The 72,089-nt window shown below is 37.2% G+C and overlaps 1 protein-coding gene across 1 annotated transcript; it reads left to right on the top strand.

Moving 5' to 3' along the window:
• Positions 1–27,243: 27,243 nt before the first annotated feature.
• VCAM1 (vascular cell adhesion molecule 1) lies at positions 27,244–46,554 on the top strand. Its single transcript, XM_054474791.2, has 9 exons — positions 27,244–27,749; positions 28,301–28,576; positions 30,829–31,149; positions 32,461–32,727; positions 36,620–36,895; positions 38,721–39,041; positions 39,940–40,206; positions 42,023–42,289; positions 45,636–46,554. The coding sequence occupies exons 1-9, from the start codon at positions 27,686–27,688 to the stop codon at positions 45,794–45,796; spliced, it is 2,220 nt and encodes a 739-aa protein (XP_054330766.1). The 5' UTR covers positions 27,244–27,685; the 3' UTR covers positions 45,797–46,554.
• The last annotated feature ends 25,535 nt before the right edge of the window (positions 46,555–72,089 follow it).

Genomic DNA, 72,089 nt, shown 5'->3' with positions numbered 1-72,089 from the left:
GAGTTTCTTAGTTATAGACAGTCTTTGTGCACTGGCTTTCCCTGATGCTGGTTGTAGTAGTTATGTTCTTGATATGTGGGTGAGCTCATTTTCTCCTATGGAGTTGGAATGGCAGAGATCTCTTGAAGCTTATCTCATTCTCTTGTGGTGTACACTTTATTTGTGTAATTCTCTCCCAGTATTTTATTTACAAAGTTGGTGATTCAGGCTTCAGGCCAATAGGGGAAGTATCCCTGGATAGGCATTGGTTGTGGCTAAGGCAGGTGGGTAGATGTAATATCCAATGGTGGGCCGAGGTCCCAGCCTTGATGAGGGTAGCTGGGGGAGCTCTCAATTACAGAGATTCTTCCTGCTGCTGCTTTTACTTTTATATTTCACACAACCCCCTAAATCCATTCAAGCTCTAGGCAAGGCTAAAGCCTTCTCCAGTGAACTGGATTTTCACATTCCTTAGTGGGGATGTGTGTTCTGAGGCAGGTTCTCCCCCACCTCACACTCTGAACTCACAGTTTTTCATCTGTCTCATGGAGTTTGCAGTGGCATGCCACTTCTTTCAAAGGATCTGTGAATTCTTTTGTTTTCCTGGTACATTTCTGCAGTGGTTCTTGGAGCAAAAGTTCACAGTGTGAATCTCCTCATGCTGTTCTGTCTGTCTAAGTGGAAGATGCATGGTAGCCCTGTCTCCTACCTGCCATCTTGGAAGGGACTCCTTCTTCTCCTTTTTTGTTGCCAAACTTAGTATCTAAGATCTTCAACACACCAACAATGTAACAGGGTTCTCCTTTCCTCTCATCCTCTTCAGCATTTGTTACTGCCTGTCTTTTGGATAAAAGCCATTTTAACGGAGGTGAATTGATATCTCACTGTAGTTTTGATTTGCATTTATCTGATTATCAATGACATTGAGCACCTTTTCATATGCCTGTTTGCCATTTGTATGTCTTCTTTCGAGAAACATCTATTCAGATATTTTGTCTATTTTTAAATCAGATTATTAGATTTCTTTCCCTATAGAGTTGTTTGAGCTCCTTATATATTGTGGTTATTAGTCTCTTGTCAGATGGGTAGTTTGCAAATATTTTCTCCTATTCTGTGGGTTGTCCCTTCACTTTGTTAATTGTTTCCTTTCCTATACAGAAGCTTTTTAACTTGATGTGATTCCATTTGTTCATTTTTGCTTTCATTGTCTGTGCTTGTGGGGTATTACTCAGGAAATCTTTGCCCATCCAGTGTCCTAAAGAGTTTCCCTAGTGTTTTCTTTTAGCAGTTTCATAGTTTGAGGTCTTAGATTTAAGACTTCATCTATTTTTATTTGATTTTTATATATGGTGAAAGATAAGGGTATAATTTCATTCTTCTGCATATGGATATACATACAGTTTTCCCAGCACCATTTATTGAAGACACTGTCCTTTCCCCAAAATATGTTTTTGGCACCTTTGTCAAAAATGAGTTCATTGTGGATGTATGGATTTTTTTCTAGGTTGTCTATTCTGTTCCATTGGTGTATTTGTCTGTTTTTATGCCACTACCATGCTATTTTGGTTGCTATAGCTTTGTAGTATAATTTGAAGTCAGGTAATGTGATGTCTCCAGTTTTGTTATTTGTGCTTGGGACAGATTTGGCTATTGTGAGCCTTTTTTGCTTCCATATAAATTTTAGGATTTTTTTTCTACTTCTGTGAAGAATGTCTTTGGTATTTTGATAGGGATTGAACTGAATCTGTAGATTGCTTTAGGTAGTATGAACATTTTAACAATATTTATTCTTCCAATTCCTGAACATGGAATATCTTTCCATTTTTTTGTGTCCTCTTCAATTTCTTGCAGCAGTGTATTATAGTTTTCACTGTAGAGATATTTCACTACTTTGGTTAAGTTGATTCCTAGGTATTTTATTATAGTTCTAACTATTGTAAATAAGATTACTTTCTTAATTTCTTTTTCAGATTGTTTACTTTTGGCATATAGACATGCTACTGATTTTTATATGTTGATTTTGTATGCTGCAACTTTACCGAATTCATCAGTTCTCATAGTTTTTTTTGGTGGAGCCTTTAGGTTTAGGTTTTTCCAAATATAAGATCGTATCATCTTCAAACAAGGATAACTTTTTTCCTTTCCAATTTGGATGCCCTTTATTTTTTTTCTCTTGTCTAATTGCTTTCGCTAGAACTTCTAGTACTATGTTGAATAACAGTGGTGAAAGTGGGTATTCCTGTCATGTTCCAGATCTCAGAGGGAAGGCTATCAGTTGTTCCCCATTCAGTATGATACTAGCTGTGGGTCTGATGTATATGGCATTTATTGTGTTGAGGTGTGTTCCTTGTATACCAAGTTTTTTGAGGGTTTTTTTTTAATCACGAAGGGATATTGAATATTATCAAATGCTTGGATATAGTTTCTCCCTTGCAGTTCTTACAGATTTTGCTACATGTAATTTTGAAGCTCTGTTATTACGTGCATAGACATTTAGGAATGTTATGCTCTTTTCATGAATTGCTCTTTTATCATTATGGAATGAATTTCTTTACTCATTGTAATATTCTTTTCTCTGAAACCTATTTTGACCAATTTAGTATAACTACTCTTAATTTCTATTTATGTTAACATAGTATTGTTTCTGTATCCTTTTATAAAATAATTTCAACTTTTATTTTAGATTCAGGGGTTACATGTGCAGCAAATTCCATGATGTAGAGGTTTGAGATACAAATGATTCCATCAATCAGACAGTAAGCATAGTACCCAACAGTTAGTTTTTCAACCCTTACCACCCTCCTTCCCTCCTCACTCTAGTAGTCCTCAGTGTCTACGGTTGCCATCTTTATGTTCACAAGTACCCATTGGATACTTATGCTTATATGTGAGAACATGTGCTGTTTGGTTTTCTGTTCCTTCATTAATTTAGGATAATGGCCTCCAGCAGTATCCATGTTGTTGCAAAGGACATGATTTCATTCTTTTTTATGGCTGTGTAATATTCCTTGGTGTCTATGTATCACATTTTAAAAAAATCAATCCACCATTGACGGGTACCTAGGTTGGTTCCATGTCTTTGTTATGGTGTAAGGATGAACATACAAGTGCATGTGTCTTTATGGTAGAATGATTTTCTTTTGGATATATACCCAGTAATGGGATTGCTGGGTCAAATGGTAGTTCTTTTTTCAGTTCCTTGAGAAATCTCCAAACTGCTTTCCATAATAGCTGAACTAATTTACCTTTCCATCAACAGTGTACAAGCATTCTTTTTTCTCCACAGCCTCATCAGCATCAGTTATTTTTTGACTTTTTAATAATAGCCATTCTGACTGGTGTAAGATGATATTTCACTGTGCTTTTGATATGCATTTCTCTGATAATCAGTGATGATGGGCATTTTTTCATGTTTTTTGGTCACTTGTGTGTCTTCTTTTGAGGTGTCTGTTCATGTCCTTTGCCCACTTTTAATGGAATTTTTTGTTTTTTGCTCGTTGAATTAAGTTTCTTGTAGATTCTGGATATTAGACTTTGTTGGATATATAGTTTGTGAATATTTTCTCCCATCCTATAGGCTGTTTGTTTCATCTATTGATAGTTTATTTCACTGCACAAAATATCTTTAATTTAATTATGCTGGGTGTGGTGGCTCATGTCTGTAATTCCAGCCCTTTGGGAGGTGGAGGCAGAGGCAGGGGATCATTTGACCCCAGGAGTTTGAGACCAGCCTGGACAACATGGTGAAAGCCCATCTTAAAAAACAAAAAACAAACAAAAAAGATCTTTAGTTTAATTAAGTCCCACTCGTCAATTTTTATTTTTGTTGCAATTGCTTTTTTTGTATTATTTTACTCTTCACTTATTTTTGGGTTTATACTTAAAATAGATTCCTCAATGGTGGCATATGTTTCGGTCTTTTTTCTATATTCTACAGCAATTTTTCTTTTTTTTCTATAGCAATTCTACAAAAGACTTGCAAAAATAATACAGAGTTTTAATATACCCTTCACCAGTTTCCCATATGCTAACATATTATATAACTGTACATCATTTATTAAAATTAAAAAATTAACTTTGGATCTATGATTTTTACAGTTTTAATCAAATTTGGAATAAATTAGCTATTTTTTCCAAATATTTTTTATGTTGCATCCTTCTCTCTCCTTTTCCAAAGGAGAGGTATTCCATTAACATGTGTACTAGGCTGCTTGAAGTTATCCTTACTACCTACTAGTTCTTCATTCTCATTTTTTAGTCCTCTCTGTCCCCTGTTTCTCTTTGGAAAGCTTCTACTTATTTGTCTTCAAATCTACTAACCTTTTCTTCTGCATTGTCTAATCTGTCATTAATTCCATCCAGTGCATTTTGCATCCCACACATTATAATTTTTCTCTCTAGAAGTTTCTTTTGGTTCATTTTTATCCCTTCCAAGTCTTTACTTAACAGGTCCACTATTTTTCCTAACTTTTAAACATACAGAATATGATTATAACAATTTTTTTAACATTTGCTAGGCAGGACCAGAGCATCTTTTCTAGAGTAATTACTCATCACTACTAAGGGAAGACATGTCTGAATACTCTTCCTAATGTCCCATTAAGTAAAAAACTTTTCAGCATGGCAGCACTCATCCCATACTTGTGTAATCTCTGGTTATTGGTCTCTTTAATTTTTTCAGGTGCTTCCTTTCTCACCTCAGGTAACTTACTCACACACATGTACTGATCAGTACTGTGATGAATACTCAATAGGGTCCCTCTTCAGACATCTAGGTTCTTTCTTTGGACAGAGCTCTCTCCTCTGGTACTCTGCTATAGGAACTCTAAACACCTTGCTCTCCCAGGACTCTAACCTCTGTCTAGGAAATTTTCTGAGCTCTGCTTGGGTTCCCTTTCCCTGTGCCAAGGCCTGAAAACTCTTTCAACTCAGCAGCTGGGGCAATCTCAGGGTTTACCAGATTTGTTTCCCATATCTTAGGGATCACTGTCACTCATTTATCTGATTCCAATGTCCTGAAAACCATTGTTTCATACATTTTTTTTTCCAGATTTTGGTTTCAAGGCAGGAAGGTAAATCTGGCCCTTGTTACTTCATCTTGGTTAGAAATAGAAGTCCAATGACTCAACCTTTCTAAAAGAATAAGTATTTATACTTCTGACAGAATGCAGTAGAAATGAGACTCTTGAGAGTTAATTATCCGTGGATTTTATTGCATTTCAGTATGTCTTTCAAGCAGAGAAACTGAACACCCTTGTTTTGGACTGTCTTTTGAAGAATATTTGTGTAACCAATGACTTAAAAGATACAATAGTGTTTCCCTCTGTAACAAAGGGCAGGCTCACTTAAAGACTGGAAAATATAGTGTCTCTCTCCAGAGCAAAGGACAAACATGCTTACTTTCCAGTATCATATATTTGGGCTTCCTAAGCTCAACGCACCTCTCCTATAATGCAACCCAGTGTGTCGGAAGTTATCACTTGGTCCTGTTTGCATCACCCTGTCAGAATTGGGGCTCAAGGAATTGATGGAATAAAATAATGATTTCTCATCTATGGCTATTTCTGTGAATCATAAACTATCCTTTGTCTCTGACCCAGGAACCTTGAGTTTTCTGCTAACATACATGAACCTGTGACAGGCTAACATGTTAGCTTGCAAGCAGGGTAAAATCTCATATCCTTCATAGTTCTTAACAGTCAAGACAGAATAAGATAGATTAAAAAGCAGTACAACGTATGCCTGGCTTTCTGCCTTGAAGCATGTGCCTTGGCACTACTAAGTCAATATGTTACACGTTCGGCTAGCTTAAAGTTGCTGGGTTGTAGAGATCCTATGGAGAATATATTTGGGATACTTAGGGAACCCTGGCTCTTCCAATCACCAGCTGATGGAGTCTTCTCAGCCCATGAGGAAATGGGCTTTCAGTTCATTCTAAATACAAGCCTTTGAGCCACACTGCGAAGGGGAGCAGAGATGAGTCGTCCTCTTAACTCTGCCTCATTTGCAGATTAGTGGGCAAAATAAATGCTGTGGTTGTTTTAAGCCACCATATTTTGGGGTGATTTATTATACAGTCCTAGATATCTGAAACACCATGTATTTAATAGCATCCTCTGGATTTCTTGCTCTTCTTGGTAGAGCACTTTCTCCAAGAGTTTTTTAAAGAGATTCTTGTGAAGCTAACTTCTGAGATATTTTACACCTAAAATGCATTTATTTTTCTATCACATTTAAATTATAGCTTAGTTGGCAATAAAATATCTTTTCCTTCAAATCAATATCTATTGTTTCCTTGTGTCCAAGTTGCTGTTGTAAAATTTGATATTGGTTTAATACCTGTTTCTTTAGAGGTGATCTGTTGTTTATCCTGATAACATTAAATGCTTTTTTTTTTGCATTTTAGTTTTAAAAGTATTTTATCATAGGATATATAAGTAAAGGATTTTTCTTATTTGTACTATTTTGTACTTTATGAGCCCTTTAATTCCAAGGTCTTACATCTTTCTCTAATTCTTGGAACTTCTTGGTCTTTTATTCCTCCAAAATTTTCTTTACTTTTATTTTTTATTGTGACTCCCATATGAATGATTTTCTTCTGATTTTATCCTTCACATCTCTTACATTTTACATTTTCCACAACTTTATCTTTCTGGTGCCTTCACAGAGAGATTTTACTCTCATCTTCCAGTTCACTAATTGTTCTTTAGCTGTATCTATTCTTCTGTCATAGAATGTACTGGGTTCTTTATTTCAAATTTTATGTTTCCACTACAGTATTTCTACTTGGTTATGCTACGGAATTGCTTGTTCTCCCTTTATGTCACCAATATCTCCCTCATCTTTTTGATGATTATAAATCTCAGGGTTTACTATGTTTGCATTCCATATCTCAGTAGTCACTGCCACTAATTGTCTGATTCCAAAGTCTTGAAAATCATTGTTCATTATATTTTGCCCAGTGTTAATCATTTTAAATCACTTTGTCTCTGGTTTATTTGGCCATATTTTCCAGGTATAGCTTTTCCAGTTTGTTTTTTAACGCTGGTGTGGAAGTCAGATGTCTTTAGTTTGCCTATGAGCTCATATTCACCTGCATGTATCAGTTAACTTTTAGGAAGGGGTTAAATTCCAGGCTGTAACTGTGAACTTTTTGGTAAGTTTAAGGAATAGGCGGAGGGTCGGAAAGTCAGCACAAGAGGGGAATTGAGATAATTCTATTCCTTCTTTGCTATTCCTCTTTCCCCCAAAACAGTTTATCTTGTTCTCCAGCAAATGTTGTCCTGTCTTCCTCTAGGGGACTGTGCTCTCTAAAAGCTTTTTCTTTCGCTTAGTAAAATGTTAGATCTCTGTGTCAGTTTAAGAAGAATCACTAGAAGAAAAGTCCATCTATTTCTTTATATTAAGAGATTTGTTAGGGGATTCAAACCTACACATTGAATGAGCTGGTTAAACAGTCTCTGTAGGGCAGCTGTTTTCCTGTCTGATGCCAGAGTTTGAAGTTTGCAGGGAAGGCAATCAGAAAGGAAAAATGGATATAAAGTTAGGGAGAGCGAGGAAAAACTAGAACACATGAGCATGAGTTGTAACCCACAGTGATGGACTGGAACTCACACCAGTTCTCACTGCCTTCAACCTCGAAGTAGGAAGAAGCTGAAACCCTTCATCATGGAGCTAAATGCATTTGGACCATGAGTCAGAGAAGGTGAAGGAGGGTGCAGGTCAAGTTGGACCTTTTTCATCTCCATGAAATAAGCCAGCAAAATGACAATGTGCTTGAGTTTCAGAAGTTCCTGGTTATCATGCCCTGTGTTACTGGGGATAAAATACAAACACACACACACAGAACAAAAAGAAACCGGGCACGGTGGCTCACACCTTTAATCCCAGCACTTTGGGAGGCTGAGGAAGGCGGATCACGAGGAGGTCAGGAGTTCTAGATAAGCCTGGCCAACATGATGAAACCCTGTCTCTACTAAAAACACAAAAATTAGCTGGGTGTGGTGGTGCACGCCTGTAATCCCAGCTACTCAGGAGGCTGAGGCAAGAGAATTGCATGAACCCAGGAGGCAGAGGTTGCAGTGAGCCGAGATCATGCCACTGCACTCCAGCCTGGGTGACAGAGAGAGACTCTGTCTCAAAAAGCAAGCAAGCAAGCAAACAAACAAACAAACAAAACCAGCCTGAGTGCTGCTTCACTTTCACTCTCCAATATTGTACAAAAAATGTCTTTAACCCTAACTAGAAATATAAGGAAAGGAATCCTTGAAAATTTAGTTCGGCCTAGCCAAGTTCACACATTACAAAGCTGCCACAACCTCAGCATATAAAAGGAGAGGAGGGGGAAGAGGAAGAAGGAACTCTTAGGGGGCTGCTATTCTGCCTGCATCTGTTGTTACCTGCTTCTCCCCCAGCTGGGTTCTGGCACTAGCACATTGTTATCCTGTTGTTTCTGGCTAGCACTGCCTTGGCCTGGTTTTTCTGCCCTGCAGTGGCAACACGGCAAATAGGGAAAGCTCTTCTAATGCAATACAGAGGAAAAGAAAATAACTGCAAATTTCTTCCTCTGCTTATTTCTCAGCCATATTTTCCAGCTTACTTCAACTCTTTATTTGTGCTTTCCCACTCTTACCCGACCCCAGTCATCTTCATTAGCTGCTACACAACTGCCTTTCAACTGGGGCCTCTAATTCTTAAGCTGATGTTTCGGCTCCATCTTCTTCCCCATCACATGTGTGGTGACATTAAGGTTGGTGGGAAAAAGCTAGCAGCCCACATACTTGCTGTCACGTCAGTTGTAATAACATCGTAAACGTAGATTTTGTATTTCATTGTAAGAAATTATTAAAGTGATATAAAGAAAATAATGAAAGAAATGAATGACATTTTCGATTATGTTGCTTAGCTTTTCTGGAGATTTGTTTGGCACAGTTATTTTCTGACAAATCTCCCTGAGGGGTAAGGGTCAAACAAGATTATACTTTGAAACACAGGACTCTGAAGAATTGTATATTTTTGGCCCATATACCAGAATAGGAATGCATTTAAGGAAACCTGGTTGTCTCAATTGTTCCTAAAAGTGACAAGGGAAGGCTATTCCATGACTAACAGCTGCTCTTATTATTTTGGAATGTAATTTGTCTGCCCAATTCTTCTGTTTGACTCTATAAATTGCAGTAATATTTCCTTAGAAACTCAGAGGAAAAAACATCCTTCTTGTAATGCTGACTTGTGGCTGGTTAGAGCAACTGGTAGCATCCAGCCTGGCCAACACTTTTCTGTGTGTCTCCGAGATAAATTTTCCAGGGCCCTGCAATACTAAGACACAGGAAATCCAGGCAAATGATATAGACTAAATTTTATTCTTATTTGGACATCACAATAGAACTTAAACTCATACAAATAACTGCAATGAAGTTCAATCACTAATTCAGTATACAAGAAATAATGATGTTTTGAAATTATTTATTTTTTCAGCACCTGACAATTCAATATGTGGATCCTTCTTGGAAGTAACAGAGCATGCTGGCCAAAGAGTTACTGCAAAAATGCTCCTAAATCAAGTAAACAAGAAAAAGGACAGGAGCTGATAATGCTGTTGTTTGTTAATACTCTTATTGTAAACTACTTTTTGGAAGATAAACCTCTTGTGGGAAGGCCAGGTACTATGCTCCTTCATTGCCTTAGATGATCCAAGAGACTGAGTAATCAAGATGGAGCAAAGAACAAGAAGAGTGTCTGCAACACTTTTAACTTCACAAAGAAGTTACCAGGCAGAAGGGGACGATTGCAGTGACTGATTTTCCTGACAAAATGACAGTGTCTTGACAATGGCTATGAAGTCTTGATGACCCTTAACATCTCATAGAACAAAGAAGTCAGTAGAGCAAGGTGAAAATGTTAAAGGAGGAATACAAGAAACACAAAAGAAAGATGACAGGGTGACAAGTTAAACATAATCCACAGAATAAGAAACGTCAGAAGCCTCCTCCGCAGTACACCTACAAACACCTGCCCTTTTGTTAATAGATAAAAGAGAGCCTCTCACTGTAACTCCTTAACTTCCTTGGTGGAGGGAAATCAGATGGCTAGAAAGTGTGGTGATGCCTGGTGTGAAAGACTTAACTGGGCAACGCATCCAGCAAGCTGTATTCCACCTTCATCAGTCTTTTATTTGTACCCCCTAAATCCTGGTTATTGAAGTCTTCCAACTCCACCTCATCTCTCCTTTTATTGTACCACTCACAAAATCTCATAGGAGTTAATAGATTAGACATATTTACTGATTAGGGCAGACATATTCCTCATATGTACTGAGGAAGAGCGACAGGTGGATCACCTTGGCCTGAAACCGTCTATCGGGAGCCAATTTTCAAGAAGAAAAGAAAATAATCAGCCACTTGTGATCTTCTTTCCTTAATTATATGAGATCCTATCCAAATTTTCAATCCACTGTCACTGACCTCTGAGGACCTTTGATGCTTTTGACCTGGCTCTAGTGGAGTACCTTACATTCTTTCAAATAGTCCCCCCATTTGCCTTGGCCTTAAATTCCACCATGAAGGGGGAGTCTTTTATTTTAGGCATTTCTTTTTATCTAATAATAAAAGATAGAGGAAATAAGATAGTTGGATTCAAAATAACATAACACAAATTAATTATTCATATCAGTTTCTCTACTAGAGGAAATGCAATAGTTGATTAAGGATCAGAGGAAGGAAAATCCTTCAATGAAACATTGAAAGAAAGCTGAAGATTTTGGAGTGAGAGACAACAATTATCTTAACAAACATTTTTATATTATAATTCTTTTTCCCTTCTGGACATCAGATGCAGATAATTGAGTTCATGATTCAATTCATGGGTCATTATCATCACTGGCCGCAGCAAGGCTTTATTTTTAAAAATTTTTTCCATTTTATTTCCATTCCTCATTCCCATTGCACCTCCCCACAGGTACCCCTTCTAATATATTAAATGTGTACCTTTTTGTTTGCATGTATTCTTGCAAAATGCATATTTTTGTATACATCAAATTTACATAAATAATATCACATCATAAAATTCAATCCATTTTAGATTTTATTTTCCTTGGACCATATATATTTTAAGAGCCATCCATGTTGCTTGTGTGTACATATAATCCCTTGCCTCTAACCATTACACAATGTGCACATTTTCCCTACATACTCTCCCAGTGATGTTGACCAATATTACCTCTAGTTATCACACCCCAAATGATGCTGAAACCACTATACATGTACATGACCCTTATGGTACTGTGTGAGAATTACTTTGAACTCTACGTGCAAGAGCAAAATTGCTGGTAATAAGGTTAAAATACACTTAAACTATTCTAGTTATTGTTCCACTTTTTCTTATAGATGAAATATATGTGAGGCTGGCATTATTATTATTATCACATTTTGCAAGTGAATAAATGGAAGGGTCACACATTAAGTGAGATACTACAGTCACTCAGTGAATACAGAGTGGACCCTAGGTATATACTTTACTTTTCTGACTACAGCATTCTTCACTGTTTGTACTACATCACATTGTCTCCACAAACTTGTCTTACCTGAAATTGAGAAATGTTGAGATTAGATTAATTGTATTGTTTTTCCTGGGGGCTAACATTCGCCTTGGGAGATATGGTATAAGTAGCTACTCACAGAGCTAAGCTAATGATGTGGGAGATGCAAGTTCCCTGTTGGCTGACAGCAACTCTGGTGGCCTCATTTAACTGTTTTCTGGTGAACCAGAAATAGCACTTCTGCATTGAAATCAAGGGCAAGCAAATGCCTGCAACCTATTGGCACAGGACATAGAGGTAAACTTCCAAGATGACTGGTTCCTGCAGGTCCATTAAAGCAAGGGCAATACAGCTTTTTAATTCATATCTCTTGTATGTCTGACATATGGAGGCCTGAAAAAATGACTATGGGCTTGTGAAAGGGGAGACTAGGTTTCAGTATTCTGGGAAAAGAAAATGAGGTAAAGACACATTATAATGATTCCTCAAAAATATTTGATAAACACTCAATGATAACCAATATGAGAACTAAAACAATCATATTTTGTAGTTCACATAATCATCATATAAGCTTTGTTTTGTTTGTTTTTAATGTTATTCCAGATAAAGCCCCTACATTCTTCTGATACTGTCACATAGCAGCCTCAGGGCCACATTGTGATATCTTTCTTATCAACACGAGGGTCTCAGTCCTTGAGAAAACCTGATACAGTCATTCCTGACATTCTCATACAGACATTTCTGTCTTTTACAAGGGCCTTGAACTTTGATGCTGAATCAAAGAATCTGCTTACAAGGGAGAATGCATCCTGTTAATCAGGATGGAAACTAGTTTTATAAAGAGCAATGATTGATCTTAACTTAGGAAAAGGGAAAGAAAACTCTTCTTAAAGTATGTGTGTTTGGGAAGTGAGAGATTTTCAAAACCGTAAGCTTTTACCTAAAAGATACTGATCCCCTCCCCCAGCGATTTTTGTTACATCTGCCCTCCAACTCATCCTGTGACTTTTAGGACAATCAGCCTTACAGACAATGGCAATGTCACCAGCTACTTGAGCAAATGTCTTTACAGACTTTGTAAAATAAGTATTAAGAAACTGACTTAACTGAGAGGACAGATTAGGATTTTAGAAAAAAAAATTCTTGTAGGTTCCCTCAATTGCCATGATATTCTTATTTTTCAAAAAGTAGGAGAGTATATTAGTTTACTGGAAAAACAGTGAGCTAATTGTAGGCCAGAGGCCTGGGCTCAAGCTGCCCTCTCTGCTGTAAATAGCCTTACACATTTGGGAACATGATAACTACTCTGGGCTTTAGATGGATAGACAAAGGCCAAGATATTGCCCAGTTCAAAAACTATTAGCCTATTAAACCTAGAGGAAATAAACAAACTACAATGAGACCCTAGAACATGACACCCCCAATTGCCCTCATTTTCTATTCTCTGGATCAAGAACATTTCCAAAAGGCAGCACACTATTATCAACAAAAAGTTATTGATGATAGTACTCACACCTGATTACCACTCTGTGGTTGGAATTACGAGACAGTGATTTTTCAGATCCCTTCCTACACAAACATCTCATTTACAGCCTTGGACTTTTACCCAGCAGACCTCATGATAGTCTTTCCGGATTCACTGCTTGGAAGATGAGTTACATGGTGCAATTATTTCTCAGTTTTTGTCCAGTTTGCTAATCTGAAAACAAGGTGCAGTGGTTATATTTGAAAACACTTGAGAGCAACACTGAGAAGAAAACAAAATGACTAGACTCCGTCATTTCTCCTGCAGAATCTCAAGAGACATGGAAAATGTCAGGCTGTGTGGTACCTGCTGGCTTGTGAAGATCATTGTCATCTCAAACAAAGATGACCTCAGCCCTGGGATGGAGAAGACAATAGAACCCCCTGAATGGTAGATGCCTGAATCCGTCAAATGGGGAAATCTTTTAAGTTAAACTGTTTACTTACATGTTAACATTCAGCACTTCTCCTTATTTATTTTTTTCTTTCTGATTTTAAAAAGCCTGCCTGGGGAAATTTTAGAAAATATTTGGAATGTCCATAAGTACAATGCAATACTTGTGTTACAATTTCCTTTTTGAGCATTTTAATCACTTAGTATTTATCCTATTTATCCTGGCACAAAGACTTCAAAAACAGGATATTTTCCTTAAGTCCCATTTTAACTGTAATGTGGCAAATTGCAAGCAAGCTTTTAGAATTTTTTATATGGAAGTCTTGGAATTTCCACAGCTTATGTTCTGAGCCAACAAAAATATACAGAGATAGAAAGCAGGGAATTTTTGAATCTAGTTGGCTTACTTCACAACATTACTTTTTTTGCAGATATATTTGCTTAACAGGGCGATGAATTTTAAGTATGATTTGGGAATGGAAAGTTGGTTTTTATAAATTCAGAGGAAAAAATGGTAAAAATAGTTTGCATGGATGATACCATATCAAAGGAAATGACGATGCCTAAGTTAAGTACAAAGCTTTCCTGGACAACCACCAGTACAGGAAGACTCAAAAAGGTCTGGGATTGAGCTGAGTTGAGACTGTTTTGAAAGAAGTCAGTGCGCTAGAATGGAAAGAGCACTCAATGTAGAATCAGGAAACTTAACCTCTAGTCCTAGTTTTCTTATTACCTAGCTGTGTGGCTTCGAGTAGGTCAATTAACCTTTCTGACCCTCAGCTTCCTCATTCTTTTAATGACAATTAAAAAAAAATACTCACCTGGCATATTTCCTAGGATTGTTAAAAGGTGCACATAAGATAAACTATATTAAATAATTTTTAAAATTACGAAGCACATTACTAATGTGAGATATCTTTATAACATCTTTCTATAATTCAGTTAATCTTTGAACACCCAATGTCTAAATTGGATATAATGGCAAGATTAACTGGGACATTTTTCTTTGTCAGGACATGGTGGTGCTTATATCCTAACAATTTATTTATACTCTAATAAGTCTATCTTACTAGATTTTTGGAGCAGGTTCTGCTATAGGATGTGAGAGGAGCTTACTGAATTCCTGTTATTTCTGTTAAGACTACCCTCCCCTCTTCTGCTCTTCTTCCAAAGCTCAGTGAGCTCCTGGAAAGATCACCCCTCCACTGCTGGTCTTACCACTGCAAATTGCCTGTGAATTTGCCTATGAAGCCATACCCAGAAGATGGTGATCTTGTCTCAGATCATTCTCTAACAGATGATCAGGACTAATCCCATCTTTCTTCACATCTCTCTCAATAAGTCCAAACTTCTGGACTCATTATCAATATATCTCTGTACATTCCTTATTCTGAGCCAATTCTGGGTCTCTCAATACTTTCATTGTGCCCTCTAGAATCGTCTGCAAAATCCCTGATATTGTCTACCTTCATTAAGCCTTTATCTTTTTATCCTAATGGAAGCCTGTGTTGGTAAATAACACTATATCTGAGACTTGTCAGATGGTGACCCTACATGCCACAGAGCCTGGAAGTCAGATTAGGAATCCTTCTTCATGTGGCCACTTCCAAAACATTTTCCCGCTCCACTGCTGTCCAATTCTTATCTCCGTTAGCCTCCTGGTATCTTCTGGTGACACTACATCATTCTTTAATGACTATTTATTTCACATCTTCCATACTGTTTATTGTAGGCTAGTAACTACACCCTGTCTCTCTTTTATTTAATTTTATTTTTTTAAATTTTTTTTTTACTGGATTTCTTTTTTTTATTTATTATTATTATACTTTAGGTTTTAGGGTACATGTGTGCATTGTGCACGTTAGTTACATATGTATACATGTGCCATGCTGGTGCGCTGCACCCATTAACTCGTCATCTAGCATTAGGTATATCTCCCAATGCTATCCCTCCCCCCTCCCCCCACCCCACAACAGTCTCCAGAGTGTGATGTTCCCCTTCTTGTGTCCACGTGTTCTCATTGTTCAATTCCCACCTATGAGTGAGAATATGCGGTGTTTGGTTTTTTGTTCTTGCGATAGTTTACTGAGAATGATGATTTCCAATTTCATCCATGTCCCTACAAAGGACATGAACTCATCATTTTTTATGGCTGCATAGTATTCCATGGTGTATATGTGCCACATTTTCTTAATCCAGTCTATCATTGTTGGACATTTGGGTTGGTTCCAAGTCTTTGCTATTGTGAATAATGCCACAATAAACATACGTGTGCATGTGTCTTTATAGCAGCATGATTTATAGTCCTTTGGGAATATACCCAGTAATGGAATGGCTGGGTCAAATGGAATTTCTAGTTCTAGATCCCTGAGGAATCGCCACACTGACTTCCACAAGGGTTGAACTAGTTTACAGTCCCACCAACAGTGTAAAAGTGTTCCTATTTCTCCACATCCTCTCCAGCACCTGTTGTTTCCTGACTTTTTTATGATTGCCATTCTAACTGGTGTGAGATGGTATCAAGAACTACAAACCACTGCTCAAGGAAATAAAAGAGGATAGAAACAAATGGAAGAACATTCCATGCTCATGGGTAGGAAGAATCAATATCGTGAAAATGGCCATACTGCCCAAGGTAATTTACAGATTCAATGCCATCCCCATCAAGCTACCAATGACCTTCCTCACAGAATTGGAAAAAACTACTTTAAAGTTCATATGGAACCAAAAAAGAGCCCGCATTGCCAAGTCAATCCTAAGCCAAAAGAACAAAGCTGGAGGCATCACACTACCTGACTTCAAACTATACTACAAGGCTACAGTAACCAAAACAGCATGGTACTGGTACCAAAACAGAGATATAGATCAATGGAACAGAACAGAGCCCTCAGAAATAACGCCGCATATCTACAACTATCTGATCTTTGACAAAGCTGAGAAAAACAAGCAATGGGGAAAGGATTCCCTATCTAATAAATGGTGCTGGGAAAACTGGCCTCTTTCTTTTAATAGACTGAGGAGGGGGAGGTTCTGAAAGAGGCTTGTTGTCTTCTTGTTCAACCATTTTGTACTTCCACCTGGGGTTTGTCTCCCTCTCCTTTCCAATTTACCTTCCCTCTGCTAGTTCCTTTGCTCCCAATGTTTCTTTGTTCATTTTCACTAGAATGTGAACTCCATGAAAGCTGGAATATTGTTTGCTTTGTCATCATTGTATTCCTGAGCACCTAGCAGTGGTTGGCACACAGGAGGTACTAAAAAAATATTCATTTTGTCACCAACATTAACATAGAGGGAAATAGACATGTCCATGTCCAGGGACTCAGATAGAAACACTGAACATACAAGGTAAACTCAAGAGGCTAGATCCTGCAGCCAACAGCAGAAAGTCTGTCTAAAGCATAAAAAAGCAAATAGCAATGACCTGAAGACATGAAATAAGATTTCCATGAAGCTCCAACTAAGAACAGGTGCTTTATTAGAAGACCTGTGTTCATTTTCTTGGAGTCATAATACCTGGATTCACAGATATTTGGCCAATTTGTCTATGGTTCTTCAGTTACTCATTATTAGCCCAGAAATCATACTGATGCAAGGGAAGGACTTTAGTGACCATCTAGCCTGCCTTCTTCTGCTTTGCAGGTGAGAAAACATAGACCCTAAAAGTAAAGAGTTTTACCTCAGATTACCCTTTTATTTACAGAATAAAGATAAGAACCTAGGTTTCTTTACTTCTGACTACTTCTGTTTTCTTTTTCTTTTCATTTTTTTTGAGACAGAGCCTCCTTACTCTGTCACTCAGGCTGGAGTGTAGTGGCATGATTTCAGCTCACTGCAACCTCCGCCTCTTGGGTTCCAGTGAATATCATGACTCAGCCACCTGAGTAGCTGGTACTACAGGTGCACACCACCATGCCCAGCAAATTTTGTGTGTGTGTGTGTGTGTGTGTCTGTGTGTATACAAGAGACAGGGTTTCACCAGGCTGGTCTTGAATTCCTGACCTCAAGTGATCTGCCTGCTTCAGCCTCCCAAAGTACTAGGATTACAGGCATGAGCCACCATGTCTGGCCTGCTTCTGCTTTCTTAATGGTACCCTGCAAATGTCAAAATGTCTTAAACAGTTTAACAGTACAATGCTGACCTACAATTCTTGAAAGGCTTCTAGGTTCCAAAAGGAAATCTTATGTGTTGCTTATGAAAATTGTAATTTTAATTTAAATATAACTAAAAAGTCATCATGTTTATGTTATAGTCAAATGGGAAAAGTATTTATTTTACTTGTTTGACATACCAAACTCTGAGCATTGTACATTATGAGATAATTCCCAAATTACATGAGTCATTTATAAATAAATATAATACATTTGTTTAGAGTAATTTTCTATCATGTTATTTGCTCCTTTTCTTCCTCATGTATTTACTTGTTCCCTATCTACCAAAAGCTCATGAAATGTCCAAGTCTCCCTCAAAAATGTAAACAGATGTTTTGCAATCATTTTAGAATGGGAGGGGCCTGAATACTTTTTACCTCCTCAGCTCTTTGTGTTGCAAATGAGTTATAGAGTTGAATCCATGTGGGGCCAGAAAATATGGTGGGATGGGCATATAGGGCTGTTTTCCAAGGATATTTCACTTGGACTGACCGAAGGCAGCCACAAGAACATGAAGAGGAGGAATGTTTTGGTACTCAGGGCTCTGTATTGGTCCATTTTCACACCGCTATGAAGAAATACCTGAAACTGGGTAATTTATAAAGAAAAGGGGTTTAATTGACTCACAGTTTTACAGGGCTGGAGAGGCCTCAGGAAACTTACAATCATGGCAGAAGGGGAAGCAAACATGTCTTCTTCGCATGGTGGCAGGAAGGAGAAGTGCAGTGTGAAGGGGGTAAAAGTTCCTTATAAAACCGTCAGATCTTGTAAGAACTCAGTATCATGAGAACAGCATGGGGGGACCACCCCCATGATCTAATCACCTCTCACAAGGTCCCTCCCCCAACATGTGGGGATTACAATTACGATTACAATTTAAGATGAGATTTGAGTGGGGACACAAAGCCAGACCATATCAGGCTCCATTAATGTTCCTTCTAAGCACCAACAAGTGGCACAGGGAATTCCCTTTTTGGAGTTACAGTCTTAGGCCCCTAGAGTGAATTTGGACAAGGTGTTTCCATATTGTCTACTCATCCCTTTCCTTCTTGGACTCCTAAAGCAGATTCTGAATGCTCATTGTAAGATGTCCCAGTATTTAATATTCAAAAATGGCCCTGAAAGTTGTGATAAGAAGCTTAAAGCTTATAGTCATCAAGTTGAGGAGAAGTGGATGCAGTCTCCTGGGTCATTGTCATATTCAAAGTGTCAGATTGGAATGAGACCTTATGGGCATCTGGGTTCTCTAAGTGACAGCATTAATACTTGAAGGGAAGGTGGATCTCTCCCACAAACACTGAGGTGACTTGGCATAGTGCACCAAGTAGAGAAGTGAGAATGAGATGAGCTGGGGTAAAGATCCAATTCTTGCCACTATCTGTGTGAGCTTGCTCAAGTAACCAAACAAGGCCTCTGTTTCCTGATCAACACTGTGAAGATAAAAGCATCCATATTACCTCTCACACAGGGTTGCTGTGAGGCTCACAGGCCATAATCCTGAGGCACTTTGTAAGAGGTGAAGCCGGCTGGGCTTCTGGGTTGGGTGCGGACTTGGAGAACTTTTCTGTCTAGCTAAAGGATTGTAAACACACCAATCAGTGCTCCATGTCTAGCTAAAGGTTTGCAAACACACTAATCAGCGCTCTGTAAAAACGTACCAATCAGCGCTCTCTGTCTAGCTAAAGGTTTTTGAATGCACCAAACAGCACTCTGTTAAAATGGACCAATCAGCACTCTGTAAGATGGACCAATCAGCAGGATGTGGGCGGGGCCAAATAAGGTAATAAAAGCTGACCACGGGAGCCAGCAGCAGCAACCTACTCAGGTCCCCTTCCACCGCGGAAGCTTTGTTGTTTTGCTCTTTGCAATAAATCTTGCTGCTGCTCACTCTTTGGGTCTGCACTACCTTTAACACTCACCGTGAAGGTCTGCAGCTTCACTCCTGAAGCCAGAAAAGCCACGAACCCACAGGGAGGAACAAACAACTCCAGACGCGCCACCTTTAAGATCTGTAACACTCACTGCAAAGGTATGTGGCATCATCCCTGAAGTCAGCAAGATGATGTCAGTGAGACCATAAACCCACTGGGAGAAATGAACAACTCTGGACACACCACCTTTGAGAGCTGTAACACTCACTGCAAAGGTCTGCAGCTTCACTCCTGAAGTCAGCAAGACCATGAACACACCAGAAGAAAGAAACTCCGGACACACCATCTTTAAGAACTGTAACACTCGCTGTGAGGGTCCGTGGCTTCAGTCTTGAAGTCAGTGAGACCAAGAACCCACCAGAAGGAAACAATTCCGGACACATTTGGACAACTCTTTAGATCAAGGGTGTCCAATCTTTTGGCTTCCCTGGGCCACATTGGAAGAAGAAGAATTGTCTTGAGCCACACATAAAAGACACTAACACTAATGATAGCTGATGAGCTTAAAAAATTGCCAAAACATGTCATAATGTTTTAAGAAAGTTTACAAATTTATGTTGGGCCACATTCCAAGCTGTTCTGGGCCACAGATTGGACAAGCTTACTTTAGATAAAGAGTTACACAAATGTGAGGCTGGGCACAGTGTCTCATGCCTGTAATCCCAGTGCTTTTGAGAGGAGACAGCACACTGGCAGTCCTCACAGCCCTCGCTCACTCTTGGCGCCTCCTCTGCCTGGACTCCCACTTTGGCGGCACTTGAGGAGCCCTTCAGCCCACGACTGCACTGTGGGAGCCCCTTTCTGGGCTGGCCAAGGCTGGAGCCAGCTCCCTCAGCTTGCAGGGAGGTGTGGAGGGAGAGGTGCAAGCAGGAACCGGGGCTGCGCACTGCACTTGCGGGCCAGTTGGAGTTCCGGGTGTGCGTGGGCTTGGCAGGCCTGGCACTCGGAGCAGCCTGCCGGCCCTGCCAGCCCCGGGCAATGAGGGGCTTAGCACCCGGGTCAGCGGCTGCGGAGGGTGTACTTGGTCCCCCAGCAGTGCCGGCCCACCGGTGCTGCGCTCAATTTCTCACTGGGCCTTAGCTGCCTTCCCATGTGGCAGGGCTCGGGACCTGCAGCCCGCCATGCCTGAGCCCTCCACCCACTCTGTGGGCTCCTGTGCAGTCCGAGCCTCCCCAACGAGCGCCGCCCCCTGCTCCATGGTGCCCAGTCCCATCGATCACCCAAGGGCTGAAGAGTGCAGGCGCATGGCGCAGGACTGGCAGGCAGCTCCACCTGCAGCCCTGGTGCGGGATCCACTGGGTGAAGCCAGCTGGGCTCCTGAGTCTGGTGGGGACGTGGAGAACCTTTATGTCTAGCTCAGGGATTGTAAATACACCAATCGGCACTCTGTATCTAGCTCAAGGTTTGTAAACACACCAATCAGCACCCTGTGTCTAGCTCAGGGTTTGTGAATGCATCAATTGACACTCTGTATCTAGCTACTCTGGTGGGGCCTTGGAGAACCTTTGTGTCGACACTCTGTATCTAGCTAATCTGGTGGGGATGTGGAGAACCTTTGTGTCTAGCTCAGGGATTGTAAACACACCAATCAGTGCTCTGTCAAAACAGACCACTCAGCTCTACCAATCAGCAGGATGTGGGTGGGGCCAGATAAGAGAATAAAAGCAGGCTGCCCCAGCCAGCAGTGGCAACCCGCTCAGGTCCCCTTCCACACTGTGGAAGCTTTGTTCTTTCTGTCTTTGCAATAAATCTTGCTGCTGCTCACTCTTTGGGTCCACACTGCCTTTATGAGCTGTAACACTCACCGCGAAGGTCTGCAGCTTCACTCCTGAAGCCAGCAAGACGACGAACCCACCGGGAGGAACAAACAACTCCAGATGCGCTGCTTTAAGAGCTGTAACACTCACCGCGAAGGTCCGCAGCTTCACTCCTGAGCCAGTGAGACCACGAACCCACCAGAAGGAAGAAACTCTGAACACATCCGAACATCAGAAGGAACAAACTCCGGACACGCTGCCTTTAAGAGCTGTAACACTTACCGTGAGGGTCGCCGGCTTCATTCTTGAAGTCAGTGAGACCAAGAACCCACCAATTCCGGGCACATTTTGAGAGGCTGATGTGGGAGGATCTCTTGGGATGGGAGTTTGAGACCAGTCTGGGGACATGGCAAGACTCTGTCTTTACACGCATACATAAAAATTAGCTGGGCATGGTGGCCTGCGCCTGTAGTCCTAAAGCTGCAGTGAGTCATGATCGTGCCACCACATTCCAGCCTGGGTGAAAGGGCAAGACTTTGTCTCAAAACAAAAGGCAAGCAAACAAAAAACAACAGAGAGTTTCACAAATGTGAAGTGTTATTAGTAACTGAAAGAAATGTACTGAATTATTGCCTCAAAAACACGTTTATTTATTTCATATAAATTCACAGGCACTTGGGGCGGACAGAGCATCAGATCAGGTAATATGTAAAAATGAGTAAGACTTCTCTACTTAAAGAAGTTAAATATGTCAAGAAAATAAAGCCCCAGCTGGACATAGTAAGTAATAAAACAAATACAAGGCAAAATGCTTTTTAAGAAGGCCAGAGACAGATTTGCAAAGAGGGAAGTTCATCCCAAACAGGAGAACTGGAATATACAAAGGATCCTCTGTCCACCTGAAATGCCAAATTTAAACACATGGGATAGTAAAAGCATAAATAATCAAATTCTGAATTCCATTAAGTAAATTTAGAAAAGGGAAGGGAGTAATAATTTTCATATTGGCAGTCTTCTTCCCATTATTATTTTATGTAATCATTTAGTGTGATATTAAAATTCAATAAAGCTCTCACATCTTGTGTGTACGTTTTATTAAATAGAAGTTTTACTCTTAATAATAAATAACTTTTTTTCAAAATTACAAAAGGTCACAATAAATTCATGGTTAAGCAAGATTCTTACCAGATAATGATCTTTCCTGTAGTTTACTTTCCAGAAAAATCTCACACTTCTACCAGCTTACTCAAATATATTTTATTTCCTCATTGCAGATAAATAAATGGCACCCCTAGGTGCCATTTATTTATCTGCAATCAGGAAATAAAGTGACACTTCTGAGTTGAACTATGTGAAAGTTCTTTACTAATACCACACAGATCTTTTCCATTCTGATATAGGAACTGTGTCCATGTCCTCATCTGTATATTTCAGTGCTAGAAAGGTGTCAGCATAGTAGTCTCTTAATAAACATTCTATGAATTGAACTGAATTAGGAAATTCAGATGTGACAGATGCTGCTAATTGCCTGCCTACTCATCATCCACTCTTCCTTTTTTCTTATAAACAGAATCCTAATTTATTTGGAGGCCACCATGTATTCAGCTAAAATATTTAATCTCCTACTTTTTCAGTGAGATATGAGTGGAAATCACTGCCTGTGACTTCTTAGAAAGTTATTTAAAAGGAGACAAACTCCACTGGCTTTGAGTTCTTGCCCTTCACTTTTTTCCTTGCTTTGCTGACTGAAATGCAGATGTACTGTTTGATGACAAAGCCATCTTAGAATTATGAGGGTTTGTTACACGTAAAAGATGATAAAACTGGATCTGAAATCAATCTTGGTCCTTGATGTTTCTCTCTGGTAGTTGGTCCAGCCTTGAACTGTGTACTCTTAGACCTCTATTTAATTAAGCCACTGTGAAAGTTTTCTGTTACATAAAGGCAAATGGAGTCATAGACATAGAACCTTTGACTCTGTCTAGCTTAGTGGGGAAGTAGTTGACATTATAGAATCCACTGAGATGGTTTTTCACTTTTTCTACCCCATTCTGATAATGCCTTGCAAAAAAAAAATACTCCTCTCATCTGGGTAAGAATTGCTGCCATATTCTTGCAAGTATAAAAATAAAAAATAAAAAAATGAAAGAATTGCTTCCATAGTGAGCCACAGTTACTGCTAAGAATGTCACTTCCCTAAGATGTGTTAGGACACCCAAGAAAAAAGGTTAAGAATCATCTCTGCTTCAGGGAGGCTCATAATATATTGACTAATTGGAAGTCCTGAAAGTGTTGGAGTTGCAATGCATTCAGTAGTTATTAAATAAGTGGAAAGAAGTATGCCTGAAGTATCTCAGAGCCCGACTGAAATACCAACTGATACAGCAGCATCAGAAGATGATTATAATTTTGATGTGGACAATGAAGGGATTGGTGAAGCTAGACTAGAAACAATGGAGAGCGCTGACCCTGATAACAGAATCTTAGCATTGGAGGGCACCTTAATGGCCATCCAGTTCTATGTCTCAAATAAGGCAAAACTGGACTTCTACCATATTGTTCACAGATGTCATCCAACCTTTGCTTGAATGCTCCAGTGATTAATAGCTAGTGAATTCAGAAGGTGATCTATTGCATTATTGAAAAGATTTAACTGGAAAGTCCTTTTTACAATCAACTTAATATGGTTGTATCTTTTTAAATTATTATACTTTAAGTTCTAGGGTACATGTGCACAATGTGCAGGTTTGTTACATAGGTATACATGTGCCATGTTAGTTTGCTACACCCATCAACTTGTCATTTACATTAGGTATTTCTCCTAATGCTATCCCTCCCCCAGCCCCCTACTCTAATTATTACTATATACCATTTATATAGCATTTTACTATATTTATTTTAAGAGATTTCATATGATCAGTGTTGACTGATAGTCATAAAATGATGTGAATCACTTGAAATAATACTATGTGAGCATTTGTAAACCTGCTCTGAGAGGCTACGTATAGTTGTACAAGGTTTCACAATTCCTAGGTAGAATACCTGGACTTGAACGCAAGACTATTAGACTCTGAATCAAGATCTCCTTTAAACTGTTATATATTCAATCAGTATGGGTTTACTGAGCCCCTAGTATCTACTGGTCACTATGTTAAAAGTGCTGAAGCACTAATGGTGAACAAGACATAGACATTCTTGGTTCTTCTAGAGCTAATAATCTGGTAACTGCCTACATATGAGTCGTACTTTTAGCTTTTGGTATAGCACAGAGTAACAAGTAAATTCCTTCCCCTGTGCATTAGTCATTCAATTATCACATTGCTTCATAGGTGCCTCTTCTCCAGACAAAATATGTCCTTTTCCTTCAACAGCTCCTAATAGGAGCTATTACTTTTCTCTGGACACACTCAATTTTGTCAGCATCTTTCTTAAGGAGTGGCATTCTGAATTAGACACCCAGGCTCCCAGTATGATCTGGTGGGTGTGTAGTGCTCAGAGACTGTGGCCTCAGAAGACTTGAAGTTTGAATTACTAGGAGTGCAACCTGGGCTCATCACAGCTATTTTGATTTCTCATGGCAGTGTTCATTTTTATGGTTCGTAAAATCACAAGGCCTTCTTTCTATGAATTGTGACCAAGTCAGATCTCTCCCATACTGTACTCAAACATTGGAAACATTTAAATGCTGACCTTTAATGCATTCCTATTAAATTTTACTTCATCATCTGGAATATTATTACATACCTTGAGATCTTCTTTATCTTGCTTCCGTCATCTCGGAGATTGTCTTTCCCAGTTTTGCATTATTAATAGGTTAGATAATCATGTGCTGTATTAGTTTATTTTCACACTGCTGATAAAGACACACCCAAAACCAGGAAGAAAAAGAGGTTTAATGGACTTATAGTTCCACCTGGCGGGAGAAGCCTCACAATCATGGTGGAAGGCAAGGAGGAGCAAGTCACGTCTTACATGGATGGTGGCAGGCAAAGAGAGAGAGCTTCTGCATGGGGAACTCCTCTTTTTAAAACCATCAGCTCTTGTGAGACTTACTCACTATCACGAGAACAGCACGGGAAAGACTTGCCCCCATGATTCAGTTACCTCCCACAGGGTCCCTCCCACAACACATGGGAATTCAAAATTATATTTCAGTGGGGACATGGCCAAACCATATTATGTGCTCTATGCTACTAATAAAAAGGTTAAACCGAACAAGTTCAAAGACAAAACTCAGTAATACTTTATTCAGACAGGTTAGTCTCAATCTGTTAACCTTACACTTGCAACTCTGATCATTCATTAATTCCACAAATTTTAATAAATGCCTTATTTTAAGCTAAATGCTAAGATGAAAAAATGAAACCATATGAGTTAGCAAAGTAGGAAATATAGGCATATTAACCAGCAAATGCAGAATGATAAATGCTCCATCAATATGCACTTGTTGTAGTGAGGCCACCGAGGAGGGTGCAATCCACTCAACCTGGGAGGAGCAGCTAGGACTTCAGATGTCATCCAACTCAAACATATAGTGAGGGACTTGATCAAACATTTGCCAAGACCACTATGAGTTAAATGAATAGATTAGGCATTTCTCCAATGTTGCAAGCTTCAAATCATATCCAAACTCAGAACAACATAGCTTGGTCATAATGATCCCAAGGATTCTATTGGCCATTTGTCTTTGAGCCTCAAAGGAACATACTAAAACGCCATAATACCCTTTTGATCTATTCTGAAGTTAAGTAGTGAACTTACATGATGATGACACAAACACTGTAAAGGACCTCTGGGTTACTTGTTTATAAGCTAATATTTCCTGAATCAATTTTTCTGATCCCTAGATGTTTGGTAGGTGAAGTCATAACTATATATCCCCACACCCTAGAACAGCATCTCCAACTTATTTTTCCCTCCTTGTCTTTTAGTGGGAGCCACATCAGTATCCAAGAGGAGGTCCGGAAGGCTCTCCAACCAGGTACGGACAGTTATAGATTCCAGACCTCAGCTATGGCCTTTGTTACAGAGTACAAATGTTATATAGTACAAGTTTATTGTACACATCCCAGTGAGCCTCTGAGCTTTAGAATTTTCTTGTAGAATTTAACAGTTTTTTCATGCCATATTTACATATTATTGTTAGTATTTAGAATTTTTTTCTCCAAATGTATAACATTTATTACTGCATTTTTTGTATCCACTAAGTGGAAAATCATTCATTAGATATTGTAGAAGTAGATACAACAATGAACAAGAACTGGTCCTGACCATGAGAGGAACTGATGATCCAATGGGGGAGATAGACCTGCACGTGTTTAATATAAGGAAGTGGCTATTCCGGTTTCTTTTTGATGGGCAAGCATTTTGCAAGGCCTTGGGCTATGTGTGTGCAAGGCTAAGCCGGTTAGTTAATTGGGATTTTTTTAAAAAGGCACTTTACTGGGGGAAAAGGAACATAAAGTTGGTTATTGTCCCCTTCCCTATAATAAAAACCTATTATTTTTAATTTTTTAACTGGGTCTGTGGTTAAATCTCACAGCCCAAGAGATTTTGCCACTTCAGATGGATTCCATACACTTGCATTTAAGTATGCAAAAAAATTCCAATTATCCAGCAATTTAACCAAATTATTGGTAAATTTTCTAAAACAAAAAAAAATTATTTCCCTTGTTTTGGCAGCAATTTCAGTTACATTCCTTTACTTTCTACTCAAGAAAATAGTTTCAAAAAGTTGATGTTTGCTGCCAAAAGAACTATTTTTATGAATAAATATAAAACTAAGAAGTTATGGTGTCTCCTTTTTAAAAAATGACTCATCAAAAGAAATAACTTTTTCCTTTCTCTTGTAAGAGAAAAAGATTAATCTCTTTTAGAATTGCAAACATATTTCCTTGATGGAGAAAATCAATTCACATGACATAGTCGTTATTTATCCAGTTCGAAAACCAGAGTAGAATTTACTACTCTGTTTCCTTTTTTCCTCTCCCCACCCCCTTAACCCACATTGGATTCAGAAAGCTTCATTCTGCAATCAGCATTGTCCTTTATCTTCCAGTAAAGATAGCCTTTTGGAGTCGAAGATGAGGAAAAGCCTGTATTTTATAGTCTTGGAAGTGTCTTCTTTTGCCAGGACAGAGAAAGGAGCTTCAGCAGTGAGAGCAACTGAAGGGGTTAATAGTGGAACTTGGCTGGGTGTTAAACTTTTTTCCCTGGCTCTGCCCTGGGTTTCCCCTTGAAGGGATTTCCCTCCGCCTCTGCAACAAGACCCTTTATAAAGCACAGACTTTCTATTTCACTCCGCGGCATCGGGCCTCACTGGCTTCAGGAGCTGAATACCCTCCCAGGCACATACAGGTGGGACACAAATAAGGGTTTTGGAACCACTATTTTCTCATCACAACAGCAACTTAAAATGCCTGGGAAGATGATCGTGATCTTTGGAGCCTCAAATATACTTTGGATAATGTTTGCAGCTTGTAAGTTATTTTCCTTCATCTGTTTCAAATGTTAGCATTAAATTTTAGCCCTGGTTTTGGCTTCAGTCAGTTTTGCGATAGTAGTGAAGTAAAGACACTAGGATTTTAAACAGTAGGAAAAGTTAATTTAGCCTAACTTTTAATATGCAATTGAGTTTTGCTATATACCATTGTACTGTCATAGTTAGAGCTGAAAATTGATGTTTTTGGGATCATTTTTTCCAAAGGCAATTGAGTAATTTGGATTCTGTCTCCAGTTGGTCTGTCTCCTTAGTTTCGTATACTTGACAATGAGGTCAAACTTAGCAAATAACAAAACAGCTTTGATAAATGGGCATCAAGGTTGGAACTGAGAATTCTCTTTAGTGAAGATGATTCCATAAACTTTTTTGGCAGTGACTTCGGTGCTTTTTGGCTACCTTGCAGTTAGTTTGAAGCAGCTTAGGAAAGAGATCAGTCTGATCATATTTTAGACGTTATACAGAGAAGAAGGAGGAGAATACTAGACAAACTAGTGGTAAATTTGCTTCTGTCTTTTTTTGCTTTTGCAGCTCAAGCTTTTAAAATCGAGACCACCCCAGAATCTAGGTATCTTGCTCAGATTGGTGACTCCGTCTCATTGACTTGCAGCACCACAGGCTGTGAGTCCCCATTTTTCTCTTGGAGAACCCAGATAGATAGTCCACTGAATGGGAAGGTGACGAATGAGGGGACCACGTCTACGCTGACAATGAATCCTGTTAGTTTTGGGAACGAACACTCTTACCTGTGCACAGCAACTTGTAAATCTAGGAAATTGGAAAAAGGAATCCAGGTGGAGATCTACTGTGAGTGCTTTAGAAAATCTTTGTTTTTCTCTCAATTTTACTTTAAAATCACTTTTTAAAAATGATATTTTAAAAAAAGTTTTAAAATGGTTATTCATGTACAGATTCTTGGCAAAAGAACATACAATATCAGGAAAGCTAGGGACAGCTAAGGCCAACATGAGAGAGAGCAGGAATCCAAATCTTGGCTTCTATTTCTACCTCTGCCACAAACACAGTGACCTCTGGTTTCCTTAGCTGTAAAATGATCATTTCTAAGGTTCTTTTTGTTTTATTAAAAAATATTTCCATTTGATTACATCCTTACGTATTTACTTGCTTATGTGTCTGATTGATTTATGAATTCCATCCTTCAGGGATTTTCTATTCATTTATTCTTATGCAATTTGATGCTTAAAATTAGTTTAAACATTAAGTAGATCTATAATTAGTAATAGGTATTAGTATAAAAGTGTTCTCCTTAGACATAATTGTTAATATCTGCAAACGTTTCACTCATTTGACTTTGGTGTTGACACATTTAGGATTTTTTTTGTTTTTTGTTTTTTTGGTGCCATGAAGCCTTGGTGCTCAACCGCTCAACCTCAAAGATATTTATATAATGAATTAGATTTGCCTCATGAAAGTGAGTGGATGTCCCTAGTTTACCAGCCTGCCAAAATGCATCCCACTCCATTCTCCATTCAGCAAACAAAGTTAGCAAAAGGAGTAAAAAACTAACCAGACATAAATCATTTGCCTTTTGTTACTGTTGGCCTCTCTTTCTAAAAAACTGAACCCATTTATGGTCATGTCTTCATGAAGACCTCATTTGATTATAATTACTTTGGTTCCGTTCTATTGTACCAGAGCCCAACTTTTCCCAGTAACCTTAATTGATTCTGCAACAAGCCGCATGTGTTGCTCAAGCTTCCCAAGGAACTGTGCTTGGCCGGCTGCTTTCAATTATGCTGGTTGTACGTGCATAGTTTATGTCTGTGCAGCCTCCCGAGCTCCTTGAAAGCTTCCCTTATGTAAATACAGGGAAAAGTAGCAAGTTCTTATGTTACCTGACATCAAATTGTGTGGATTAGAGGAACATTTCTTACAGAATATGAGGGACAGAAATTATTGCTGGAAAAATGAAAAATACCATGTTTCTTCACATAGCAAAGAATTTCCAGCTCCTTTGTCTTTTGCCCACTAGTACCAAATAGTTGAAGATTTAGGAAAGAGAAATGAAGACGCTTCTGGTTTTAATTATCTTGCCTGAGGTTTTTCTCCAAGAGTGTCTGGTCTGTTTCTGATTATGTATAACAGTTCTGTCTCCTTTCCACATTTGATTGTAATAGTGGTTAGAGTTGAGACCTTTGTATTCTTTTTGCTACACAGAGTTTTGAATCCACCAATATATTACTTCATGATAATGCGTAATGAAAAAGGTAACTCTTGCCAAGGGGGCAATGGCCACGTGAAGTAGTGTATTTCCTTGTACTAGAAGCTTCAATGGAACACTTGTTGGGATAGTGAGTTAGGCATTTCAGGAGGCAAATATGTGTTCCAGAACGTAAAGATTGCACAAATGTATCTTTCTGGTGGATGAATTCCTGTCAGAGGCACCATTTTCAGAAGCTAATTACTTAAAGTTGGTCTTTTCATTTCTTAGAATATCTTGACAATAACTATTCTTTGCAATGACATTCCAAGCCTTACAGTCATTATCTGTAAAATGGAAATATATCTGCCCTGACCATAATAAGAAAATGTGATGTAACATAATGTAAATCTGTAGTAGCAAAACAGAGTAATAGAAATCCTGAGTTTAAATCCCAGCTTTACCATTTACTAGGTGTGTGACCTTAGACAAGTTATGTAAATGTACTAAGTCCAAGTCTTCTTTTCTGTGAAATGTGATCTCTATCTCCTAGAGTTATTGTGAGGATGAAATGAAATCATTCATGTTAAATCTATAGCACAGTGACAGCCACATGTAAAGTTCAATATAAACATTATTTTTTCTTCTTTCTTTTACTGTAATAACATGCAACTCAATATATATAAGATCAGAATTGAATAATGTTGTAAAAAATGTTTGCTTCCAATTCTTGTGCCTTGAACTCACCCCAAATCATGAAAGGCTATTTAAACAATTCTGTTGTATTAAGACTGTATTAACAAAAACACTAGACTTGATTTGTATTGTGTTAAAGCTGTAAGAGACCTTATATCACATGAGCAAAAAGCCCATCCATGTATTTGTTTGGCCTTTTCAGCTTTTCCTAAGGATCCAGAGATTCATTTGAGTGGCCCTCTGGAGGCTGGGAAGCCGATCACAGTCAAGTGTTCGGTTGCTGATGTATACCCATTTGACAGGCTGGAGATAGACTTACTGAAAGGAGATCATCTCATGAAGAGTCAGGAATTTCTGGAGGATGCAGACAGGAAGTCCCTGGAAACCAAGAGTTTGGAAGTAACCTTTACTCCTGTCATTGAGGATATTGGAAAAGTTCTTGTTTGCCGAGCTAAATTACGTATTGATGAAATGGATTCTGTGCCCACAGAAAGGCAGGCTGTAAAAGAATTGCAAGTCTACAGTAAGTACTTGTGCGATGAGTTCCAGTCTTTGTGGGAATCCCACCTTGGTTGTGTATAGCAATAAACTTAGCAGAAAAGTAAAAACAAAACAAAACAAAACAAAACAAAACTTGTATATAGTTTGTATTCCATCTGTATTCATTCAGAACATAATGTTTACCAATAGTATAATTCAGTGAAAAGAACACTGGATTTGGACTGAGAAGGCTTGAGCTTAATTTCTGGCTCTATTAACTGTGTGAGTTTGGGTTACTTAATTTCTCTATTTCCCAGTGTATAAAAGGGGAATAGTAATACCACCTGATTGGGTAGTGGGAAATAGGCTCAAATGATAAAACACTTTAATATTGTTTTGTAAACTCTTATAGTATGCCTTGAACTATTGGTTGCACAGGTACAGAAACTTGACAAGGTGATCATTTATTCTCTGTGTGTATGTGTGTGTGTGTGTGTGTATGCATATGCACATACATACATATGTGCATTGGACAGGGGAAAAATGACGGAGTTTGATTGCCTCCAATCTCCCTGATACTGCCAGGGGATTTGTGGGAGTCTTGTAGTCCCAGCGTTGTGTAGGAGTGGGCTCACTGTGCTCTGTTCTAGACTAAAATGCTATGTTCTGCACTGGGCACCACATTTAAAGGGAGTATTGCCAGCTACGGCATGTTTAGCTGAAAGAGAATGAGCTGGGAAGGCTTTTAACAATATTTTGAGAAGAATAGTCAAGATAGAGGATATTTTCCTGAAGAGAATACAAAACCTGGCTGGAAAAGAGAGCTCTAATTAAGCATTTGAAAGACAGTTATATGAAAGAGTGATTTACCTTATTCTGTAACAGCACAGGGCTGAATTATGGCCAATATGTTTAAAATAGTATAGAGAGAAGATTTCAGCTCAATAGGGAGAAATGTGCTAATATGTAGAGCTGTCCAAAAATAAAATTGACTCTTTTGGAAAGCAGTGGGTTGATTCTCTCAGTAAATGTTGAAGCTGACTTGAATGGGCACTTGGCAAGAATGCTTAAATGGGACTCCTACCCTTAAGTGGAAGGTTAAGCCACATGGTTCTTCTTAATTTCTGAGTATCTATAACCATCTGAAAAATATGAGATGTCAATTAAACTTGATCAGTTTAGTCAGAAACTGGATAGATTATTTTGAATGATTCAGCAGTTCTTTATACTAATTTGGCAGAGTAATTTCATCAAATTGGTGGAAGCACATAAATACTGTCTAAGAGAAATACATTACCTCTGTTGCACTGGGATGATGCTTAGCAACTGCTAATATTATTTTTTGCCTTTTCAGTATCACCCAAGAATACAGTTATTTCTGTGAATCCATCCACAAAGTTGCAAGAAGGTAGCTCTGTGACCATGACTTGTTCCAGTGAGGGTCTACCACCTCCAGAGATTTTCTGGAGTAAGAAATTAGATAATGGGAATCTACAGCACCTTTCTGGGAATGCAACTCTCACCTTAATTGCTATGAGGATGGAAGATTCTGGAATTTATGTGTGTGAAGGAGTTAATTTGGTTGGGAAAAACAGAAAAGAGGTGGAATTAATTGTTCAAGGTGAGTAGAATGTGAAAAAGGAATGATAAAGGTGCTGTCAGTGGGATTTGAGCAATAGTCACACAGCTTCAATGCTGAAATTGCTTCCCTTAGTTTCACTGATGACCTATCTGATTGCCATATCCTTTAGCACAAATATATGTTTATCTTACTAGTACTTCTTGGAAGTCTTCCCTCCCAGAGTTTCCGTGGCTCTGCTTTTCTGATTCTTTTTCATCTCATATCACTTTTTCTCTGCTTCATTCCCTCACTTTCTCTCTTCCTCCTGCCCCTCGGATATTGGTATTTTCAAGTTTACACCCCTGGGTCCTCTTCTGTTCTCATGCTAGATTCCCAAGACTTGGACTACAATATGTTGATTACTCCCAAATTCATGTTCCAATTCCATGCTGTTAAATCCTGTCAGTTCTACCTCAAAATGCTCCCCAGAATATGACCTCTTCTTCACCCCACTTGCCATTGCCTTAGTTTATCATCTCTCACTTGGGCTCCTGCAAGATATTCTTACATAACAGCATTCGCTAAACACCAGGTATGTTTCTGGCACTTTCCATACGCCATCCTCAAGAAATAACTAAAAGTAAGTATTTTGTATTCATTTTACAGATGAGAGAGTGGAATCTCCCAGAGATTAATAATGACACCACCTATTGATTGTACACCTAATATTTCCCAGGAATTCTGTATTCTGCTTTATACATTTTATCTCATTAATCTTTACCACAACACTATTAAAAACCCAGGCTCAGCATAGTTCATACTTTTCCTGGGGCTAAATAGCTCTTTAGTTGCATTTACTATGATTTTAATGCAGGTTCATTTTAATGAAAACCCCGTTGCCTTTTTAATTTTATAGCTAATTGTCTTTATTATTTCTTTTTAAAAATATTTTTAATTGATAAATCATGATTGTATACATTTATAGATTACAATGTGATGTGTGGTATAGGTATACAATGTAGAATGATACTGGGTTCCTCCCTTTTGTTGCAAATGACAGAATTTCCTCTTTTGTTTTTTAAGGCTGAATAATATTTCACATATTTTATGGCTAATTATCTTTAAATAGTCTCCCTGCTAACATTCTGTCCCTAAATATAATCAATCTTATGCACTGCTCCCAGGGTTTATTACCTTAAACAAAAAGGTGCTCATTTTCTATAACTTCCGTCACATTTCTTAAAACTGTCACACAGAACTCTTTATGGTCTGGTCAGAAACTACCTTTGCAGCTTTGTTGATGACTCAGTGCCTCTGCTTATGCTGTTCCTTCTGCCTGAAATGGCCTTTCTTCTTCCTTCATCTGGCAAAATCTTAGCCATTCTCCAATACAAAGCTCATGTCAGCCTCCCAGTTCCAGACTGTGTCAGACCAAACTACATATTCTTCCTTCATGTACACTCAACACTCCTTATAGTCATGTATGCAATTCTGTTCAGTTCAACGCATATTAAGAGCCCTTGTCCAATAATCCAAGAATTGTACTTGGTACTGGGGGTACAGATGTGAAAAAGATATGACAACTTCCCTAGGGGAGCATACAAACTAGGAAGGAAGGACAGGCATATAAATAGGTAACTAAAATATTCCTTAGTAAGAGCCAAAATAGTATATCTTTTTAAATGTGTCTTTCCACTAAACTGTAAATTCCTGCTCTGGGCACGATGGCTCAAGCCTATAATCCCAGCACTTTGGGAGGCTTAGGTGGAAGGATTGCTTGATGCCAGGAGTCCAAGACCAGCCTCGGCAACATAGTGAGACCTCCTGTTTCTATTTAATTTTTTAAAAATTTGTAAACTCCCTAAAATCAGGAATTCTGTGTGTGTGTGTGTGTGTGTGTGTGTGTGAATGTTTGGATTCTTAGCACAGTACCTAACACATAATAAATGTTCAGTAAATGTTTGCTGAATTAATGAATAGATTATAAACATGGGCAGCATAGTCTTTTGTTTGTTTGTTTTAGGAAATGAGATCTTGCTATGTTGCCCAGGCTGAAGTCAAACTCCTGGGCTCAAGTGATCTTCCCACTCTAGCTGCCTGAGTAGCTGGGATTATAGGCACGTGCCACTACACCCAGCTCAACACAAATTTTTAAAATGTGAAAATATGGTATTTAAACTTGGATGATTAAAATAAAAAATCAAACTCACCATAAGTAGATTATCTCAGTTGGATGTTAGGTTAGCATTCTCAAGTGACCAGGAAAGATGTTATACTAATAAAAGTGTGTAAAGCTAGTCTTTCACCCTGGAATAATGCCACTCCATAATAAACTGTATCCTATTTCGATGTACAAAGGGCATGTATTTTGGGGCTGGGAAGGGTTGTTTTGCACTTTGCATCACATGGGATACTACTGGCCTAAAGTACTGAAAGTACTTTCAGAGAAACTTTCAGCTACCTAAAAGAGTTACTCCTCCAATGGTTCCAAGTTCACATGGCAATACATGTGGCCACTGTAAAGAATGACTTGAGAAATGTTCACAGACAGGCAGTGGATCTGTTTTTTAAAGTTCCTCATTCTCACACTAGCATATAAGAAATTCAGAAGCTCTGGTCGTTTTTGTGAATGAGCTCTCTTTCAAAATCTAATAGCATATCGGTTTATTGAGGTAATTTGAGGAGAATCTTCTTCAGAAAATACTAAGATGTCACAATTAGTCAAACCTATTGAGAAAAATAACTTATGGCACAGATGAGAACCATGCAAAATATAATATGTTTGGATTATTTATATATTAAGATTTCTTGCTTTTACCTCAAGCCTGTAATTTACAAGTAAGATTTCAGAGATTTTTATGGGGGGTCTCATCTGTTGCTTTAAGAGTTGCCCAAACACTCCCAGTTTTTTCAGGGAAACAGAGCCAAGATATGGTGTTCCCTTTCTCCCTAAATAGCAGTCATCCAAAAGAAGCCCATGCACCCAGCAGGGATAGCACTGATGGCCAAAGAGCATTCCTGGATATTTGAGTCTTAGGAGTTTGCCCTCACATCTCAGCTTTCAGACGCTGAATTAATTGTAAAGTATTTTTGTATTGCATCAGGCAAATTTTGGAGGTGACTTATGTATCATTTTAATTCTCAGATTTTGACTTTGATTTCAGGGTGATGCTATGTGACTTTCAATGGTATAACTGTATTATTGGAACAGAAGCTCTAAATGCTTGTCCACTGTGGGTATTATATCTAATTAGAAGACATTTTTTGTAGCTTTTTCCAGTACCTCTTTTAGATCATTTTATCTCCATATGAGGATGACTTGATTTAGTTGTTGTAGCAACTGAAAAGCTGGGATCTTGAATCAGACCCACCTGGCATCAAGTCCTAATTTTGCTACTTGCAAACTGGGCAAAGTTATTTAGCATTTCTGAGCCTAAATTTCCTCAAGAAGAAAAAGGAGGGGGAAAAGGAGGAAGAGAAAGAGCAGAAGCAGAAAGAGAAGGCAAAGAAGAAAGAATAGTACTATTGTCAAAATTGTTGTGAGGATTAAATGAGTATATATATATATATAGTAATTTCGATAGTGCTTGACACACAAGAACCACTTAAATTATTTAAGTGATTGTCCACTCTTACAGTGATTTGATAAACTACAGTTGAGCAGATACTCTGTTATTGCTGTGAAGAGATAGCAACCTCTCTTGACAAATTTTTATCTATTCAATTTGTTAAATGAATGAATCGACAAACTACCATGGTTTCATTCTTAAAAGATGTGGTCTCATTTCTGATGGTCCCAAGGTGGAAAAGAGTAATTTCTTCTTCGCATAGATATTAGCTGAAAGGAGATAAAGATATTAGCTGAAAGGAGATAAAGATCATATGTCAGAATGTGATGAAAGAAGAAAATAATCTTATGTTCTTTTCATCTTGTTTTCCACCTCTGTCCCAGAGAAACCATTTATTGTTGAGATCTCCCCTGGACCCCGGATTGCTGCTCGGATTGGGGACTCAGTCATGTTGACATGTAGTGTCATAGGCTGTGAGTCCCCATCATTCTCCTGGAGAACCCAGATAGACAGCCCTCTGAGCGGGAAGGTGAGGAGTGAGGGGACCAATTCCACGCTGACCCTGAGCCCTGTGAGTTTTGAGAACGAACACTCTTATCTGTGCACAGTGACTTGTGGACATAAGAAACTGGAAAAGGGAATCCAGGTGGAGCTCTACTGTAAGTGGTTTTCAATATTGTTTACTGTTTTTTTTTTTCAGTTCTATTGGAAGAAAAAGAATGCAAGTCTGTGCAGTGCAATGAGATCCTTATGTTTAGAAAAGGAATTTTAGCATTGTGAATTTTGTTCCTAAATCTGAATCAGAATGGTTTGATGCAACATAATTAGCCTAAATCTTAAGTATATATTACATATGTACACAGCACCCACAGTCCTTGGTTTATGCCTTGTCAGTACTCTCTCATCATGCACTTGAACACACTCCATGCTGGAGGTGAGTGCAATGGGGTCAGTGCCCATTCAGAGGACTGGGTGGAGGTGACTACTGTTCAGCTACTCCAGTTGGGAATGAGTAGTTTTAAACTGTTTTAAGGCACTGTTTTAAAGGCACATTTGAAGAGCTGTCTGCAGGATGGGAAAAAAATAAGGGAATAGGAAGCAGAAGGAAGCCAAAATTAAAGATAAGAAATTAGATTGGAGATGGGGATGGTCAGTGGCAGTGGCTCAGGTGAAAAGCAGAATCAGGAAGCAGCGCTAGATCTTAATGTTGATTTATGCCACCTACATATACTACACTTTCTCTCTTAATAAACATTAAAAAAAATAAATAAACATTCTTTGCAACCTCAAATCTCTATGAACTTGACATTGCTGGAGTTCCTCAGTCCATATTGAATGAAGAACAAAATATGCAAAGTGACCATAAAGTTATTTTTTTCTGAGGGGGTCACTCTGCCTTGTTTTATTCAGTAGAACTCAAGAGAACATATTGTAGAGATTTTCTACCAGAAACCCTGCCCAAACTTGTGTTACCCTTCAGGATTTTGTTCAGAATGAGTTATAGTATGCCTGTAAAGGGATTTGGGTCTCTCCAAAGAAAGATGAATTTTATTTGCATTGTCATATTACCCAGAGTCCATGATCTGCTGAGATAGGCACATTCCCAGCAGAAATGAGAACCAGCAGTGTAGTCTTATTGCAACATAGAAATATTTGAGCATGTATCACTTTAACAACATTTTGGTTAAGGAAAAAAAATGTTTAAGCACTATTCTTGCCCTTGATAGCTATTTTAGTCTCATTTTATTGATTTGTACTGTATTATAAAGAATACAGTTAAGGCAGTTCTTTTCTTAATTACAAGTATTATCTGAGAAATATTTAAAACTTGCTGCCTAAATTTGGTCATTAAAATTTAAACTAAGTTGAGAGCTTCCTTGTTTGTCTTATTTGATACTGAGAGGCTGCACAGCTCTGTAAAACCAAAGCTGGGCTCTGAGGTCAGAGAAATATGGATTTGCAGCCCGTCTCAGTGACTTACTAGGTATAATGTGTGAAGAAAGTCTCTTAGCCTCTATATGTTTCAGTATTCCTGGCTGTAAAATAAGTAATACCCATTTTACATAGCTGCTTTGAAGACTGAGATAATGTATATTAGGGGATTAGTTTACAGTAAGTATTCAACATAACATAGCAAGTTTTAAAACGTGAAATATATACTTACTAAATAAGGTGGTGGAAACTGATGTGTACTTAGAAAAGATCAAGCCATGGCACACAGCAAGATTGCATATCAAGAAGAAAAAAAAATGAAAATTTGTTACTCAATGACTGGATATACTAAGTAGTTTTTGTTTCTAACATTATTCATATATAATATCATAAATATGTCATTTATAAATACTGTCATTACTTATATATTGACAGTCATTCTATCCCAGTTGACTTAAAGCTGTCATTTTTAGGCCTTTACATTTAATAAAGCTTAGCTCAATTTTTCCTTGAATATCAAGAATAAAAATCGTTTTTGCTTGCGATTTGCAGCATTCCCTAGAGATCCAGAAATCGAGATGAGTGGTGACCTCGTGAATGGGAGCTCTGTCACTGTAAGCTGCAAGGTTCCTAGTGTGTACCCCCTTGACCGGTTGGAGATTGAATTACTTAAGGGGGAGACTATTCTGAAGAATATAGAGTTTTTGGAGGATACGGATATGAAATCTCTAGAGAACAAAAGTTTGGAAATGACCTTCATCCCTACTATTGAAGATACTGGAAAAGCTCTTGTTTGTCAGGCTAAGTTACATATTGATGACATGGAATTCGAACCCAAACAAAGGCAGAGTACACAAACACTTTATGTCAATGGTAAGTACATATGTGAGGTATCTACAGTTTAATACCTGTCTCTTTATTGTGTTTGCCAGGCAATAGTTAACATAAGGTTAATCGTTAAAACCTCTGTGGAGAAAAAACATTACTGAAAAGAAATTTCAAAACAATGATGATTGTAACAAATCACCCTCCCTAAACTTAAAATAGTAACTATTTACTGGCTTATGATGCTTTGAGTAGGCAATTTAGGAAGGGGCCAGCTAGGCAGTTATTCTGTTCAATATGGTATTGGCTGAGCTCACTCGTGCATTATCAGTAAGGTTAGCAGGGCTGGCTGGTCTCAGATGACTTCACCCACATGTCTGGAGCCATATCTGGGATGACTTGGCCTCTCTTTCTTTATGTGGTGTCACCCTGAGGAACAGTAGCCTAGATTTACTCGCCAGAGCTCAGTGTTTCAAGAAGGTGTAAATGAAAGCAGCCTCTTGAAGGCCTGGGTTTGGAAGTCCTACAGTGTTACTTCTTCTTCCACCTTCTATTGGTCAAAGTGAGTCATGAGGCCAGCCTAGAGATTCAAGGGTGGAAAAATAGACCACATATTTTCACAGAAGGAGATTCAAATAATTCATAGTCATGTTGACTCTACCATAAATGGCAGTACACACTATCATTGACCCTTGTCATTCTTTGGTTGCAAGGAAATGTATGCTGAACTTACTTCCATTAGAAAACACCATGACGTGTCCACGTTCTACTCTATCATTTGGTATCAGCTAAAGTAAATGAGGACCAAAACCTCTTGTGGTAAATTGTCAAGGTTTATAAACTGTTTGAGTCTGCTGAATCCATAGCCCAGTTTTGCAACATTATTAAAACTCTTTGGAACTCAGGGCATAACAGGTCAAGCTAACAAGCGTCTCTGCCTTTTCAGTTGCCCCCAGAGATACAACCGTCTTGGTCAGCCCTTCCTCCATCCTGGAGGAAGGCAGTTCTGTGAATATGACATGCTTGAGCCAAGGCTTTCCTGCTCCGAAAATCCTGTGGAGCAGGCAGCTCCCTAACGGGGAGCTACAACCTCTTTCTGAGAATGCAACTCTCACCTTAATTTCTACAAAAATGGAAGATTCTGGGGTTTATTTATGTGAAGGAATTAACCAGGCTGGAAGAAGCAGAAAGGAAGTAGAATTAATTATCCAAGGTGAGCAGAGTGTGAGTAATGAGTTATCCTTGCTAGTAATGTTTTTGGTTATGTTACTGATTATGAGTAAAGTCTTCTTTGAAAACAAAATTTTTATTATAAAAGTGTGTTGAGGGTTTTGAAGAGTTTATGATGTTTCCAACGTATGGAGAAATCTCCCGAAATTGTCCTTTCTCATGAATTGTTACAAGTTTCTTATCCTGAGATTCTTTTAAATTCAAGTGAAATGCAAGCCTTCAGGACCTGTGTCAGAAGTTCCAGTTACACTTATGAGGCAATGGTTATGGTATTGAAATAAGAATAGGAAGAAGAATATCTGCATTTGGAATTATGTAGAATTAAAGCCACCATATCTGGCTGAATTGAACTCTGAGTGGCAATCTCACAAGACGGCCAGTAGTATTTGTTTAGAAGCCTAAGCTGGCACTTAAGTCTTTTGCAAATTCTGAGATTATGAGTAGCTGTGACTCTGTCCTCTGGTACATCAGCCTGAGAGCATGGAACCACTAAAGTAGATTAAGTCAACAGATCTAGGCCTCTTCTCTTTAGGATGGAGACCCAAGATTGAGAACAATTCCTAGTTCGCAGGTTGAAGCCATACGGGGTTATGAGCAAAATCATCAAGTGATCAATGTGGATTTCCTCCATCCCGTCCCTTTTGGGTATCAGGGTTCTTTTCTTTGCCAGGGCTGTCATTTCCTCTCTTACCTGTTGGCATTATTCCCACTAAGATATTAGTGACTTTCTTGTTATCTCAACTCAATAAGATTTGTATTTTAGAAGAAGAATATTGGAAAGGCAATACACATCCTTAAAAAACAGACAAACAAACAAACAAAAAAACCTTTTGGATGGTTGTCATGACCTTGGATGGGGAAAGAATTTCAAATCAACTTACAAAATAGAAGACCTTAATAGGGATTAAAAATTGGTGATATGGTACCTGCCTCCAGCGGTTGTTGCATTAATAGAGATGTTATATGTCAAGTACTTAGCTCAGTGCTTGGAACTTAATAAATGGCGGTAGTATTAAGGATAGTGAAAAAGCCACATCTGTACAGCTTAACTTCTTGATTGAAGGATCCAACTCAAAACTCAGAAACCTGTAAAGGCCTTTGTACTTCAAGGAAATTTTTGCAAAACAGTATTACAAAAAATTAAGTTTCTATTTCACATCTGAATTCTATAGCTCTTTATTAAACACTGTATTTGTCAATTTTCACACTGCTATAAAGATATTACTTGAGATTGGTAATTTATAAAAGAGGTTTAATACAGTTCCACATGGCTGGGAAGACCTCACAAAATGTGCAATCATGGCAGAGGAGAAAGGGAAGCAAGGCACACCTTAACGTGATGGCAGGCAAGAGAGAGTGAGGAAGTGCCACACTTTGAAACCAAAAGTTCTCATAAAAACTCATTCACTATCATGAGAACAGCATGGGGGAAACAGCCCCCATGATCCAGTCACCTCTCACCAGGTTCCTCCCTCAAAACCTGAGGATTACAATTCAAGTTGAGACCTGGATGGGGACACAGAGCCAAACCATATCAAACACCTATTCTTTGTGCTAGGCTGGGTAAATAATTATATTAAGGAACATGAAAGAAGCATAAGCCATGTATTATCTTAGTTAAAACATGATCATTTCCAACAATCCAGCAATGCTTGACTTCTTTACTTGCCCTTCTTAACATTTAATGCAAACACTAAACACAAATAGCTCCATGGAAGCTGTTGTTGATGTCACTAACTTAATATGGAATTGGTTTATATTTCACTCAATCAGAGATGCCTTTTAAATTCTCTTTACAGTTACTCCAAAAGACATAAAACTTACAGCTTTTCCTTCTGAGAGTGTCAAAGAAGGAGACACTGTCATCATCTCTTGTACATGTGGAAATGTTCCAGAAACATGGATAATCCTGAAGAAAAAAGCAGAGACAGGAGACACAGTACTAAAATCTATAGATGGCGCCTATACCATCCGAAAGGCCCAGTTGAAGGATGCGGGAGTATATGAATGTGAATCTAAAAACAAAGTTGGCTCACAATTAAGAAGTTTAACACTTGATGTTCAAGGTGAGTTTGTTTTGAGTTTTTGTTTTTGTTTTCTTGGTAATAGTTCAGAGGTTCCAAGGATTACTAAGAGTTTCCAATATTTGATGAATGAGTTGGCAAAATGGAGCTGTGGTTTATTTCTTAATGGTTCTTGGAGAAATCAAGCACAGCTGCTTTATCCTATAAAGTTTAGCCAGGAAGTTGACATTAATCATTTGTGACTGAGGAATTCCTGCTTGCCTTTTTCAGTTTACAATTTATCATTTATCTCTGAGGTCTTGCAGTTGCTAAATGTTTAACCATATTTTCAAACCTTTTCCCTGGAGGTTATAAGGAAACTAAAGGAGTAGGATTGGCACATTGAAAAAGAAGGGTTCTATCCAGACCCTATTCCTTTCTACCAGAAGGAAACACTATTTTCTGAACATGGAGTAACTGCAATTTTCTGGATTGACTCTTTTCAGGATAATGATTGGGAATAGTAAACTTGATCCTGAACAACATAAAAAAATCTCTAGACTATCGAAAAGCCTCATTAAAATTCCAACCCACTTGCCATCCTACTCTATTCTGGTGGACAGAGAAAGAGAGGAGCAGTATCCTCATTGGAGAAACTTCAGGGGCCCCTTAATCTCCTAAGCCCTCTTGTGAATGCACAGTAGGTAGGATCTGCTGATCTTACTGGTGTAAGCAAAATACATCAGCCTTGGCTGATCAGTATCACACCCCTTGCACACCAATTAGCTGCTATTGTGTAATGGAGGCCATACTTGGCGGTGGAGTGCAAACAGGACTGCAAACAAATGCCAAGTCTTAAGAGGTCTGGCACTTGGCTGTTGGAGTGAGCAATCACTTGTCAATGCAGAGAAAATTTGAATCTACATCAGAAACAGGTAAAATTTTTGTTCGTCTACCCAAATTTCTCAAAATGGCAAGCCTTACCGTATGTATGTTTTCCATCTTCACAGTACCTCCTCAAAACATGACAATAGCTATATAGTTACACATCCATCTAGAAATGTTAAAGGGGAAAACATCATGATTATATATAAAACTTCTAGTCATCCACCTGCAGTGATTATCCTGAAAAGAGTTGATCTAGCCAATGAAGTTACTATGTGTTCAAAGAAGGGAACATTTACTTTGTATCGTGTCACTCAAAATGGTTCAGGCGTATGTGTAATCAGTGCTTCCAACGAGGTTGGGGATGATTCTGGACAGATTGCAATCTCAGTTATGAGTAAGTTGAATTTATTCATCCCTATTTACTTTAATCCTTCATGCCTCTGGGCCACCTTTAATTAAGCCTAGCCCTGGGAAATTGGTCCCCTAACATTTCTGTAATTCTTTTGTTAATTAATTGTGGTCTTTTAAAGACACATCAAACCTGCTTCTCTACTTTTTAATTCTGTCTCACACACATTGCTTTATTTTCTAATTGCTTTTATCAAATTAGCCACTTACACAATTGCTACTTTTTACTCATTATTTAAATGAACAATCAAAGAATATTAAGTACTCAGCTAGAAACTCATGCCCCCAAACTGAATATAGTTTAAACTAGCTAAATTTTAATGAAGACCAAAAAATGGACATTTTTCTGGGTATTTTGAACTAGATTTCTTTTGCATTTGGCTGGATTTTTTATTTGTTTCATTTTGTCTTAGCTTGAACGTATTCCATTAATAGAAATCATCAGGATTTTTTAAAGATATTCAGTGTTTATACAACAAATAGAAAATTGTATTTGAAGGTTGCCCTGGCAACTACCTTGGCAGCAAATTTGTATTTTTCTGCCGATGCCTGCGGGGAAGACTGAAAGGCAAAAGATAATATATATTACATTGAAAAGAAGGAAAGAAAAGAAATAGAAATAGTATTTCTGTTTCTCAGCATGTCATCAATATTGATGCCTATCCATAATCATGTTGATGGACATCCCATTCAAATATTACCCTTATACTTTGACTAGCTCAGCTCTAGCAAGGGAAAGTAAAAAAGTGAGGCAATTATCATTATGCTTAGGGTGAACTGTTTTTCTTCAATAATTTGAAAAAATGACTTCACGTCATCTGATGCTCGTGATTCTTTTTACTTGGTTGACCTCTAGTGATTAGAAAGCTCTGGAAAGAATGTAGTAATCACCAAAGTCAGATCTCTAGTTTCTGCCAGGACTGAGACAATGTATATGCCACTTGGTGAAACTTAATACTTGTGTGGTCACATGATGCTGTGCAAAGTATACACAGAAGTGAGTCTTCAGCAAATGACACACTATCTTCTTCAGATGTTCTTATAAAGTTAAGATGTTAAGCGGTATAGCAGCTGTCAGATGATTTTTTAGCAGATTAGAAAGAATACTAATTTTAAAATTTTTGTATGCTGTTACCTACTGTACTCCATTTACAACTAAATGGCAAAAGCAAAATGTAGAGAGAAAAAAATGTTATTAGTGTTTAAAAAATGGTTTTTTTTGGTGCCAACTAGGCCAAGCAGTGAGTCAGGTGCTGGCTGTTCAGTGATGGACTAAAAAGAAAATAGATATACATGTCTTGATGTAATTTATAGCTTAGGGGAGGAAACTAAACTTAATAAGTAATTATATGGATAAATGTTTAATTAAAAGCTGTAATAAGGGTTTTGAAGGGAAAACGAGTGGGTTTTGAGAATATATTGAGGTTCTTAATTTAGAATGAGGGAGATGTAGATCGGAGAATGCTTCTAAGAAACATTTAAGCTGTAACGTAATACTGTCCAAAGAACTCCAGTTTATCGAAAGATGATATAAATGCTGAAGAGGAAAAACATATTAATATGCCCTATTTCTGACATAAAAACATAGAAACTTCTATATATCTCTGAAAAAGCCATTGGCAAGATTTTTTTTTCTCTTACAATCTTATTTGTGGCATTTAGCTATAATGGTCCCACTCTGAATATTATAAGGATTTTCTTAGAGAACTGGTTAGTCATTTCAATTCATGGTCATCAGAGTCCCAGTTCTTTAGTAGATATTTTTATTTCCCAAAGCAAGTGCCTCTCTCCAATTCCTGTTCTTGTTAAAAGAGCCCTAAAGACGTGTACCCTCCCTTCCATTTTACAATTGAACCTGAATCTATTTGAATCCAAGTTTGTGGAAGCCAACAACTATCATCTTTAGATCCATCATGACCGTAGCAACCACCAACTGATTATTTGGATAATTCAGAGAAACATGCATCTTGGTTCCTGATGGTCCTTATCACTGCTTTGATTCCCTTCTCTTTGGAGAACTAGTTGTACTGTTATAATAAAACATGTAACTGTTGTTATTAAATGCTATCTTTTTGTACTAGACATTAATTGCATCCATTTTGTTATTTTCCAGGAAGAGAAAACAACAAAGACTATTTTTCTCCTGAGCTTCTCGTGCTCTATTTTGCATCGTCCTTAATAATACCTGCCATTGGAATGATAATTTACTTTGCAAGAAAAGCCAACATGAAGGGTTCATATAGTCTTGTAGAAGCACAGAAATCAAAAGTGTAGCTAATGCTTGATATGTTCAACTGGAGACACTATTTATCTGTGTAAGTCCTTGATACTGCTCATCATTCCATGAGAAAAACAGTGAGCTGAGAGGCAGACTTCCCTGAATGTATTGAACTTGGAAAGAAATGCCCATCTATGTCCCTTGCTGTGAACAAGAAGTCAAAGTAAAACTTGCTGCCTGAAAAACAGTAACTGCCATCAAGATGAGAGAACTGGAGGAGTTCCTTGATCTGTATATACAATAACATAATTTGTATATATGTAAAATAAAATTATGCCATAGCAAGATTGCTTAAAATAGCAATGCTCTATATTTAGATTGTTAAAATAACTAGTATTGCTTGGACTATTATAATTTAATGCATATTGGGAAAATTTCACATTAATATTTGCTGACAGCTGACCTTTGTCATCTTCTATTTTATTCCCTTTAACAAAATTTTATTCCTATAAAGTTTATTGACAATAATTTCAGGTTTTGTAAAGATGCCGGGTTTTATATTTTTATAGACAAATAATAAGCCAAGAGAGCACTGGGTTGACTTTCAGGTACTAAATACCTCAACCTATGGTATAATGGTTGGCTGGGTTTCTCTGTATAGTACTGGCATGGTACGAAGCTGTTTCACGAAGTCTGTTCATCAGACTCCTGTGCAACTTTCCCAGTGTGGCCTAAAAATGCAACTTCTTCTTATTTTCTTTTGTGAATGTTTAGGTTTTTTTGTATAGTAAAGTGATAATTTCTGGAATTGGAATGGTTGTATGTTTATTTATTATAAACTGCCTCCTTTAGTCACATTGTAGCTCTTTCTGAAATGCCAAGTTATAAGAGTAAAATACTCAAACTATGGAAATAATACAGATACTCAAAATATGACCCTCAGACTACTATTATTAAAATTACTGTAGGAACTTGATAAAAATGTAGATTTCTTGGTGCCAGACTAAGATACTGAATAGAAATGTCTAGTTTTTGGTCCTTGGAATCTGCAATTTTTTAATTTAGAAAAATATACACGAAAAGATTTAATGCAGATGAACATGCACATGTTAATGGGCAACAAATGAACACCTGTGTACAGAACATTAAGAGCAAGAGATAGTATAACTATTCTTCAGAGCCTTTTCTATACCACATAATGATGGCAACACTCTTCCCTCACTGAGCAGTAACCCATAAATATCGTGAATCATACATTGATCATTTCCATGCTTCCTTTGGAGTTTTTTTTTTTTTTTTTTTTTTTTTTTTGAGACAGAGTCTCGCTCTGTAGCCCAGGCTGGAGTGCAGTGGCGCCATCTCTCATCTCGGCTCGCTGCAAGCTCCGCCTCCCAGGTTCATGCCATTCTCCTGCCTCAGTCTCCCGAGTAGCTGGGACTACAGGCGCCCGCCACCACGCCCGGCTAATTTTTTTGTATTTTTAGTAGAGACGGGGTTTCACTGTGTTAGCCAGGATGGTCTCGATCTCCTGACCTCGTGATCCGCCCCGCCTCGGCCTCCCAAAGTGCTGGAATTACAGGTGTGAGCTACCGTGCCTCGCCCCTTTGGAGGTTTTATACCAGTCTATGTATCCCTAAGTAGTACATTGCTTAGTTTTGCCAGATTTTGCATTTTATATAAATACAATCCAATTATACATTTGCCTTGTAACTATTCTTTCACTCAAAGTTATGTTTTTCATAATACATTTGTGTAGTTATAGGTCATTCATTTTTCTCCACTTGGAATGGATTTTTTTTAACTTTTAAGTTACGGGGTACAAGTTTAAGTTTGTTACATGGGTAAACTTGTGTCATGGGGGTCTGTGTTGTACAGATTATTTTATTACCCAGGTATGAACCCTAGTACCCATTAGCTGATTTTCTTGATCCTCTCCTTCTTCCCACCCTCCTTCCTCCAAAAGGCTCCAGTGTGTGTGTTCCCCTGTATGTGTCCATGTGTTTTCATCATTTAGCTCCCACTCATGAGTGAGAACATGTGGCATTTGGTTTTCTGTGTTAGTTGGCTAAGGATAATGGCCTCCAGCTTCATCCATGTCTCTGCAAAGAACATGATCTCATTCTTTTTTATGGCTGTATAGTTGGAATGGATTTTTTTCATACAATGCAGGGTGGGCATGAAACAAATGTCCCTATACCATTTATTGAAAAGCTCATTATATATATGAATATATATATTTATATTCACAAATTAATATATATTTCTTTTTATAAATGTCTCCTGATTATTCTAGTTTTTGAACTTCCATATAAATTTTAAAGTCATTTTGTTGAGATATAGAAGAAAAAATTAGGATTTTTAACTCAAATTGTATTGAATATATAGATCACTTTGAATAGAATTGGTATTTTTAAAGCATTGGGTCTTCTAATCCATGAACAAAGTAGAGTTATTATTTTTAGATTATCTTTGATGTCTTACAGAAATTTTTTTTAATTTCATAATTGCCTTATTGCTTTTAAAAATTTATTTCTATGGAGTTTGGATTTTTATACTATTATTCACGGTATCTTTAAAATTATATTTATTTGAGGTATAACTTTCATACAATAAAATTCATTAACTACCACCACAATCAAGAAATGCAACTTTTTAAAATCACTTTAAGATTTCCATCAGGCTCCATTGCAGTGAATCTCCCCACCCACCACCTCCTCTGGCCCTTGGCAAAAATCAATCTGTTTTCTGTCACTATACTCTTGCCTATACTAGAATTTTATATAAATGAGATTGTACAGTATATAGTCTTTTATGTCTGTCTTCCTTCACTTAGCTTGACTCTCCTGAGGTTTATTTATGTCATGATGTATATCAACGGTTTGTTATTTTTTATTGTTAGAGCATACCACTGAATGCTTATGGTAAAGCTTATTTATCTAGTCATCAGTAGACAATTGGGTTGTTTATGATTTTTGGCTATTGTTAATAAGTCTGGCATAAATATTTAAATACAGATATTTATGTGGATATGTGGACATATATGGAGAGAGGGCGAGAAAGAAAGAGAGAGACCTAGGATTTGGTCCCAGTTACTCTACATCTACATAAACACTTGGCATTTGTATTTTAAGTTTTTGCCATTCTAGTGTTGGGTCATGATATCTTACTGTAGTTTTAATTTCCCAATGACTAATTAGATTGAGCATCTTTTCATGTATTTATCTTTTTTATATATCTTATTTGGGTAAGCATCTATTAAAAACTATCACCCAAATTTTTATCAGGTTGTTTGTCTTCTTATTGAATTCTAAGAGTTCTCATATATTCTGAATAGAAATTCTTTATCAAATATACATTTAGCAAATGTTTTCTTTCAGTAATTGCAGTGGCTTGCATTTTCATTTTTTTTTTAACAGTGGCTTTGCCTATCCCAAGGCAACAAAGATTTTCTCATTCATTTTTTTCTAGAGGCATCATACTTTTACTTTTACATTTATGTCTATGACCCAATCCAAATTAATTTTGTGTATGATGTGAGGCCATGGTGAAAGTCATTTTGCATATGTGTATTCAACCATTATAGCACAATTTGTCGAAAGGACTTTTTCTCTCATGAGTTACCTTGACATTTTTGCAAAGAATCGATTGGCCATATTTATGTGGGGCTATTTTTTTTTTTTAATTGAGATGGAGTCTTGCTCTGTCACCAGGCTGGAGTGCAGTGGCATGATCTGGAGTGCAGTGGCATGATCTTGGCTCACTGCAACCTCTGCCTCCCGGGTTCAAGCAATTCTCCTGCCTTAGCCTCCTGAGTAGCTGGGACTACAGGCGCGTGTGTGTGCGGCTGTTTCTGAACTTTCTTTGGTGTTCCATAGATTGATATATCTCTTCATACGCAATATGACACTATCATGACTACCGTAGTGTTATTATAAGCCTTGAAATCAGATAGTGTGAGATCTCCAATTTTAAACTTCTTCAAACAGTTTTGGCTAGATTAGATCCTTTGCCTTTCCATATGAATTTTAGAATCTGCTTGTCAACTTCTGTAAAAAACCCTGCAAGTATTTTGATTAGGATTCATTGAATCTATACGTTAATTTTGGAAGAATTATCATCTTAAAAATATTGAGTCTTCCAACACATATATGTATAATTTCATCTCCTTAGGTCTTCTTTAGTTTTTTCACCAATGTTTTATTGTTTTCAGTGTGCAAGTCTTATACGTTCTTGGCTAAATTTATCTTTAAGTATATCATGGTTTTTGATGTGGTTATAAATGATATTAGTTTTTAAATTTCAATTTCCAGTTGTTTGTTCCTAATATATGAATATACAATCAATTTTGTATACTGATTGGGTAGTCTTCAACCTTGCTAAACTCTCTACTTCAGTTCTAGTAGCTTTTTTTGTAGATTCTTTAAGATTTTCTAATAGACGATCATATCTTCTGAGAATATAGACAGTTTTACTTCTTTCTTTTCAACTTATACTCTGTTACCTTTATTTATTGCACTGGATAGAACTTCCAGTAATATGTTGAATAAAGGTAGATAAAACAGATATTTGTGCTTTAGTCCTAATCTTAGGAAAAAAGGCATTAGGTCATTTACATGTATGATGTAAATGTTATGATGTAAAACGTATTTTAACTATGATGTTAACTGTGAATTATCTTAGATGGTATATCAGGTTGAAAATTCCCTTCTATTCTTTGTTGTTGAGAGATTTTTATAATAAATAGATATTGAATTTTGTCAAATACTTTGTATACATCTGTTGAGATGATCATGTGGTTTTTCTTGTTTCTTTTTGTATCTGTTAATATAGAAAACGGCATTAACTGTTAAATATTGAATGAACTTTTTTTCCTTACTGAGATTATCTCATTTGGTTGGGCCTGTGTTAATGAAGAAAATTGATCTGCAGTTTTTTTTTCTTGTAATATCTCTTGTCTAGTTTTGGTATAAATAATGCTAGCCTCATAGAATGAGTTGGAAAATATTTCCTCCTATTTCATTTTTAGGGACAGTTTCTGTAAAATTGGCCTTATTGCTTCCTTAAACATTTAATAGGATTCACCAGTGAAGCCATCTGGGCCTGGAATATTCTTCCTGGGAAAGATATTAGCTATAAATTCAATTTTTTGGCTAGGCGCGGTGGCTTACGCCCGCAATCCCAGCACTTTGGGAGGCTGAGGTGGCCAGATCACGATGTCAAGAGATCAAGACCATCCTGGCTAACGTGGTGAAACCTCATCTCTACTAAAAAAATTAGCCAGGCGTGGTGGCAGGTGCCTGCAGTCCCAGCTACTCGGGAGGCTGAGGCAGGAGCATGGCGTGAATCCAGGAGGCGGAGCTTGCAGTGAGCCAAGATTGTGCCACTGCACTCCAGCCTGGGCAACAGAGCAAGATTCCGTCTCAAAAAAAAAAAAAATTTAAAAATTTTTTCACTTGACCACTGACTATTTCAGCTTCCTATTCTTGTTGAGCAAGTTGTGGTAGTTGGTGTCTTTCAGGAAATTTATCCATTTCATTTCAGTTGGGTTTACTGCCATTAAGTTGTTTATAACATAAAACATTATTATGCCTTTAATAACTGAAAGATCTTTACAAAGCATTTTGATCTAAAGGAAAGAGGGAACACATCCCATTAAAAATCTGTGATATACAGCTAAAGCAATGCTTAGAGAGTAATATATAGCACTAAAGGTCTACATTGTAAACAAGGTCTCAAATCAATGATCTGTAGTTCTATATAGGAAACTAGAGAAAGGAGATAAAATAAAACTCAAAGTAATCAGGAAAAGGAAAATTTAAAGATAACATTAAAAATAATAAACAGGCAAACAGTAGTGATTCAATAAAACCCAAAACTGGTTATTTGAGAAAAATAGCAAAATTCATAAACCTCTAGCCAGACTAATATTGGGAATGAGGGAGAACATATCACTCCAGATCATATAGACATTTGAAGGAAAATAAGAAAATTATAAACAAGTTTATGCTAATAAATTTGACAACAATGGACAGATTTATTGAAAGAAACAAATTATCAAGGCTCGTTGAAATGGAATAGACAATGTGAATAGCTCTATATCTAATAAAGAAGTTAAATGTGTAGTCTCAAAAGAAAACCCCAGGCCCAGATGACTTCATTGGTGAATTCTACCAAACATTTAAAGAAGAAATATTGCCAGTCTTACATAAATTCTTCCTGAAAATGGAAAACGAGGGCTTTTTTTGATATCAGGACTTCAACTGATTAAATGAAGCCCACCTACAAACTAATCTGGAGTAACAAAAGGCAACAGATCAGTGGTTGCTTTGGGGCAGGATGGGAGGTAGGGAGGGATAAATTGCAAAAGAGCACAAAGAAAATGTTTGAATGATGAAATTTTGGGTTCTCTTTTTGTTCTGTTGCTTGATCTGGGTGGCGGAATTTTTAATAAAAATTTACATTTCATAGAGCAAATTCTTGAAAATCAAGGGCCTAGACGAATGGGAGGAATAGAGTGTATGCATTGGAAAGAGAGCAAAGAGAGAAGCAAATTACCTTGCCTACCTCCGTCCCACTTTTCATCTATCCTGGGTAATGAGAAGGAGAGTTATGTGATAAGACTTTATAGGAGACAGTATAACTTGTGTTCAAAGGGATAACATGGCATAGAGAGGCCTCAGATAAAGGAGGGATTTCAACACAGAGAGAATGGCAAACACGAGGAAGACTCCTGGAAGCTGAGCCAAGGCATTCAGAGAGACCATACTTGCCTTTCACTAGAAACCAACACATCTTTGCAGGGAAGCCAAGTCAGCTGTCCTCATCACTGCCTAGAGATGGATTTCTAGTAAACAGCTGCCTATAAACCCTTTTCATTTTCGAGTAAGATGCTGTACATGACCTGAAGTTTTGCTGAGCCCTAGCCCTTGTCAATAACCCAGGGCCCTATAAAGTCCCCTTAAGGACAGGGTTAGATTCTTTATTCTTGCTGATTTTGGTTAGGAGGGGCTTTAGGCTGGGAGCAGTGGCTCACACCTGTAATCTCAGCACTTTAGGAGGCCAAGGCAGGCAGATCACTTGAGCCCAGGAGTTCGAGACCAGCCTGGGCAACATGACGAAACCCCATGTCTACCAAAAAGTACCAAAAAATTAGCAAGGAGTGATGGCTCATACCTGTAGTCGCAGCTACCCAAGGGGCTGAGGTGGGAGAACCACATGAGCCCAGGAAGTCGAGGCTGTGGTAAGCTGTGATCACACCACTGCACTTCAGCCTGGGTGACAGAGTGAGACCCTGTCTAGAAAGAAAGAAAAAGGAAAGAAAGAAAGAAGGAAAGAAAGAAAGAAAGAAAGAAAGAAAGGGAAAGAAAGGAGGAAAGAAAGAAAGAAAGGAGGAAAGAAAGAAGGAAAGAAAGAGAAAGAAGGAAAGAAAGAGAAAGAAAGAGGAAGGAAGGAAGGAAGGGAGGGAGGGAGGGAAAGAAAGAAAGCAAGCCTTTAAAGGGATGTAGCAGAAATGAGACGGGTAAAGAAAGACAGGCAAGTCTTAGACCTGGATGGTAGCTGACAACTTTGGGGAAGAAGAAAACTTTTTTCCCTGACTCTCCTGGTCTCTGAAGTGGGAGTGATTGCTGTTGGATGCAATCACCTTCTCTGGCTGACTGCCATTAAAGTGAAGCATAGAAGATACCTGCCAGGGCTTTCCCTCTGCAGCAGATATCCTTGATATTGTCTATAAATCTGAATATGAAACTATCTCATTTATTTGTCCAATATTCTACTGGAAAGGAGTAAATTGTTGATTTCTGTGGAGATACACAAGCACTTTCATAATATTATATCAGTAAACTTTTAGTAACGTCATAGGTTTCGTTGTCTGGTTTTCTTAGAAATGGATTCAAATCTCACTATAGACTTTTGATAGTATTGGTTCTCAGCTGCTAGAATATTTTCTGAATTTATGGGAAACTTGCAATCTCTTATTCTGATTTTGTGGTAGTCAAACCATGACTAAATAACAGGTTGGAAAAATTCATGGCAGTCTACATCATGTAACCATCACCATCACCTTTTCTGCTCTGGATGAATGATGTAGGGAAATTATCAGATAGAAATCAAGATTGCTTACAAATATAGAAAAGTCTATACAGGCTCACAAACATTTCTTGAGGAAATGCGTGTTCAAATAATGATCTAACACAGAAATTTTTAGAAGTCTGATTCCCATATCGAATCCTCAGAAATGCCTCTTTTGTTCTGCTAATTGCAGATTTGGGGAATATGCTAGTACCAATCAAAGTGACCACTAAAATTACTGGGGAAGGCAAAAACTGGGGTCAATCATCTTATATATTAAGGAGCTTCAGTTTTCTTTTGGGTAAAATTAAGAGTTTTGGCCAGATAAACTTTAAGATCCCTTCCAATGGGTAACTTTTCCCCCCCACTTTATTTTAGATAAAGTTTTCTTACATTTAGCCAAACAGAGGCCTAGGGAATCTTTTTGGTATCCTTTGCTTAATCAACTTCAATGGAGTCTTGAGGAGAAAAATAAAATATTTAAACTAATCCTAACACTAACAAGTAATTTCTGCTATGGATTCATAATGGCCAGGCTTCCCTGCAGAGAGAAAAGGAACATTTGTAATGCTCTTGGGAAAAACTTTTGTTTTAGTCACAATGATAGTGAAAATTTCACTTCTGAAAAAAAAAAAAAAGAAAAAAAAAGTGTGTTGTGGCTTTTCAGGCTTTGCTGCTATTGAAGAGCATGGTTTCTCTCAAAAGGGGCTAATCTGCAAGGCTTGCTTGAGAAGAGTATAACAAATTGAATGGAACCAAATGTCTGGGATTTTTAGTGAAGAACAATGCTATTGGGAGAGAGCATTTTATTGTTTTTAGTTCTTTTCTCATTGAAAGGGACTCTGGGGGCATTGTGGAGCAGTAAAATATCGCAAAGGCAGTATTTCAGTCTTGAAAAGAAGAAGAATGAGGAGACGACATTGATTTTGTGGGTAAGGCGGGCATGGTGAATCACCACTAAATTGAATTGTATTGTGACGAATTTTAAATAACTTTCTCAAATGAAAGTTTTAGTCTATGTAAAAAGATTTTTAAAATCAGAATTTGTAATTAAGACTGTTATGACTACTTTTCTTCTTTTCTTTAATCCAGCCTGCATGCAATTACAATTCATTCAATTACCAGGACATTGAATATTATTATGCTAAATCTAACAAGAAGGACTATTAAATATAGAACCTTGAATGCATGATAAAAATGAACATTATTACTTTGGCTTGGGGTCATATCTGGTACTTAGAAATTTAGAAATATTCACATGAATCCTACTTAAAAAGCAGCAGACTCAAGGAGTTGCTTTTCACTGGGATTTCTGTTGTCTTGCCAAGTTTTATGGACACTCTACATTTTTGTGAAAATAATTTCATGCTCCCAGGCAGAAAACTGAAAAAGCCAGTTTGTTTTGCCTTGTGACAATCTCATAAAGCCTTGCTTCTTATTTGTTTGAGTTCCTCTTATTTAAATGGTCTAGTCATTTTTGAGTTAACTCTTAAGGTTACACACTTGCCATTTACTAGTGTCCTGGCAGTATTTCCCAAACTCTCCTCATCATGAGAATTTCATGGGGTACTCATTAAAAATACAGAGTTTTGTGCACTATTCCAAACCTACTGTTATAAACTCTGTTAGGTGGGGCCTGGAAATTAAATTTTTAAAAATATCTGCAGTGATTTTTATGCCTTTATTTGGGAAACACTGTTCTAATAAAAGTAAGTATTTACCCTAGAAGGTATTAATTGAACCTTGAGTTTTGAAAAGACCTTTCCTGTCTAAGGCTAAACTTTTTTTTTTTTTTTTTTTTTTTTTTGAGACAGAACCTCACTCTGTTGCCCAGGCTGGAGTACAGTGGTGCGATCTTGGCTCACTGCAACCTTCAACTCCCAGGTTCAAGCAATTCTTCTGCCTCAGCCTCCCTAGTAGCCTGGACTACAGGTGCCCACCACCACACCCAGTTATTTTTTGTATCTTTTGTAGAGATGGGGTTTCACTGTGTTGGCCAGGCTGGTCTCAAACTCCTGACCTCAGGTGATCCGCCCACCTCAGCCTCCCAAAGTGCTGTGATTACAGGCTTGAGCCACCACACCTGGCCTCTAAACTTTCTTTCAAATCTACAACTGCCTCTTCTTACATTTTCTGGAAACAGTCTCTCATTCAAACACTTTTTCCTGTCTTCAATCCCCTATCTCTACCAGCCCCTATAAGACTAGTTCACTAGTAATATTTTCTTAACTAATAAAATGGGGATAATTTTGAAATATAAAGCTATTTTCATTTCTGATAATCTCTAATTTCTACTTGTCCCACAGTTTCTCCACTCAGTCATTCGTTGTTTCATGGAGGCTGAGAGAAGCCAGGTGAAAAAGAATCATTGCTCAGTTTGAGATTTCAACCAGATTTGTTTACATCCACAGGAATACAATGGCTTTATAAGGAAGACTATATAGAAAGTAAAACACTTTTCTACATTCCAGAAATTCTTCTAATATAGTAAGAGCTTCAAGATATAGTGTAATAAACCAGAATATAGAGAAGATGAAAAATGTACAGTAGGCCCCTGATACACAGATGGGGAGAAAGCTCTTCTACTGCTGGGAAGAGAAGCCAAGAAAGAAAAAAGTGACAAGATATTAAACACAAATGTCCTTGCCGCTCTCTGTTTGGGATCAAATATGGGAGGGGCAATGGAGTAGAATCGTTTAAATATTTTTGAGGGAACTAAAGAAGCATTGGGATTAGTACTCCCCTTCCCCACAAGTGGAAGCTTCTCAAAGAAGACTTGCATTTTCTAATGCAGCATGGGAGCAATAGAGAAGCACGGGAAAAGAGGCCTGAGGAGGTTAGTGGACAAGAAGTGACCTGGAACTGGAATTAGAAAACTACAAAGTGTGGGAACATTACGACCAGACAAAATGGCAAGGTCTACAGTTCTCAGTAGTTAATAATGTGATGCCAAGATTAGGCGGGACCAGCTACACTGGCAACACTGCACAGGACAATGGTCATCCAGCAGAGGTCAGAATGTGCCAGCAACAGCTTGGGGAGCACAAGACTCCCACTGCCTCCATATGCCATATGGCACCCAGGAGCAGGAAAAGAGGGCAGGGAAGGAATGTTGAAAGGATCGGTAAATATGAAAAAATGCTTTTAAAGTGAAAGAAATGCTTTCAATTAATTGAAGTACTTTTTCTGGTATCAGCAGAAATGATGAATCATGACAAGAGCAAATCAATGCTAGATAATAAAGGTTTTTTTGTACATCTGAATTGTAGTGTGAAAATTTCAGCCTGTCATAGCACCAAATGCAATAGACAATTTTCTGTTCTTATTCATCCTCTTTTCAGCATTGATAGTTGACCACTCCTTAATCCTTAAATCTATTTTTATTACATCACATTATACTAGTTTTTCTCTTGCTTCTCTGGCTCTTACTTCCCTCACAACCTTCTTTCATGTATTCTTTGAATGTTGTACCATGGATTCCATACTCGGTTCTCCTCTCATTTTAGATACTCTCCCCTGATGACCTCATCTTTCTTACGGTTTCAATGGTCATAATTTCAAATATATATTCCAAGACTCAGCCTCTCTGATTCCTGAGACCTATTGGTCATCTCCATAGATATCTCATAAGCATCTCAATTTCCATCTGCCTCAAACTGTTCCCCTAGTTGTTCACAGAATGAGCTGGAAAGTGTTCTTTCTTGTTCAATTTTCTGTAACATTTGATGGAGAATTAGTAATATTTCTTCCTTAAATGCTTTGTAGAATTTATCAGTAAACAAGCTTGATCTAAAGTTTTTTGGTGGAAGATTATTAACCAAAAATTTAATTTTAAAAACATATATAGGGCTATTTAGGCTATCAATTTCTTTTTAAGTGAGCTTTGGTAGTTGTGACTTTCAGGACAATTGTCTATCCCATCTAAGTTTTAAAATTTATTGGCATTAAGTTGTTCCTGATATTCCCTTATTACTATTTTAATGTTTGTAATGTCTATGGTGATGTTTCTTCTTTTTGCCTGACCAAATTGGCTAGAGAGTTGCAAATATTACTAGTGCTCCCAAAGAATCAGCTTTGATTTCATTGATTTTCTCTTTTATTTATATGTTGACAAATTTATTGATTTCTGCTCTAATTTTTATTACCTTTCTGTTTTCTTTGGATTTGCTTTTTTTTTTTAAGTTTCTTAAATTTAATGTGGAGGCCATTTGTTTCAGACCTTTCTTTTCTCATGTAGGCTGTTAGTACTAAATAGTTCTCCCTGAACACTACTTTAGTTGTATTCCAGATATTTTGATATGATATTTCATTCAATTCAATGTACTTTCTAATTTCCATTTGAATTGCTTTTTTATTCATGGGTTATTTAGAAGTATTACTTCATAATTGTACATTCTGTGGTTTTCTATATATCTTTTTATTAGTGATATCCAGTTTAATTCAATTTTTGTCAGAGAACATATAATGTATGAATTTAATCATTTTACATTTATTAAGACTTGTTCTATGGCCAGAATATGACATATCTTAATAAATGTTCCATGTGCATGAAAAGAATGTGTAGTTTGCTGCTGTTGGGTGGATTGTCCCATAAATGTGTATTAAATTGGTTGATAGTATTGTTCAAGTCTGTACAGTTCTGTCCAATTTTTATATCAATTAATTAGAGAGGGATCTTGAAATCTCCAACTATATTTTTAGATTTATTTGTTTCTCCTCTCTGTTCTATCAATTTTGCTTCATGTACTTCTAAGTTCTCTTATTAGTTAAATAGTTGTTTATGATTTTTATATCCTCTTAATGAATTATGAAAATTAATGAATTTTCATAATTATGTAAAAACCTCTTATTTCCTTGTAAGAATTTTTGCTCTGAAACCTAATTTGTGTCATATGAATATAGTCACTCAAGCTGTCTTTTAGTTAGTATTAGCATGTTACAATTTTCTATCCAATGAGTGTCAATCTATTTGTGCATTTATATTTAGAGTGGATTTATTGCTGACATAATATAATTGGAACTTGCTTTTCTTGCTAACATGACAATCTTTCCCTTTTAATTGAAATCTTTAGACATTTGTATTTATTGTTATTGATATGGTTAGTTGAGTTTAAATCTATCATTATGTTATTTGTTTTATATGTGTCCATTTGTTGTTTTATTCTTACTTTATTGTGGCAAGAACACTTAATATGAATCTACCTTCTTAATAGATCTTTAAGTGTACAATACAACATTGTTAACCATAGGTTCAATTTTGTAAAGGAGATCTCTAGAGCTTATTTATTTTGCATTATTGAAGCATCATACTACTGATTAGCAACTCCCCATTTCTCCTTTACTCCAGCCCCTGAAAACCACCATTCTATTCTGCTTCTATCAGACTATTTTAGATACTTATATAGTGGAGTCATGTGGTATTTGTACTGGACTGATTTCTTTCACTTAGCATAATGTCCTCCATGCTGTCACATATTGCAGGATTTCCTTCTTTTTTAAGGCTAATATTCCATTACATGTATAGGTCACATTTTCTTTATTCATTCATCCATCAATGGGCGTTTAGGTTGTTCCTACATCTTGGCTATTTTGAATAGTGCTGCAATTAACATGGGAATGCTAATTTTCCTTGAGATTCTGATTTCAATTCTTCTGAATAAATACCCAGAAGTAGAACTGCTGGATCATGTGGGAGTTCTATTTTTAATTTTTTGAGGAACCTCTATACTGTTTTCCACAATGACTGTACCATTTTACATTCTTATCAGCAGTATGCAAAGATTCCAGTTTCTCCACATCCTTGCCAACACTTACTGTCATATATATTCTAACGGGAGTGAGGCAATATCTCATTGTGATTTTGATTTGCATTTCCTTGATGATTAGTGCCATTGAGCATCTTTTTACATATGCGTTTTTCTATGCCTTCTTTGGAAAAATGTCTGCTCAAGTCCAGAGCTTAGTTTTTAAACCGGGTTGATAGTTTCCTTTGCTATTGAGTTGTGAGAGTTTCTAATATCTTTTGGAAATTAACCTCTTATCAGATATTTGGTTTGCAAATATTTTCTCCAATTCCATAGGTGCCTTTTCATTTTGTTGTTTGTGCCTTTTGCTGTGTGGAAACCTTTTAATGTGATATAGTCCCACTTGTCTATTTTCTATTTCTGCTTGTGTTTTTGGTGTTATAATAATAAATTCATTGCCAGGACCAATGACATGAATTTTTTCCCCAATCTTTTCTTCGAGGAGTTTTATACTTTCAAGGCTTACATTTAAGTCTTTAATCCATTTTGAGTTGATTTTTGTTTATGGTGTAGGATGAATCCCATCTGTTCTTTACTCCATATTTCCTATTTTTTCTACCTTCTTTTGGATAGATCGTGTATATTTTTTACAATTCTATTTTATCTTCTTTGTTAGCTTAATAGTTATTATTTTATGTTTTGGTTTTTAGTAATTGCTTTAGGGGTTATCGTACATGCCTTTAATTTATCACAATTTACTTTCAAATGATATTATGCCACTTCACATAGAAGAACTTTACAACAGAACTTCTTTACACTTCCTGTTCCCTTTCAGCCTTTGTGCTGTAGGACATTTTAATTCTAGAGATGTATTCAACCCAATAATATATTGTTTTCATTTTTATGATAGGCAATCAATTGTCTCTTAAAGGTATTTGAAAATTAAGAAAAACTTTACAGTTAACCACATATTTACCATTTTCAGTACTCATTATTCTTTTCTGTAGATTTAAATTTTCCTCTGATATCTCCTTCCATCTGAAGACCTTCCATTATCATTTCTCACAGTATATGTTTGCTTATCACTAATTCTTTCAGTGTTTTATGTATGAGAAAGTCTTTTGTGTGTGTGTTTCATTTTGAACGGTACTTTTATTGGTATCAAAATACATTCTAGGTTGACAGTTTTTTTTCCTTTCAGTCCTATGAAAACGTTCCACTGTTTTCTGAATTGCATTGATCACTGAAATATTGTTAGCCAAATTTAGAACTTAACTGTAGCATCCGTGTACTATTTTATGGTCTATTTTGTTCGTTCACTATTTCTCCCTTGTTTACATTTGTATACAAGTTTGAATTTGCATTTTTTGTCTCAATGTGTTTTTTTCTTTATATGTATATTTTATTAAAAACATTTTTATTAGTTACTTCAAACATTTTATGAAAAGGCCAGACTATAGAGAAGTAAACCAACAAATAAAATAATTGTACTTACATGGTACCTTGGAAGCATAAGCATAAATAAAATAGTATAGATGAAGTTTTTTTATTAGCTCACTGCTGTATCTTAGAAAAGGCCCACAGAGTTGGTGAATAAGATAAATGTGCTTGAAAAGGACAACAAGAAATCTCTAGAGCCTAAGTACTGTCCAAGGAATAGAGGCCTAGATAAAATGTCATAGTGTAGACCAAAAACATGTGTGCCAGTGGAAGGGTCTGGGCACTTCAGATTGGGGTTTGGAGGGAGCTGAGTATACTAAAAAAGAGCAATTGGACCTGAAGGCAAGCTTTGTCTAGTTCACAATGTTGCCAAGAAAAAACACTGATCTTTTGTGTGGGATCATACATGCTATGATGCCTCTATGTCTGACAGTCTAACTAGAATATGAGCATATATAAATGTGTATAGCTTAATACATAAGCTCCAAAGAGGGCCAGGAACATTCTTTTGCTTTGAACAGAACAGTACTAAAAATTTAAATAGGTTCTTTCTCTGAAATGTTAATAAGGGATAGGTCAAAGAAAATAGAGTAAACATCCATTTTTAGTTGTTTAGTACTATATCTTCCCTCATGCTACAAATCCCCAGAAATGTTAAAAACATTAAGTTTGCAAATATACACATACCTTCAATAAAAAACATAAAGGTTAATAATTAACAGGATAAGAATTCTGGGAGGCTTATAAAAGATGAAAAACACACAGACTCCGTAATCTATAATGTTTATAATGATGCTGCAGAAGATGGAAGGAAATACCAGAACCAATAAGGATAAACATTTATAAAATCCCAAATCTAGATATATTGCAGCAAAATTTTGAATATCTTAATAGAGAGGAAAATCTTCCACTATTACCAAAGACAAACCTAAAATTATCTATATGGGGAAAGAAAAACCATATAGACATCAGACTGACATCAAGTTTCTCATAAACAGTCATTCTGTAAATATAATGAATCAATATCTTCTGAGAATAACCAACATTTATTGAGGACTCTTCTAAGCATTTTCCAATTTAATTCTCCTAACATTATTGTGCGAATACCATTATTATTTCCATTTAACAGATAAGGAATTAAAGTACAGAGAAGCCAAGTAGCCTGCACAAGATCACATAGCTAGAAAATGACATGGCATAGAGTAGTTGAAAATACACCATACTAAGAGTAAGAGTCCTGGATTCAAGTTCTTGCTGATGACTGTTGACATCTTTTCTGGTGTTAATAATCTGTAATTATGCAATTCCTTTATATTTAAGGCACCTTTGTATAGGCAGAGAAGAATTACAAGTGCGATAGAATCTCGACTGATCTAGACTCAGGAAATTAAAAACACAGGTCAAGATCTCCAAACTGTCATTCAAAATGTGGACATAGGAAAAAAAATTTTAATGTCGATAGTTAGATATTTTATTTTACCTTATATTTTTGGTAGGTACACTGGCTTTCCATTTGGGAGAGAGATAAAGTGTTTCATTAGAATGAATTTATTTGAGTAAAAACAATGTAGATACTCATGCAGTGTGTGTGAAGATGTGCCCCGAGTCATGAGGGTGTATGTAAAGAAGTAAAGTTTGGAAAAGCTGAACTTGAGAGTGGTTCTCCTTCTTTGTTGGACTACTAAATTTTGATCAACACATAACATTTCTTTATTTTTATTTGTTATTATAACTTACTGTTACAGTGATGACTTTCAACCACTCTTTGCTGAGTGGGTTCTAAGACAAGAAGGTTATAACTTGCTTGGAATAAGATCTTAGAAGGATAGAGTAATATCAAGGCATTGTTTGTGTTAGGTGGAACTACATGAAATTGCCAGTCAGAAACTGTCCAATATCAGTAATTCACATGATTTGACTTGTATGTTAGTGTTAGGGTCACCTGCTGTGGAACAGACCACCCCAAAATTCAGTGGCTTAAACAACAGACGGTTTACCATGTCTAATGATTCTGAGTTTTGGGGGCTGAAGATAGCTCCACAACTTGATGTGTGTGGGAGCATGCATCTACAGATTGGAAAGGAATTACTGGGAACCATGTTTGTTGGCCAGGTACCGCAAAAACATTTCTTTGATGAATATCAGAGAGATGAGTCAGGGCAGTTCTATTCAAACAAAGACACAATGTGACAAGTGAGTAGTATCACTGTGGATGCTATTTATTCCTTAGGGTGTGCTAATAAAAATTATACTCAAAAGGGTACTGTGACACGAAAATGTCCAAAAACACTGATTCATAATCTAAGTGGAGTGATAAGATTGCCATAATTCAAGTAAAGACTGATTAATAGGTAGAGATAAAAACTGAAACGGGGAAACACTAGCTCTGGCCAGGAGGGACTGAAGTAATCAAGCATGGGTCCATGGAGGAGGTGTTATTTGATCTGTGTCATGAATCAAGGGATAAGATTTAGACAAGTTAATATGAGGAATGGCAGAGACATTCAAAGTAAAGGGGAAAGATTCAGCAAAGGTGTGAAGGTAGCAAAGTCTTGGATGTCTATGTAGAGAAGAGTATATTGGTCTATTTGGCAGAAACATGAGGGTGTGTAAAAGAGTACAGTGAGAACCAAGGTTGGAAAACTGAGTTGTAATGAATTGAAGAGGGCCTTGAATGGCAGGCTTCAGGGTTGGGCCTTGTTCAGCAGTGAAAGCCATTGAATGGGACTAACAAGATCAGAACAAGTCTTAAGGAGGCTGGCACCTCATGTTGGGCTTGTATTTTCTGTCCATACCTCTACTCCCTGACTGTTCCCACAGACTCTCCTCCCAGATTCCTCCCTCTACTGGTAATTACCTTTTTGTTATTTAATGCCAGGGCTGCCACATTACTGAGAAACAGGAGAACCAGTTTTCTTATGTTATACATATATGCAACAAGATATTATATAACTATTAAATGACATTCTCCAAAATTATTTATGGACATCAGGAAATGCCTATGTTAATAAATTAATAAAAGCAGAAAAGGCCTGGTGTGGTGGCTCATGCCTGTAATCCAAGCACTTTGGGAGACTGAGGCGCGCAGATCACCTGAGGTTGGGAGTTTGAGACCAGCCTAACCAACATGGAGAGACCCCGTCTCTACTAAAAATACAAAAAATTAGCCGGGCGTGGTGGTGCATGCCTGTAATCCCAGCTACTCAGGAGGCTGAGGCAGGTGAATCGCTTGAACCTGAGAGGCAGAGGTTGCCGGTGAGCCGAGATCACGCCATTGCACTCCAGCCTGGGCAACAAGAGTGAAACTCAGTCTCAGGAAAAAAAAAAAAAAAAAAAAAAAAGCAGAATAAAATTATATATATAATTTGAATGCATCATAAAAATCTGAAGCTGAGAAACTTCATGTACATATATATAGAGAAGAAGAAATCAAAGTGTTAAAATTGATAGTGGCATTAAGGGTATTAGAATATATTTACAGTTGTAGTCAGAAAAGATTTTTTTTTTTTGCATTAATCACAGCAAGTAGGTCTTCAAACAGAAACCAAGTAAAAATAGCATCATACCTGAACTAGGGAATTGGAAGCCCCATAAATATTCAGGGCTTTGAGATCCAGATATGGGGTGAGGCAGCTGCTTTGATGGAGTATTTGAATGTTTGCTCCAAAGAGAGTAGAAAGGAGAGGAAAGTACTTGAATAATCTTTCACCGCCAAGCTGCCTCTGAATTTCTAAATAAAGCCTTGAGTGGAGGGAAGATAACACGAGGAGCCTGCACACCATCACTCCACACTCTCATAAGGCTTGCAGTTGGGCAACCCAGCCATAACCATTTGGTAAAAATGTTACACTGAAGGGAAATATGGAGGTTGAAACTGCCAAGCACAATCATTTCACCAGCTATCCAGCCTCGAAATGGTAACTTATGCAGATTTTGATTTTTATCCCTCAAGCATCTTTTGTTCCCTCTTTTCCGGTCTTGAATAGTATATTATTATACTATGGGAATCTGCTTAGACAGAAGCAGATTAAGGAGGACTTGTGGAAATCCAGGGAAAGGAGAAAAAATGTCATATCTTTATTCTAAATAATCATATGTGAACAATGAGATTTATTAATTCATTGATTTGCTCAGAAATTTCAACCAAGTAGCTCTGAAATTTTGTCTATGTCTTTGACATGAGAAAATTGTCCTCCTATCTGTCTCTCCCAGATTTACTCTTCCTAACTGAGGTCTGCTTTTTGACCCCTCTTTCTGCCATGCCAAGGGAATATGGGCTCTTTGACGGCTTAGCTGAATAGCTGGAGTCCCAGTTTTTCAAATTCTCCAAACCAAGTCAAGAAACTTTAGAAGGCTTTTACAGGTATTTTTAGAGCTTTCCCAGAAAAAGAAAGGAGAAATGTGACTAACAGTAGCAAGGGAATTCTAGAGAACTAGATCTTTCTTTTTCCTATTTCCTCTTGAAGAAAGATATCGTCAGCATCTTAGGATAATGAAAACATAAGCCAACTTCTTTCTTTTCAATCAGTAGATGAGGTTGAGACCAACATAATGAAAGAGGTGGGGAGAATAAGGGCCTTGAAAATTTTCTTTCATTCAGTGATCCCATTGCTCCAGGGTTGTCTCTGTTGCAATAGTTCTTCAGGCTGACCAAAGCTGAGGAACAAAAATCTCTGTTTGATGTATCTGGAACATTTTTAATGGTTTTGACACAAATAACTGTTAGCTGGTATTTATTAAGAATCTACTACATAGTTATCCTGGATTAAGTGCTTTGCATGAATTATTTTCTTTATCTGACTGATAGGAAAACTAAACTCTGGTTCTTAAGTAATTTTTCCAAGTTTGGGACATGATAGAGCTATGACTGACCACAGTTGGTTTGATTTCAAAGCCTGCACTATTATTCTCTATGCCGTGCTATCTTTAATTCATATACATGAAATAGACTTCCACAGGCTTAGATATCTTTGAAGGACAGATGGTAAGTAGTCCTAAAAAAGAAATTTATCTTAAGTTCTCAGTTTGTTATGGGAAGGAAGAAGGGCTGATAATATTGCTCAGTTAAGTTTTTGCTGCGTATTTGCCTGAAGAGCATACGAATCCCAGAGTACTTTTGCTAAACATCCAGGACTGTGCACTGGAAACTTATCTTATATCTGTTGAATTAAAAGAAACGTATGAGTTACAATGTTTAAACAGCCATCTGCCATCATGAGCGAATTCTTGAGGAAATTGCTTGGGACCTAAAGTACAACACATGTTTGATCTTTGTGTATATTTGTACTTTTTCAATTTGGAAACTTTGAAAGAAAGAGGTAAAAAGGGGAGTGAAAAAGAAAATGGAAAAAAAAGGGGATTGTCTTAAAAGGCAAAACAAGTGTTTTGTGGTATTTTGTACCCGTGAGAGAAAGAGAAAAAATAAAGCTGCCCAAATAGACACAGCCTGACACCAAATCAGTGGTATTAACACCAAACAAAGAGAGAAGGCCATAGGATAGTAAAGAAAACTTAGCTGAAATTAATCACTTTAGAAAAGAGAAGGATCATTCAAATTTTATGCATGGTAAGCTGAATAATGGCCCCCGAAAGAATTATCCCCGGAACCTGGGGCTACGTTAATTTATGTGGTAAAACTGACTTTGCAAATGTGATCAAGTTAAGAATCTTAAGATGAGGAGATTCTATTGCATTACTAAAGTGGGTCCAATGTAATCAAAAGGGTCCTTATTAGAGGAAGTTGGGAGGGACAGTCAGAAAAGGAGATGTGAGAGCAGAAGCAAAGTGGCACATTTTAAAGATGGAGACAGGAGGCGAGTCAAGGAATGCAAGTGGCCTCTAGAAGCTGAAAATAGCAGGGAAATGAAATCTCCTTTGGAACCCCCAGAAGCAATGCAGCCATGCAGACACCTTGACTTAAGCCTCATAAAACTCATTTTATACTTCTTACCTCCAGAACGGAAAGATAATAGATATTTTTCAAGCCACTTAGTTTGTGATAATTTGCTAAAGCAAAAACAGGAAACTAATGTAATACATACAATTCAGAGAATTCTAAGGATTCAGAATGCAAAAAAATACCTCCTCTAGTTATTTTATTCCTCACTCTAATATCTAGTCTATCCCCCAGAACCAACTACTCTTCCTGCCTTCCTGAGCATCTTTGCTTCCCACTCGGTCTCTGCTGGTCCTCATCCTTCACATTTGAGTGACTTCGGACAGCTGTCTCCTGGTTATTGTCCCCATTCCTTCCATGCTAATTGGAGTGTGTCCTACACCCATTGCCTGGCTTCACATTTATAAGTGTTTCTACCAAAACCTTTGTTGGATACATGTCACTTAAAGATAAAAAGTCCCAGCTCTTCACAATAACATACCAAACCCTCTATCTTTCCAGTTTCTTATCATCTTCAACCATGACACAACTATAACCCTCCAATTCACTCCATCTGTCCTGCCTCCAGGCCTGTGCCACTATTACAACCTCTGCTAAACTAGAAATGCAAAATGAGCCGTATAAAAATACAATTACAGTGGAAAACATTAATATACCACTCTCAGAATTGGTTATCTGTAACATAATAGAGAAATTGAATAATTTTGTTGAAAAAGATAGAAGTAAGCTTAGAATACCTCAAATAGAGAGGACATATTTAGTAGAATATTTACTAAATTGACTGTATATTTTGCCACAAAGAAAATCTTAATTTCAGATTTATAGAGCACAATCACTGAACATAATTCAATAAATTAGAAATAAATATTAAAACATTAACAAAAATTTGGAATTATGCACAAATTAAGGATGCTGCTCTTAGCTAATTCTTGGATCAAATGGAAATCATAAATGAAAAGAATACCTACCTAGAGAGACATTCTACCAAAACCCATAGGGCATAGCAAACACTGTTGTCAGGGGTAAATGTCTTAAATGTCTTTATTATTACAGAAACCAGAGAGAAAATGAAGAATTTAATATACATGTTAAGAATGTAAAGGAAAAAAATTAAGAAGATGAAATTAATTTTTAAAAGCTTAAATTTATGCACGAGCAAACCAAAATGTAGAAAGCTATTTATTTATAAAGAACAATTAAAATAGAGAAGCCTCCTATGAGCCTGATTAAGGAGAAAAGAGATATTGCAAAAGTATAAAAGATTAAGAATGAAGATTTCAGCATAATAATAGAAAAGGTTAAAGTCACTTAAAAAGAATATTACAGGCAACAAATTCTCAAAACCTGAAGGAAATACATGATTTTGTATCAAAATATACATTATAAATTTGACTCAAGAAGACAAGATTGAAAATGTGATGCAAGATCTAAAATTGAAAGTCACTAGCATCAGATGGGTTCTTGGCTGAGTTCAAAGGACTTGTAAAAAACAGTTAATTTTGATGTTATTTGAATCAGTTGTTCTCAAGTTGGCTGCAAGTGAGAATCACCTGTGAAATTTTTAAGTGACTCAGTTCCCAAGCTCTAACCAAGGCTAAACTGTAACAGAAACTCAAATATGCATATGTTGTTAAATCTCTCCTGTCTTTCTAATATAAGGCCGAGTTCATGAACTACAATTTAAATTGTTCCAGGTTATAAAAAAACATATAGAAGGCTCCTCTAATTCATTTTATAAAGCTAATAAAGGTGGTTTTATACCAAAACTTAATAATTACTACAAAAACGAAAATTATAAGCTAATCTCATTTATTAAAATGTAAAATGTCTAAGTAAAATGGCATGTAGAATTCAGCAAAAAATGAAAAGAATACTTCATAACAAAATACGATGTATCCCCAAAATTTGAGAATTGATGGGTGGCTTAAAGTCAGGAAATCTATCAATATAATCTATTACACAAACATTTTGAATGAGAAAAAATTATGATCAAATAGTTGTGGAAAAGGCACTTTATAACATCCTTAAGTAACATTAAGTGACTAGGCAAGCATATGTATTGTCATCATTATTGGTAAATATTGTCTTAGAAGTTCTAGAGAATGCAAAACAATGAGAACATAGAACAGGACAAAACTTTTGAAAAAAGATGAATCAAGTTATCTCCTTTTGCTTTCATGGTATGACTGAAAACCTGTAAAACCAACAAATTTGAGTGACAACAACAAAAAGCAGTAATAGTAAAATAGTTCAATACAAGTAAAACCTTGAAACATCAATAGCTTTTCTTTATGATGGTAATAAGGGCCACGAAATGGAAATGAGAAAAGTATCTTTTTCCCAATAATGAGAAACACTACAAAATAATTAGAGATAAATTTGCCAATAAGATTTAAAAGGAAAATTATAAAATCTCACCGAAAGACAAAAAATTTTATCTTTTATGTAAATGTAATTTAAATTTTAACAATAATTTTATTTTATATGTAAAATTAGAAAGTATGCAATAAACAAAGTCAATGGACAAACTACATTTGGCAAGAGTATTTGCAATGCTAATGTCAGATAATAAACATAAATAATATACAAAAATCTTATAAACTGATAGGAAAAGATAAGCAACTGAACAGAAAAATGAGCAAGATGTGTGAAAATTCACATAAGCAAATTCACAGAAGTGAAAATTAAAAAGATTTTAAAATATATGAAAGTAAGGATAATGAATTATGAAATAGTGTGGTATTACTTTAAATATATGGACCGTCAAAGATTACAATGAGACACAAAATGCCTACTGCTAGAGGAGATGTGAGATAAGCAGTATTCTCATATTTGATTAGGAGAGATGTGTATTATAGCCTTTTGGGAAAGGAATCTAGCAACATCTATTATTTACAATACAATTAATTTCATTCCAGGGACTCTCTACCATAGAACTGAAGGCACCAGTATATAGGGCATATATGCTAAGATATTTGTTTGGTAGTATTCACAACAGAAAAAACTAAAATAAATTTAACGTGTTCTCATCCATTCATTAAGAAAATATGTCTTGGCCAGTGGCAGTGGCTCATGTCTGTAATCCCAGCACTTTGGGAGGCTGAGGCATGTGGATCACTTGAGGCCAGGAGTTCAAGACCAGCCTAGCCAACATGGTAAAACCCCATCTCAACTAAAAATAAAAAAATTAGCCAGTCATGGTGGTGCATGCCCATAATCCCAAGTACTGGGGAGGCCGAGGCAGGAGAACTGCTTGAACCCGGGAGGTGGAGGTTGCATTGAGCTGAGATCACACCACTGCACTCCAGCCTGGGCGACAGAGGGAGACTGTCTCAAAAAAAGAAAGCATGTCTTTACTGAACTTCCATGAGGTACTTTGTTCTGCAGTAGATACCATGAAGCATAATAATGAGCTCCCACCTTAGAGAACCCTGGTTATAGCTGAGAAGTCAAGGCATACACATGCAACAGTACCAAGCAGGATATTTCAGACAGAGGACCTGTAAGCAAAGGCAAAGGGGACAGAAAATATATGGTGTGTTCTGGGGATGGTGAGTGATCCCACCATAGAAAAGAATCACACAACGCGTATTAAGAAAAAAAAATTGCTAATTCTTGAGCAGTCCTAGTGAGTGGAGACAGATTGCCAAACAGCATAGAATAGGGAGCTTAGCATGGACCTTTGTTAAGATCCTAACACTTTTAAAATAAAAACGGATGCGTACTAACCAGGATGTGAAAGGTGAAAGAGTTCTAGCAAACTAAATAATTTTAATTTCTCATAAAGTCTCTAAATAAGGGGAATGTGGCAGACATGATGAAATCAGAATCTTTGGGGCAGATGTGGAACAGTTACAATGACTGAGTAAATGTCTGCACAATGTGCACTGGGTGAAGGGGTCAGTTGTTTAAGTTTCTTATGTGGGGGAATCTCAGCTAGAGTAGACAGGCGCACAGATGTGTGTTAATCAGTTGTCTGTAATAAGGAATCTGTTACTAATGTTGAAAAGTAAATTAACCTATATTAAAGGTTTTCCCTCTGATAAATGTCTCACTCATTGACATTCAGATGGTTTAGGTGAATAAGATACAAGGTATGGGAGTTGCAATCAGCAGGATAAAATGAAGACAACCCTCAAATACCCTTAAAGCATCTAGGTGTACCCACGGCAATGTGTTGTGTATCTGTGCGTTGCTACAGAGAAAGCTGCTGGCTTCATGGTTAGAAGCATGGCTTTCTGTGATCCCAGTGTCATGATCTGGATCTGAGATGAGGCAGAAATTGGAAATAGTTGAACAAGGATTTTTAAAGATCCCAACCAGCATCATGAAAAAGAATAGGAGAAAGTTAACTGCAAATAATATAAAATCCTATTCTAGTCCAAATTGGTCAGAGCATAATTGGAACATTGTTTTAAAATCCTGTTCATCAGCCATTGTAAAAGAGGTAGTAATTAAATGAAGCTAATCAAGAGGAAATCAATCAGGCTGGAGACAGTGATTAAGGAACTCGGATGTTTAGATTAGAAAGAGAAGACTTGGGGATATGAAATCTGCCTTCCAATATATGAACTACTATTATTAAAAATGGCAAAATAATAGGAAGAATATAGAACTTTTTACTGAGATAGGGGTTGTGCTGTTAAGGACTTTAGGATTCCTTTTAAACTTGAGATTCTGGGAAACCTAGAGTATGATTTTATAATAAATCAGGAAGGCTATGTTTGATACCCAGGGCCTTGGGTAGCAAAGCCAAAGAACAGAGTAGAGCGCAAATGGGTCCATTGCCAACAGGAGTTCCTGCAGTAGTAATTCTAAGGAGGGCATCCAGGGGACAAGCCAAAGGATTAGTTAACAAACAGGAAGGTTGGAGAAATGCCACAATGATAAGAAGACAGAACTCCAAAAAAGAATGTGGCACAGGCAACTGGAGAAGCAAAAAAATCAGGCTGTCACAACCAGAGGGACTGGAGCAGAAGGGAAGTAAAATAATAAAGCTGGTTGTTGGGATGGGATGACAGAGTGACACAGCAAGAGTCAGTTTAGGTCAAATCTGGTGGCCACCACGTTAAGGATGATTTGTGCTTGGCACAGAGTAATCACTCAAGAAACATAAGCTATTATTATTTGTAGCTTTTGCCCTGATCAGCTGAGTTAAAATCAGGTATTTAAAATGACTAGGGCATCCTCAGTCAGGAC

The sequence above is a fragment of the Pongo pygmaeus genome, chromosome 1 (genome assembly GCF_028885625.2).
Source record: "Pongo pygmaeus isolate AG05252 chromosome 1, NHGRI_mPonPyg2-v2.0_pri, whole genome shotgun sequence".
In the NCBI taxonomy this organism is placed as follows: domain Eukaryota; kingdom Metazoa; phylum Chordata; class Mammalia; order Primates; family Hominidae; genus Pongo; species Pongo pygmaeus.
This window is presented reverse-complemented; position numbering and strand designations above follow the sequence as displayed.

What these genes read in the sequence shown, in the direction of transcription:
- VCAM1 (XM_054474791.2), top strand. Translation starts at nt 27,686, where the DNA reads ATGCCTGGGAAGATGATCGTGATCTTTGGAGCCTCAAATATACTTTGG. An exon ending in TTGGATAATGTTTGCAGCTT is followed by an intron (nt 27,750 to 28,300) that starts GTAAGTTATTTT and finishes TTGCTTTTGCAG; the next exon opens with CTCAAGCTTTTAAAATCGAG. An exon ending in GGTGGAATTAATTGTTCAAG is followed by an intron (nt 32,728 to 36,619) that starts GTGAGTAGAATG and finishes CCTCTGTCCCAG; the next exon opens with AGAAACCATTTATTGTTGAG.